At 37.0% G+C, this 63,156-nt stretch overlaps 2 protein-coding genes across 2 annotated transcripts in view; one reads left to right on the plus strand and one right to left on the minus strand.

The window, feature by feature from the left end:
- The window catches only part of LOC149813859 (transcription factor UNE10-like), a 3,464-nt gene extending 2,768 nt beyond the window's left edge, over window positions 1–696 (minus strand). Inside the window, exons 1-2 of the mRNA XM_089991244.1 lie at window positions 532–696; window positions 1–280 (exon numbers count right to left, since the gene is read on the minus strand). The exon at window positions 1–280 is cut by the window's left edge and continues 396 nt beyond it. Of these exons, the coding sequence (XP_089847370.1) occupies window positions 1–280; window positions 532–611 (360 nt within the window). The 5' untranslated portion in view covers window positions 612–696. The remainder of the gene's footprint in view (window positions 281–531) is intronic.
- A 10,386-nt stretch (window positions 697–11,082) lies between these two features.
- LOC149813860 (uncharacterized) lies at window positions 11,083–49,922 on the plus strand. Its single transcript, XM_089991928.1, has 15 exons — window positions 11,083–11,246; window positions 11,360–11,443; window positions 12,223–12,296; window positions 12,711–12,744; window positions 14,027–14,085; window positions 15,010–15,124; window positions 15,223–15,260; window positions 16,683–16,780; window positions 16,916–16,971; window positions 27,435–27,741; window positions 27,888–28,000; window positions 29,303–29,359; window positions 29,818–29,883; window positions 48,801–48,875; window positions 49,460–49,922. The coding sequence occupies exons 1-15, from the start codon at window positions 11,103–11,105 to the stop codon at window positions 49,520–49,522; spliced, it is 1,383 nt and encodes a 460-aa protein (XP_089848054.1). The 5' UTR covers window positions 11,083–11,102; the 3' UTR covers window positions 49,523–49,922.
- Window positions 49,923–63,156: the final 13,234 nt, after the last annotated feature.

A 63,156-nucleotide genomic window follows, 5' to 3' on the forward strand; every position in this document is an offset into this window, starting at 1 on the left:
GCCCAGACTATATGGGCTTGGCGGTTGCGGACCGGAGCAAGGGACCAGGGCGTCCTTGAACCATGGGGGGAAGTCGTCCCTTGCCTGGGGGACCTCAAGGGTCTTGTCCGGCATGCGAGTGACTCGGTTCACTATGCACTCGAGGGTGCCGTTGGCTCGATCAGGCCTGTCTTCCCATGGGTGCTTGGCTGAGGGCTTGCAGGTTGGCTTGGGAGGGCCTAGGCCGTTCATTGCCAATTGGCCCTTCTCCCATGTAAGCTCAGCAACTTCATTGTCACACCTGTAAAGAAGACGAGGAGAGAGAAAGCACATCAGATACTTATCACAAGAAACTTTATTAAAATAAAACGGAAAAAAGAAAAACTATATGAGAGTGATAGTTAGATCTCTCTCTCATGCTAGTGCACATATATCGAAGGAAGCAAGATATATGAGAGTAGATAGTTAGATCTCTCTCATGCTAGTGCGGACACACCTACACATATCAAACTAAGCAAGATAAGGAAAGTAGCACCAAAGAAGGGGAGATACATGTATAAGCTGTCACTCAAAAGATCGCCGTTGGTCTGGGCATAAGCTCCTTGCTTCATAGAGTATTTTTGGTCTTCCATCTCCCACTGAGGGACGCTGTGATAAATTTTATCAGGTTTTAGAGAGAAAAAAGGCGCCCCTCTTTCTAGAGAGAGAAAGAGAGATATTGTATAATGGTCAGTGTGTTGATGTCCTTAAAAGAAGAGAGGAAAGTTTGTGGACGAGGATGAGAGAGAATAATTAAGGACAGTGTGTTGGTGTCCTAGAAAAAAGAGAGAGAGATCAGGTCATTTGGGAAATCACGGGTGGAGTATGCTACAAAATCACCACTGCAGATCTGGTGATAGCGGACTGAATGGGCCCACGAAATCTTTTCCTGAAATGTGATTGGCTAGGTCGGGATGTGTACAGTTCTGCACACAGCCAAGTTTCTTTTCCCAAAGCTTTATCTTGACTTGAGGTACAAATGCAGGCAGCCCCCTCCCCTCGTGCTTGTTTTAACTGTGGGCTTTGCCGGAATACCACCACTAAGTGGCATTACTACCCGGAAAACTGTTCTTGAGAGAAGGCGGTAACATGTAAGCTCGGTCTAGCCTTTCCTCGAGTAAGGCTGTCAATGGGTCAGGTTTGTATTTGGTACATGGGTCAACCTAACCGCAACTCAAGTAACATGCAGGTTGAAGTCTAAGTTACAGATTTTTGTCATATGATAAAAATGGTGAAAAGATCAGGTGCAAGTGATTGCACAAATATTTGTGCATTAAGCACCTGATCACCCGGGACAGGGTCTGTCAGTTGTGGGGCCCAAGCCTGATCGAGGGTAATGCACAAGTTTTGTGCCATGTGATTGCACTTGATCCGGACTCCTATAAAGTGTAGCTCCTTCGTGTTTTTTTCTGCCAAAAGAGCTTTAGCTGCAGTCAGGGACCGCCGCTAAAAGTCATTTCTGCGATTTTTTTTTTGCGCACAATCATCCGATCGTGCACGACGGTCGCAAGCGGTGCGTTGTCAGATATATGATCATGAATGACCCTGTTCCCTTGCGACTTACAGTGTACAGTTGCGCTAGAGTCTGTTTTGCTTTTGTTGAGTCTGATGTAAGCTGCCCGGTTCAGGTGAATTAATACCCCGAAGGGGCAGCCCGTATACTTGAACTGTAATAGCCTGCGGGCAAAATTGTGAATGAATTAAATGCGTTGAGCTTTCTTTTGTTCACCCTCGTTGTGAATGTTTCTTGTGATTGCAATTTCTCTCCCTTTATTCTCTTTTGCTCTCTTGCACTCTGATCATAAGCTTCCGCGACCGGCAAGCGAGCTGACGAGTAGGCTTGCGGCGGTAAGGAAGGACCGTCGCGCCGCGCTAGCCCATTGAAGGAAATAGGCCCGTGACAAGTGGTACCAGAGCCCGTTCTCGTGCTGGGGAAGGGACTCCGGAGTCGGTGTCGACAGACACGCCGACAGGTTGCGATTTGTGAGCAAGACATCGTGGCGCCTTATCAACACTTGCGCAACACCAGAGGCAAGGCAGTTGCCGAAGCTGAGGAGATGGGTTCACTTCGGGGCCAAGAAGAGTTGGCTGCAACTATTAACAAGTTGGTGGAAGATGTGACTTCGCATGATGAAGCGATTTCACGCGCATGTGAATCATTCAATGGATTGAATGATGTGGTGGCGAGCCTGCAAGAGCAGGTGAACTTACTAATGGGGCAGGTCACTTCGTTGACGACTACAGTGACCGATCTTGAGTTGAGGAACCGTACGTTGCAGCGGACGGTGACCCTGAATGGTGGAAATGGTGAGAGACCATCAAGGATTGATGTACCTAGACCCGCAAAATTCAATGGTTCTCGCGACAGCAAGGCCATTGAGAACTTCTTGTTCCAAGTAGAAGACTACTTGGATATCCAAAATGTGACCCTTGAAGATCTGAGGATCAAGGCTGCAGCGGCCTTACTTGATGGTGATGCTATCGCTTGGTGGAGGCGAAAGCGCAATGACATGGAGAGGGGTCAATGTGTGATAGACACCTTCGATGACTTCAAAGTAGAGTTGTGCAACTACTTCATGCCAAGAAATGCGCAGAGACAGGCTTACCGAATGGTTCGTGAACTCAAACATACTGGTTCGTTGCAGGACTATGTCCGAACGTTCCAGAAGCTTATGTTGGAGATACCTAACATGCCAGAAGACGACATGCTCAACTGGTTCATTGTGGGACTTCAACCATGGGCACAGTCCGAAGTGGAAAGGAGCAACCCCCGTATTTTGGAAGATGCATACGTGGCGGCTGAGCGCTTAGTTGATACTCAGCGCAAACCTTTCACCCCATCAACCAAAGTTGGGAAGAAGCCTGACTACGGAGGCAAGAAGGATGAGCAGCGCAACGATAAAGGTGAGGCGTCGACACGCCATCAATCCGAAAAGAAACAGAACTACACAAAGCATAACAACAGCAACAAGGGTGCGGTTGTGACATGTTGGTTCTGTGGTGATAGACATATCGCCCGGCAATGCCCAAAGCGCCTTGTAAAGGACGGCGGGCAAGCCAATGCTGCACAGGAAGAATGCAGCGATACTGAAGGCAGTGACACTGAGACCACGCAACCGAGGATGGGCGTCATGCGATCGATTAACGCAGCTAGAAGTTGCGCAGCTAAGAACATGCAGGTCAGTAAGGAACTTATGTACGTAGAAGTCATTATGAATGGAAAGTCTACTTCGGCAATGGTAGACTCCGGGGCCACACACAACTTTGTCTCGCGAGAAGAGGCAGAGCGGTTGAACTTGAAAACAGGGCCAAAGCAGAGGACTATCAAAACAGTAAACTCTGAGGCCAAGCCCATTCTTGGTGAAGCAAGAGATGTGGCTACTCAAGTGGGGAGTTGGGTGGGCAAAGCCAACTTCTCCGTGGTGCCCCTGGACGATTTCAAGGTAATTCTGGGTATGGAGTTTCTGCGAAACCAGAATGTGATGATGCTGCCAAAGTTTAACACGTTGACGATCATGGGATCGGACCTGTCCCACACAGTGCAGTGCCTTACGCAGAAAGGCAAGTCTTCAATGTTATCAGCAATGCAACTGAAGAAGGGTGTCAAGCATGGGGAGCAGACATTCTTAGTTGCAGTGCGTGCAGATGAAGGGAAGGTAGAAGCAGCAGTGCCGCCGACCCTAGCCCCTCTATTGGAGGAGTTTCGGGGGGTGATGCCTCCGGAATTGCCAAAGCGTCTTCCGCCAAGACGCGAGGTCGACCACAAGATTGAGTTGACCCCGGGAGCAAAGCCTCCCGCAATGGTTCCATACCGTATGGGGCCAGCAGAGTTGAAGGAGCTGCGCAGGCAGCTAGACGAGATGTTGGACGCAGACATTGTTCGTCCATCAAAAGCCCCATTTGGTGCCCCGGTCCTTTTTCAGATGAAACATGATGGCTCTAAACGGTTATGTGTGGATTACCGGGCCTTGAACAAGGTAACGGTGAAGAACAAGTACCCATTGCCATTAATAGCAGACTTGTTCGATCAGCTAGGCAGTGCCCGTATCTTTTCCAAGCTAGATCTGCGATCGGGTTACTGGCAGGTGAGGATTGCCGAAGGTGATGAGCCGAAAACAACTTGTGTCACCCGTTATGGTGCTTACGAATTTCTAGTAATGCCATTCGGGTTGACAAATGCTCCAGCCACGTTCACGACTTTAATGAACCAGATTTTCTACCCTTACTTAGACAAGTTTGTGGTAGTCTATCTGGATGATATCGTGATCTACAGCAGTAACATGGAGGAACATGTTGGGCACTTGCGAACAGTGTTTCAGGTGCTGAAGGAGAATGACCTCTGTGTTAAACGAGAAAAGTGTCTCTTCGGGCAGGAGGAGATCAACTTCCTTGGCCACGTTGTGGGGCGTGGTGTGCTGCGTATGGATGGGCAGAAGATAAGGGCCATCTAGGAATGGGTTCCGCCAAGCAAAGTGCCAGAATTGCGGTCATTCCTCGGCTTGGCAAATTATTATCGGCGTTTCATCGAAGGTTATTCCCTCATTGCTGCGCCCCTCACAGATTTGTTGAAGAAGAATCGGGTATGGCTCTGGACAGGAGCGTGCCAAGATGCCTTCGAGGGCTTGAAGAAAGCCTTAGTGAGAGAGCCAGTGCTGCGACTGCCTGATCATTCGAGACCCTTCGAAGTCCACACTGATGCCTTAGACTTTGCCATTGGCGGGGTTATTATGCAAGACGGGCATCCGATCGCATATGAGAGTCGTAAGCTGAAGGATGCAGAGAGGCGGTACACAGTGCACGAACGTGAGATGACCGCCATTGTGTATTGCCTCAGGACCTGGCGGCACTACCTTTTGGGTGCCGAGTTCGTCGTCAAGACGGACAATGTGGCCACGAGCTATTTTCAGACGTAAAAGAAGTTGACGCCCAAGCAAGCTCGATGGCAGATGTTTTTGGCTGAGTTCGACTTTGCCTTAGAGTACAAGGTTGGAAAAACCAATGTTGTGGCGGATGCTTTGAGCCGTAGGGCTGAATTAGCTGCTGCGCGCGCAGAGCCTTCTGAAGTGCATTTGGAGGGTGCATTGCTGATTCGCATCCGCGAGGGTACACAGCAGGATCCGACCGCACAACACCTTGTTTCTCTGGCGCAGGCAGGGAAGACTCGACGATTTTGGCTACAGGATGGCCTCCTGGTAACAAAAGGGGGATGCATCTTTGTACCACGGTGGGGAAGCCTTCGCCGAGAGCTACTCAAGGAGTGCCATGATACACTATGGGCCGGCCATCCTGGTCAGGAGCGGACCTTAGCACTCCTTGAGCGCGGCTACTATTGGCCGCAGATGAGAGACGATGTTGAGGGGTATGTGCGGACATGCCTCATCTGCCAGCAAGATAAGGGGACAAACCAGAAGGCTGCCGGTCTCCTTGAGCCTCTACCAATTCCAGAACGTCCTTGGGAAAGCATCTCTATGGACTTCATCGTTAGTCTGCCAAAGGTAGAGGGCCTCAGTTCTATTTTAGTCGTGGTGGATCGTTTCTCAAAGTATGCCACCTTCATCTCAGCTTCCAAGGAGTGCCCTGCAGAGAAGACTGCAAAGTTGTTCGTAAAGCATGTGGTGAAGCACTGGGGCATACCAAAGAGCATTGTGAGCGATCGCGATGCTCGCTTCACGGGCAAGTTCTGGCGTGAAGTATTTCGGTTACTTGGCTCTGATTTGCTGTTTTCAACAAGCTTCCATCCGCAGACAGATGGGCAGACAGAGCGCATCAACGGGATACTGGAGCAGTACCTTAGGCACTTTGTTAGTGCCAATCAGAAAAATTGGGTGAAGCTCCTTGATGTGGCACAGTTTTGTTATAATCTGCAGAAGAGCGAATCTTCAGGCCACAGCCCGTTTGAGATAGCCACGGGGCAGCAGCCACTGACCCCGCACACTCTTGCCGCACAAGAAAAAGGAAGGCCATCCTTCGCCTATCAGTTTGTTCGCGACTGGCACGAGCAGAATGAGTTGGCGAAGGCATTCTTACACAAAGCGGCGAAGAGAATGAAGAAGTGGGCGGACAAACACCGTCGGCCCGCAGGGTTCCAAGTTGGGGACCAAGTGTTGGTGAAGTTATATCCTGGGCGCACAGGCATCTTCCGCGGGCGGCACCGCGGACTACTCAGAAAGTATGAGGGACCCTTCACCATCACAAAGAAGGTGGGCAAGCTGGCATATAAGCTGGAGTTGCCCCCAGACTTCAAGGTGCACCCGGTGTTCCACGTGTGCAACCTCAAGCAGTTCCATCCAGATGATGGAGACCCGGAACGCAATGTGCCGCAACGCGCTCCCATCATGCAGAGGGCCCCGGCAGCACAACGGGCCGAGAAGCACCTCAGTCAGATCCTTCGCCACAAGGTCAACTACTTGGGTCAAGCGAAGAAATACTTGGTGCAGTGGGAGGAAACAGCGGAACCAACGTGGGAGCCTGCATTTCGAATGAACATCCGCTACCCGGCTGAAGTCAGGGCTTACCACGAAACAGATGACGCCGAGGACGGCGCATGATTTGAAGGGGGGAGCATGTTCCCTTGCGACTTACAGTGTACAGTTGCGCTAGAGTCTGTTTTGCTTTTGTTGAGTCTGATGTAAGCTGCCCGGTTCAGGTGAATTAATACCCCGAAGGGGCAGCCCGTATACTTGAACTGTAATAGCCTGCGGGCAAAATTGTGAATGAATTAAATGCGTTGAGCTTTCTTTTGTTCACCCTCGTTGTGATTGCTTCTTGTGATTGCAATTTCTCTCCCTCTATTCTCTCTTGCTCTCTTGCACTCTGATCATAATCTTCCGCGACCGGCAAGCGAGCTGACGAGTAGGCTTGCGGCGGTAAGGAAGGACCGTCGCGCCGCGCTGGCCCATTGAAGGAAATAGGCCCATGACAGACCCATCCTAACCCGTATATATTTTTAAGATATATTGAATACTCGTTAAGTTACACGGGACGGGTTTAGGTTTCCAATTCCTTTATACGATAGGCTGATCAGTCCGACTATTTGTTACTTGGGTGGGTCCAGGTGCAGCCTGATAAATATCAGGCCCATTGACAACTCTAGCCCAAGCCATAGGGATAATGGTTAGGATTCGGGTTGGATATGGCCAATACCATATGTCACTAATTGGATATTGGCTGATCGGAGTTGGAGTCAAAGAAAAGCTCATACCATATATATCTGAAATCTTACGTGATCATATCTGAATATCCATCAAATCCAGATATCTATCAAATTCGGTAGCAAAACTCAAAACTGTATCTGAACCCAATACAATCCAACTTATAAACGAAGTCAAAATCATCCAACATTAGATAAAATCTGATCTGTTGAAATCTTTACAAAGGGGAGGAAAACCAACAAAAAAAGTTAACCAATTCCCTGGATAATAGACCAGGGGCAGCGCAAAATCTCTTCCATCTCCCCCAATCCAACTTTAAAAAATCTAGGGGCCTAGGGCAAAACTACCCCTTATATGGGACAACGAGGAAGTATGTAAAAGCAGTAAAACACAAGACTGATATATAGTTTGCCTTGTGTGCTATGAAAGGAACATTAGCACGTTACAAAGGGAAAAAATTGTGCATTATGGAGAAAAGCCTTTTTTTTTCTCTTTTGGCAATCAATTTTCATTGCCAAGAAACGTTCCAGCTTCTTGGATAAGGGCCATTGTGGTTTACCACTGCCCATGGGACGACCACGGTTCGAAACCCATGGTGGGCATCCCTACTACAAGTTTAAAGCTCGGTGAAATTCTAGGTGGATAGGGGACCTCAAGGTTTTACTTGCATGAGGCCTATTAATGTGCAGGTAAAGAATGGAGGCATTTTCCTTAGCTTATATATATATATATATATATATATATATATATATATATATTCACTAGAACATGAGAACTAATGTGTGAACCTTTATTTTCATAGATTTTTTATTCTTTCTCTTGGATCTAACTGTACGGGTGTGATCTATATGCTTGACTTTATAAGACTTTGATGTATAAACAAGTTTTTTAAGGCTTTAAAATCATCGACTCGATTCCTAGCAAATTCACCATACCAAGTGCACCCGCATGGTTGGATTTGCAAAAAAAAAAAGTGTTCAAAATGGCCATCTCTAGTTCTCATATTCTAGTGAATATATGCAGTTAAATTATCTCTACTCTTTGCATATCTTTCCTTGTTTCGAGAAGAATCCTGCTATCCATCGATATATAGGACAGTTCCATGATTGGCTGTACGTTATATGCTAATCAACTAGGGTGTTTGGTTGTTTTTCACATGCTCATCAATATGTACGCACCAACTAGAGGCTTTGAATGTGCAAGGCCAAAAACATTATTTCCACTCAATGGCAATGAACACAGAAGTACTTCCCCCTTGACCACCAAGGATAGTTTCATGGTTGGGGTGATTGCAATTTTGACATAACACAAAATGATGCATGTTTGCAATGCCGATTCTTGGATCATGTAATTATAAATCGCAATCACTGAGGTTAGTAAAACATGAAAAATATAAGTTTTGATTGTGACTGTCTGTGATTGTTTTTGTCTTCAATCCTATACAAGTTGGTCACCAAGTTTGATTTTGTGAGCAAACAGGGGCAATGCACGATTTTTTTAATATTAAAATTGTTTTTTTATTGAGATAACAATAAAAATCATTAGAATTTTATTAAAAATATTAAAATTGTGGATGTATGTATCAATATTCAATTCAGTGTTCACACGCCAGGGACATGCATCCAAAATGGCGTGTCCCTGTGATACAGGAGCAAGTCATGTTAACAAACATGTGACTATATTCTATGTAAGCAAGGCCTTGAGGTTGCTAATGAGGTGCAAATGGATTGGATTCAAATGGATGCATTATCCAGATCTGAAAGATTTCTTGGATATGGATACTAAAATAAGGTCCGAATGAAATGTCGGATTGGATTTAAATTTATGGGATATAATTTTTTCGGATTTGGATTAAGCCCCGAATCAATATCTTCTATAGGTTGATAAGAAGACCCAGATTAAGTCGAATCCGTTTCTTTTTTTTCTTCCTCTATGGCAAGATGCTTTGTTCAACCATTCTACTAATCCGATATCCTTATTCGTAACATATACCTGGATTCAATTTCCTTCATTGTATATCATTCAGATCATGGTTTGAATTTGCACTTATGATTTTATTATGTGAAACATGTATCTGGATGTGGTGTTTGGACCAGTAATGATATGGACATCAACTCCGTTTGAACCCACAAAATAGGGGTTCTTTTAATTAAGTGGAAAGAGGAAATATTTCCGGGATGTTTAGATCCAGCATGAACTCCAACGGGTTGAATCTTGTTCAGTTCTGGTTTTGGATTTAGAGTTATTGCTTAAAACTAGTTTTATATCCAGATCAGTCCTGATCCAGACTTTACCCGATCCATTTCCACACAATAAAATAGGGGTATTTGGGTAATTAACTGGAAAGTGAAGAAAGTGCTCGGAAGGTTTATCTCCGGATCCAATGCACCTCATTTGGCCTGGTTTCGACCCGAATTTCGAATTTAGAGTTATTGCTTGAAATTGGGATCGATTCATGTTCAAATCAGCCACCATGGAGATCGTATCGGATCTCTTTGCTCAAACAAAATAGGACTGTTTTGTAATTAATAAAAAAGAGGAAAACCCACCAAAAGCTAAAACTGTAAAAAATTGTCAGGGGCCGTATCGTTTAAGTATTATGTTTAATGAGTCACTGTAATCTGATAACTGAAATATGAGAACTAGAAATAATGGGCATTTTCAACACAATTTTTTTTTGCAAATCTAACCATGGCCCGATGGGCTAAAAAGGTGGTTTAAAGGCCTGAGCCAACTTACCCAACATGTTGATCCAATGGTCCGACACATTCACATTATGTGCTATCTTTGATATCCAAACCTATTAATAATCTGGTAAAAACCAACTTGTTAATAAAACGAATGGAGTTGCTTTCAAGTTGACCCCCGAGGCCTTGGCTGCTATATGGGTAGTTAAGGTTCGATTCTCATCGGCGTCGCTCCTCTGCCCAATCCAACACCTAGCATAGGCTCCGGGGGCAAGGGTCCTAGACTCAGAGTTTTACGCTGCCGAGTACGACACGCGACCAAGTCTTCGTGCCAAGTGCAGTTTCTTCGGGTTATTAAAAAAAAAATTTGAATTACTCCTAAAGCGAAATGAGACAAAGTTTAAACAAGTAGGGTTGGTAAATGAGCCAAACCAAATGAACATGGGTTGGTTGGGCTTAGCATCTTTTACAAGCTATTGCTTGGAGCTAAGTTGAGAATACAACCCATGGCACTTAGTTACTAACATACTCATCTAATCAATGGAGCTACTGCATGTTTTTTACATGTATTATACATAAGTCCTTTATATAAGTTCATCTAAACGGTCAAGCCGAGCTAAACACCTTTTTTTTTTGTGCTCCACTTAGTTCTCACAATATATACGAGTTTCTCGTGTCTCGCTTCATAAAGCCAACTTGATGATCAGTGATCACAAACAAGTTTCTGGCGGGTCGAACCCAATGTTGTCAGTATCGAATATCAGACCTGATTCATTTGGCCAACAATTCAGGTGAATCGGCTGATAACGATTCTCAAGTGAATCGCTCTGAATCGCTAAAAAATAATTAAAAAATATTTTGTGTCAATCAGAACGTGATACGTATTAAAACTATTAAAAATTGTAAGTATTTTTTACATTTATTAAAAAATAGCCGATTCAAGCTAGTATCGTATCTATTTTCTGTGGATGCGCTGATACGCACCGATACTGACAACATTGGTCGAACCTATCCAAGCCACGAATTGCTCGGTTGGTTTACGAGCCCTATAAACAGGTCCGGGTTGAGTTTTTTTTTTTAAATAAAAAAAAGTGAGCTCGGGGGGTTGAACGTAACAATCTAATTATATTGGACGGCTTCTGTAAATATGCGATAAATTAAGCGTTTTTTTGTAAATTGTATTTCATTACATATATACTGAAAAAGCTGGCGTAGAAAGTACGGAAAAATCTCTGCGAGTAAAACTATGGAGAAGAAAGGCGATACGGCAAAAACCGAGTCTTCTTCTTCCCGCTCGGTTCCAGAGGCCATGGACGGCAACGAGGGGCCGTCTCTGCCGTCCGGCCGGATATCCGCCCGCAGCAACTCCTCCAAATACGATTTCGTCAAGGTTTGGTTCGTCTTTCCTTCCGCATGCATGGCCGAATGGTCTCCCTTCCGTTCTCTCTGAGAATTTCCTCGGGTTTTGTGATTTTCGCCTTGACGGTTTTTCGGGGTTCGCAGGTGAAGGTTTGGCTCGGGGATAATGCGGATCACTACTACGTGTTATCGAGATTCCTGCTGAGCAGGATGCTCACTGTGACCAAGGTCGGCGGATTGCCCCCGTTTGCTCTTTCTTGCTGTTTTTCTTCGTTGCTTGGATCGTTTTTTTCTTTTCTCCTTAAGAGTTTCGAAATGGGTGCACGAGAATTCGTGGATTGGTGGTTATTGTTTGATTGGTTGTGGTTTGTGTGTTGTTTTCTTTTGAGTTTCGAAATGGGTTCAGCAGAAATTGCGAGTTCGTTGTTTGGTTTTTCTTTTTCTTTTTTGGTTGGTTTTTGTTGGGGTTTTTGTGATGTTTTATTGGAATTTTGAAATGGGTACAAGAGAATATGTGATTTTATTGATTGGTTTTGGTGTTAGTTTCGTTGGTTTTCTGCTGTTTTCTTCGATTTCGGAAATGGTTAACTGGGGAAGATTAGTTGATTGGATTTTGTTGCATGATCAAAGCGTTTAGCTGTCCTGGTTGTTAGTTCCCTCAATGCGACATTGATCGCGTTGCAGCAAAACTTGATTGCTGTCACTGTAGCCGTTGCTCCAATGAATTATGCAGAGGTTTATCCGAGTATCTTGATACTTCTCCTTGATGATGCGTGATTTTTTTCCCAACTGCATGAATGTTTTTTGTATACTTTTCATTAGTTCTTTTTCTTGGGTGAGAAATTCTTTGTGGAGAAACAATGAACTGAATGGTATTGCATGTGCATGCAAAGTGTCTGATCGTAAATGTGCATAGTGACGATGTATTTTTTCGACTTTTTTGTGTTATGCTGTAGGTCATGGGTAAATTCACTGGATTAATTCCTTTTTACGTTGCTCATTTCCAGATCCCAAACCATGTTGCTATTAAAATTGCTCTCGAACTCAAAAAGCTGCTTGTAGACAACAGCCTTCTTGATGTGTATGTTAATTCTCTCACAGAGAACCTTTTTCTCTTTTCTCTCTATCTTTTTTCCATTTATACTCATTGGAAATATGTCATGATGAGACAGGACCCGAGTGTCACAAATTATCAGGCACTTGAAAATATTTGAAACACCATTCCTTTTTCTTTCTTTGCGTGATTCACAATGACAGGCTTTGTACTTGTGTAGAGATCCTCTAGCTTGCAAAATTTTGTTTCTCTTTTTCTTTCTTTGCATGATGTACAATGACCGGCTTCATACTTGTATACGGATCCTCTAGCTGGTGAATTTCGGTTCATAATGTATCTTTATGAATCTAGAGAATTCTTGGAATCAAGGACTTTGCATTATCTCTTGCTCATTTTTTGTTCTCTTTTTTAACGTTTTCTCTTTATTGGAACTCTTTGCAGTTCGCAATCTGATCTGGAAGCTAATTTATTTAAGGTACTTTTCTAGTAAACCTGCATGCCCCATGCAAATCTACTTTTGCTCATTATCGCCTTGTGTTCCTTAGATTTGCTAGATTTTAACCTTTTTCTTCTTAATCTTTTGACAATTGGTGATTCATGACAAAAATCAATTACTTTTGTTTTATGGAGAAAAACTCTACTGTAACCATTTCTTCTTTACCATAGAACATTCCTATGTGAATTTTGATTTGTCAATATAATTGCCAATGTTTGTAAAGTATCAGTCCACGCTTGAATATCATCCAGCAATATCACGTTTTGTGGTTCAAGAGTTTATTTTTAATGGAAAATAAACTGAGATGATATTCAACACTTAAAATGAAAAGGAAACATTTAGAAACTTCAAGGCACTCTACATGAATCAATAGCCATATTTTTAGACATTTGAGATGTATAAATGCTTACAACAGGGCTCTGTTCATGTGAATTTTTGTTATTCTGTGCTTTTTATTTAATACTGGGTTCTATATTTCACATCCTAAAAGATCTCCATTCACACACCGTTCTCAGACATTGGTCTGTTGATGTGTTCTATCATTGCTAATATTGAGAGTCAAAAATTATATTGTTGACTTTATCTCAGTTTGTTGTATCAGACTTTGATTTGACCTCTTTGCATTCATGTTGTTGTGTTTATAAGACTGGCTTCCATCCAACTGAGAAACGTTGAGAGGGATAGAAATGCTAATTCCCATGCTGTTTGCTACAATACATAGATGTGTTAGTCTTACTTCGGCCTTGCAATCAATGAAAGGGATACAATGTTCTTGTCAAGTCTGGCTAGGTATCCAATTTTCAGTAATTCTCTGGACAGTACTCTTCCTCTTCTTCATGATTATAGGAAAAAGAGTGGTCACATCATACTTGTATCTTGGTAAATCTATCTTTATGTGGTTTACACATTGTCAGTGTGTGCTATGTGGCTTATGATTTTAAGTTACTTGGTTGTTTTGGACATTTTATTAGGCATATATTGTTCCATGGAAGAAACCAAATTACTTTTATGTTGCCCAAATGGTGCTGTTATATTCTTTTGTATGAGAACATATTTCAGATCTTGTTATGGTACATATCATGCTTTTTTCATCTTCATTATCTTGTGTGATGATTTACATGAATGCGCATCCTCCAAATTTTGTATTATTGAGAAACCTCCACTAAACTTTGATTTGCAAAAGACATTTGCCTGGTGACTCTGGTATATCAAATGAGTGTTGGGAATTCTTAATCTTACTAACATCAGGTTTGATATGCAGCTTATGGAGCGAAGAGGCTATGGAGAAGAATTCATTAATCGCTATAAGATGATGACCAGGTTCAAAATTGTATTTTAGCATTCTCAAAAACTTGTGTGCTTATTTTCTAGAACCTGGTGTTTTTTTTTAATAAATGATGCCCGTTCTTCCTCATTTTGATAAACATGAACATGTGATCCTTGTTGATGCTCCATAATTCAATCATTTTAGGCTGATTAACTCTTTGAGCTTTTGGAAAATGAGCAAACTGTTTATATGTGGGAAAGGAACATTAAGATTTATTAAATGCTGAAGTTGGTAATGGTTTGGGAAGGGGTTCATGTCATGATCTTCTATGTATGATTGAGTTCATATCATGATCTTTATGTACGGAGTACAAGACTACAAGCAATGTGTTCATGTTTCTTTTGAGTGAGCTCTGGACTAGTCTTTACCCAGTACTTTTGAGAGTGGCTATGTTTATGATTTGTTACATCTAGCATTCACAACCACAAGAAATAGGAGGCAAGGTAATAAAATTCCTTGAAGGCAGTTTGGCCCGAAATTGTGTTCTGTGGTGTCCTTGTTGAAAATAAATCATATGTTAAGTTACTTCAAAAAAAGGTTTTTAGTTTCTGTGGATTCAATTGTTTGTAGAATGAATCTTACTGATGCCAAATTGTTGCATACTATCTGACCGGATGCATTAATGCCCCGATGGTAGCTGTGTACAACTAAGTCTGGTATCATAGCTTCCCTGGGCTGGTCCGCCATCTTTGAAAGCCTTGTGTAGGTGATGCATTGCTATCAATGAGAATTTGATTTAGATAATGTGTGTAGGAATGATGATTTTTCTTGAACTGTTTGCCTGTGTTCTTTGTTGTGCGATATGGGGAAAAACATGCTTTTTGAAGGCATATATAAATGCGGTGAACTCAGTTTTTTTTTTCAGCAAAGTTCCCTTGACTTGTGTATTCTGTTATTAATATTTTCTTTCCTCATAGATTTCATCACCAAAGGGTCCCTCTAGTAATACTTGTATGTGGGACTGCATGTGCTGGGAAATCCACCATTGCAACACAACTTGCACAGCGCCTAAACTTACCAAATGTTTTACAGGCAATTCTTCTATGTGTCCTGATAGGTTTGCTATTTTAAGAGTTCAGTTATTTACTCTAGAATACAATTACTTGACACTTGTACATTTAATCTTGCAGACAGATATGGTCTATGAGTTGCTGCGGACCTCCACTGAGTATGTTGATGACCAACCATTTTTTTGTCCTTTTGTATTTATGTGTGACATATGAAGTATATGTACATTCTTAACATCTTTTAATATTTATCTACATCTCAGATCTTAAGATTTTTTTTTGATAGCTCTTGTGATGTGGGTTTTATGTCTCATATCTTATTGATTGCGTAAAACACTGGGATACAAAAACTCTTTCACTGCTTAAAAGCCCGAATTGCAAATTGAATCAGATCTTCATGAATTGTTCCAAGTAAATTTTCTCTCATACTTTGACAAGAAAAAAGATTTTAATGGAAATACGATAGAAAGAATGTGAGAACTTTTTAATTTCTCATTGAATTAGGGCAATACAGGGTGGTTCATTAGGGCAGTATAGAGTGGTATTATTGCAATACATTTAGTATTATTGGCTAAAATATTTTTATTTTATAACAGGTACCTAAATTGATCCTGATTGTTACCATTAATTTCTCATAAAAAAAATAAAACAAATTTAGCATTTTAGTTGAATTTGAAAAGAAAACAAAAATAAGGGAACTGAATATGATTACTACCATGACACTCGTGGCCTTGACTTGCTACAAAATATCGTAAATATCAGACCATATCATAGCTAGTAAAGCAATCTTTTTAAGGAGTTTTATCATATTGTGAAGCATGAAAGATTGTAACAATACTTTTCTTATTAGCAATTGATTGATAAAGTTAAATATCTACAAGAAACGAGCATATGACAATTTGTAAGGCAAGTTTGTTGATATCTGCGTCACACAGATACTTCACTTAGCATGTGTATCCCGTGTCGACACAACACGGCACTCGGACACTTCATGGACACAACACCACACTTCATGGGCATAGTCAAACTGTTTTCACACAGTCAACAGTGTCAATTTACCTTCATTATTTGATGTTCCTAATTAAAGCAATTTAGATTTGTTGTTTTATACATACACACACATACATACATCTCTGTGTGTACAACCATAGCCCCATGTCCGAATTATTGACAATTATCGAATTGTACCAAGCGAATCCGCATCGCATCCCGCTCCCACATCCGTATCCATGTGACATAGGTTGATATCCTCATGGGTCATCCTCAGGTTGTGAATGGAGTTAATAAAACAAACCATTACTCTGCTAATGTTTTTAGAACTGATGGTAGTTTTTCATTCTTGTTTCAAAGTTGCTGCTTGTAAGTATGCCCGCATGTCTACGAATATTTTAGTCCTTTGACTTTTTAGCTATCTATCATATCATTATGTAGGTAAGTTCAGTCCTTAACTATAACTTCAATGAGATGTGAGAACTCTCTAAATAATCCTCTTTTTAAATATTTCCTTTCAAAGCCATGTGAATAATCTGAGTGGACTTGCTTACAAATTTGGATGAAATTCCTATAAATTGATATGTATGCAGTGCACCATTGTCATCCACTCCAGTTTGGGCACGTGATTTCAAATCCCCTGAAGAGCTTGTTACTGAGTTTTGTAGGGAGTGTAGAGTGGTTCGGAAAGGTATTCCATGGTGTTATTGGTAATAATGTCATTGGATGATTTAAATTTTAAATTTATTTTCCATTTGTTTTGAACTTGAGCATTTATTTCTGTTTAAGTCTTTTAGGCACCATGACATTTCCAAACATTGGTTAGGTTTGGCTGGTGACTTGAAGAAGGCAATGAAAGATGGCAAGCCTATCATAATTGAGGTTTGATCGTAGAACTCTGAAGTGATTAACTTTTTTGTTAGGATAAAATATATGATTTTTGCTTACAAATGTCAACATATTTATTGCAATATTTCCATTTTTGTTAAAACGCTGCCAAACTTATTAGTCTCTATATTGTTCTGTTTGTGTTTATAGGGTAGATGGACCTTCTTGTTGTATTTTCTTCATCTACTCTCCCTCTTTTTGTGTTCGAAGTGATCGCTGTGTGCAGAGCTGCAATTTTAGTTTCTTAGATTCCATTTTTCTCCTATGAAATGTTGGTCCTCTTGATATAGAATTAGAACTGGATGATAATGTTAGAAAGTCACATATATACGTATATACTTGAATATGTATATATATATATATGTATTTAAAGTATATACATATGAAATACAATTTTGTAATATGTATTTTTATATTTCTTATTTTATTTTTTGTCTTTTTTGTTTTTTAGTCAAGTCAATAGTCAACATTTGAATATTTGACCAGCCGTTGGGCTGTTTCCAACGGCTCTAATTAGAGTCGTTGGGAAGTAGCCCAACGGCTATAGCTCTCTTTCAAGTCTATAAATAAGGGACTATTTTCCCCATTGTAAAGAGTCTTTCCAGTGAGGTTTTTCTCTCAATAATATTCAGTATTTCATATGTGATTTGTGCCTTAGTGCACTTTGTGATATTTTGTGCCTTAGTGCATTTTGTGATATTTACGCCTTAGTGCATTTAATGAGTGAATGTTCTTGTCAAGTTTTTATAAACTTGATTATTTGTGAGATTCTTTACATGGTATTAGAGCTTGGTTTATACTCACTCGTAAAGGCCGCCTCGCAAAGCATGCATTGGTGGGTTGTCTCGTGAAGCGTGTTCATAATTCTTCCTTGGTTGTGGTTCTCCTCTTCTCCTTTTCATCATGGGTGAATTCTTCCCGCACAATTTAAGCAACTCCAATTTTATTCCACCATTCAAGCTTGATGGAAGCAATTACATCATTTGGGTAGGACACTTGGAGTCATTCATAAAAAGTCAAGGTTTGTGGGGATACGTTAGAGGTACTATTCTTGAACCCACTCCTAAAATTACAATATGTGAAAATGGTGTCGAGACAAGTCTTAAAGAAAAAGACAAAGTAATAGAAGAATATTACAAAAAATTAGATGAATGGGAAATGAAAAATGCCAAGATTCTTTAATGGATGCTAAGTGGAGTCGAAACAAAAATTGCCTCAAATCTCTTGTGTTACAAAAAGGCAACCGAAGCATGGGAGTATCTTAGAGGTATGTTTACCGAAAAAGATATGGCCCATAAGTATTATCTCCAAGAAAAGGCTAAAAATATTAAACAAGGACATAAGAATGTTAGAGATTGTTTTATGGAGTTATCATCCATTTGGACTCAACTTGCTCAATTTGAACCCAAATAGGAAGGTAAGTGTATTGAGATGTGGAGATCTCAAGTTGAAGAACATAGACTCTTTGCTTTTCTTTATGGATTGAGACCCGAGTTTGAACAAACTAGGGCTTCCTTGCTATCATCCTCATCGCCTCCTCTTATTCATGAGTTCTCACTAAACTTAGTGGAAAAGAGACTAGGCTAAACATGAGTAAGAATGATAGTGATCTTGCTACTTCTAGCAATAGTCAAGAAAAGGATTGTACGCTTGCCGCCTCCTAACCGAAAAATTATATCAAACCATATAGACCTCATCATTTTAATAAGAATAGATGAGAGTAAAAAATAATTTGTCATAATTGTCATGAGCCCGACCACATTAGACCTCAATGTCCTAGATTCAAGGACTATAGACCTCAAGAAAAAAAGGTTGTTGCGGCTCCGTCATAACAAGAAGATGATACTCTAAATCTCAAAGATCTCACCAAATCATTATCCTAATTGACGGAGGCATTACAACTATTTCTTAAAAGATCTATATTAGGAGCGACCATTGTATCTTCTTCAATTTCTGGTATGTGCTCTTGGCTTCTTGATTCATGAGCTTCATTTCATATGACCCCACACAAGTCTATTTTATCCGAGTGTCAACTTAACTCAAATGCATCCTTTGTTTCTACTGCTGATGAAACTTCCTTGGAAATAAAGGGTGTTAGGATTTTTAAAAATGATTTGACAAAATACAAGTTTTATATTCCAAAAGTAAGACTTATACCAAAACTACATCTTAACTTACTTTCGGTTTCTCAAATCTCGGATCATGGATGTGATGTCATATTCTCATCAAACAAATGTTGGGTGTAGGATCGCCAGTTTGGGAAATTGATTGAAAAATGTTCTAAGCAAGGAGATCTTTATTATATGAACTTCCTTTGTATTCCAAAGGAATCATTTTATAATATTGCCCAAACAAAAGATATAAAAGCTTGATACTATAGACTTGGGCATCCAAATATAAGGAAATTGAATTTTGTACCTATTATTAAGGATCTTTGCAAAGATAATTTTGAATGTAATGAATGTTTACTTGGACAAAGAACTTTTTACTCATCAATGGCTTTTGAGTTGGTTCATTTGGATGTGTAGGGTCCTGCTCCTGTGACTTTTAAAGGAGGATTCTCGTACTATGTTGTTTTTGTCGATGATTTCGCTAAATATTGTTGGATTTATTTTCTTAAGTTTAAATATGATGTATTTGCAACCTTCAAAACTTTTCATAACATGATTAAAAATCAATTTGAAAGCAAGATTAAAATCCTAAGAACGGACTCTGGAGGAGAATATTTGTCAAATGATTTTAAACAATTCTTAGAAAATGAAAGAATTTTGCATCAAAGATCATGTCCTAGAACTCCAAAACAAAACAGGATTTCAGAAAGAAAACATAGACATATTATGAAAATTATAAGGACACTACTTATTGCTAAGAATGTTCGTAAAAATCTTTGGGCTGAAGCTGCTTTAACCTCGGTATATCTCATAAATAGGATCCCTTCAAAAACTTTATCCAATGAAATTTCTTTTGAAAATTTATTCAAATACCAACTTGACTATCAAAGATTAAGAATCTTTGGTATAAAGGATATAAACTATCTTCTAAGGCTATCCTATGTGCTTTCATTGGTTATTCTGAAACATAAAAAGGGTTTAAATGTTATGATATCAAAAATGATAAACTCTTTGTCTCAAGGAATGTTAACTTTGTTAAAAATGAAAGTTGGATTTGAAGAAAATATGTCTTCGGACATAAATTTTGACTATTCCTTCTTATTTAAACTAATGTCTAATAATGAAGATACTTATGTAGAACCCTCTATTGAGAATAAAACAACAATTGAACCAATAGTATACAGTAGAAGAAATAGAAACATATCCGGTGAAGGTGTAAATCAAGATAATCATTAAGCATTAGAAATTTCCTCTGAACAAATCATCATTCGTAGATCTGAACCAACCTTGAGAATTCCAAATAGATTTGTTTCTTATGACTCATTCTCTCCTAAACATAGATGATGTTTTATAGCTATTCATTCATATTTGAACCCTCCTGTTACAATGAAGCCAAAAACCTACCTGAATGGGTAAAAGTCATGCATATATAATTGGATGCTCTTGAAGAAGCCAACACTTGAGAAATTCTAAGTCTACCCATCGGAAAGAAAACCATAGGTTGTAGATGGGTTTTCAAAGTCACGACAAAATGCGATGGATCCTTGGAAAGACATAAAGCCAGGTTAGTTGCCAAAGGTTATTCTCAAGAATATGAAGTAGATTACGAAAAAACCTTTGCTCTTGTTGTCAGGATGACAATTGTTCGAATTCTTGTAGCTATTGCAGCTATTAAAAATTGAAATATATTTCAAATGGATCTTAAAAATGTTTTTTTAAATGACAATCTCAATGAAGAAGTATACATGGATGTTCCACCTGGGTTGATAGTCCCTAGTGGTAAAGTGCTTAAATTAAAAAATGCACTGTATGGACTCAAACAAGCACCTAAAGCTTGGTTTGACTCATTCAACAATGTTATTACAAGATATAGTTTCAAACTATGTTACACTGATACAACTTTATTTATTAAGAATTCTTCTGCAACTATTATAATTTTACTTTTATATGTTTATGACATGTTGATTATGTTAAAGTGTAATATATATATATATATATATATATTCAAAGCCGATAAGGGTGTTTCAGTCATTTTCCATATTTTACGCATATTCTTATTTGAGAATATGATTGTATTCTCTTTTTATTTTTTATTTTTTTGTTTTTTCATATTGTAATATGGGGGGCCCACAACATATACGTTGGAGCCCCCCTCCAACAGTTATATTTATAATCGTTGGAGCAACAGAGGGACTCCAACGTGTATGTTGGAGCCCCCCCCCCTCTCATTTGTGTATATATAGGGGTGATCCCCCTCTAGCCTTTTTATGCTTTTGTAAAGCCCTTCTTGGGACCCAATATATTGAAGTTGATATTTTTCATGCTCTTGTGCATTTGTATCCGTCCCTTTGTGCGCTTGTGAGAGTTCTCCTTTGTGCCTTTGTGCCTTTGTGCACACTTCGTGTTTCTAGCATTGTGTTTATACACAAAATCTATTTTTATAGAGATTTTCACATGGTATAGAGCAAGGTTGCTTGGGAAAGAAAATCTTGTGATTCTTCACAATATCGAGTGCCTCGAAAAGTGTGCCTTCAATTTTTTTGTGATTGGCGTAAAGACTTCTCTTCATCAAATATTTTAGAAGATTACTACAACAAGAGTTAAAATCTCTTTGTGGTACGTATTTTTTTCCTTCATCTTATCTCTCTAATGGGTGAAAAAGACTCCCATTTCTCTTGGCTTTAAGCTCAATGGCTCCAATTATCACGTATGGCCGAAAATATGGAAGCCCATATTAAATGAAAAGAGCTTTTGGGGTTATGTTCAAGGCTCGATTTCGGAACTGGAGCCTAAAATTACTTTGGTTGAAAGAGGAGAAATCAAAATTCTTGAGGGAGATGAAAGAACGAAGGCTCTTGAAAAATATAGCAAAAAACATGAGTGAAAAATGAAGAACTTCAAGATTTTGTCATGGATTTTCTCATCCGTTGAGACTAGAATCAACGTCAATATCATAAAGTTTAAAAAGGCTTCTCAAGCATGGGAGTACCTTGAGAAGATGTACACTTCTATAGACTTGTTCCATAAGTATTACCTCCAAAAGAGGGCGCTAACCCTTCTTCAAGGAGAGATGACTATAAAGGAATATTTTGCCGAACTTTCTTCTATTTGGGATGAGCTTGCTATGCTCGAACCTAGGTGGAGTGGAGAAGCCATAGTGTTTCGTCATAAGCAACTAGAAGAAGATCGTTTTTTCAACTTTTTGAATGGGCTAAGGCCCGAGTTTGAGCAAATTAGATCTTCTCTCTTATCCTTCTTCACTTCTCCCTCTCTTGAAGACGTCGTTACTAAATTAAGTGGAGCGGAAACTCGTATGCGTATTAGCAAGCAAAATCCAAGTGTTCTTGTAATGCCCACAAATCAAGATGAGTGTGATGGAGCTAATGTCGTTTCTAGGCTCGGGAAAAACTTAAAGACATATAAACCTCCTTATTTTAAGAGTCAAAATCAAGGTGGTCAAGGCGGAAGAAGGGACTATAGCAAAATTGTGTGTCACTTTTGTAAAGAACCGGGTCATATCAAACCGGTTTGTCCTAGGTTTGTCCTAAGTGAAAGAAATTACTAGCAATGGTCACCACATCTCAACCACAAAAAGAGGAATCTACAAATGAAGCTCTATTTCTAAATCAAATTGTGGAAGCTCTTCAACCTCTTATTAAGGGAGCTATTTCCGGTGCCGCCGTGTCTACTCCGTCTCCTCCAGGTAAAACTTATTGGCTTTTAGATTCCGGTGCTTCATTTCATATGTCTCCAAACATTTCCTCTCTTTCCGAATATTTTGAAAGTTCGTCATCATCTTTTGTTTCAACCTTGGATGGTACTTCTCTTGAAATTAAGGGAATTAAAAATTTTAAAACCCAAAACTTCTTTATTCAAAAAATTAAATTTATACCAAAATTGAATTTGAACTTACTTTCTGTCTCTCAACTTTCGGACCTTGGGTATGACATTCAATTCTCGTCTAATAAATGTTTAATAAAGGATCACCGGTCCGGGAGATTGATTGGGGAAAGCTCTAGGAAGGGAGACTTATACTATGTGGACTCACCTCAAATTTTAAAAACCCCATTTTGTAATGTGGCCCAACATAAAGACATAAATGTTTGGCACAAAAGACTTGGTCATCCCAATATCACCAAGTTGTCCTATTTGGACTTTACTAAAAATCTTTGTTAAAGTACTTTCTCTTGTAATGATTGCATTCTTGGAAAAATGGGAAATATGCCTTTTGAATAAAGATCTATGTTTACCACTAAACCTTTTGAAATTATTCATTCGGATGTTTGGGGACCGTCACCCATTATATCCAAGGGAGGTTTTGCCTATTATGTGATTTTTGTAGATGATTTTTCATGATATTGTTGGATTTATTTTCTCAAACATAAGCATGAAGTTTTTTTATGTTTTAAATCATATCATAGGATGATCAAAAATCAATTTAATATTAATTTAAAGATATTTATGACCGATTTCGGAGGTGAATATCTCTCTAATGAATTTAAAAAATATCTTGAAGACTATGGTGTTGTCCATCAAAGATCGTGTCCTAAGATCCCACAACAAAATAGTTTGGTCGAAAGGAAGCATAGGCATATCATTGAAACCACTAGAACCCTTCTTATTTCTTAAAGTATTTCAAAAAAAAATTGGGCCAAGGCGGCTCTTGCTTCCGTTTATCTTATTAATTGTATTCCATCCAAAAATTTAGATAAAATTTCTTCTTTTGAGGCTCTATATGAAAAAGAACCCGATTATGATAGATTAAGTGTTTTTGGTTGTAAGTGCTTTGTCCTTACAGATAAAAATGATAAACTCTCACCAAAAGCCGTTTCTTGTGCTTTTCTTGGCTATTCTGAAACCCAAAAAGGGTTTCAATGTTATGATACTAAGAATGATAAGTTATATGTCTCAAGGAATGTAACGTTTTTGGAAAATGATAGTGGTTTTGAAAAGAAGAAATCTCATTTAGAAAATGCCGATTATTCCTTTCTTTTTGATCTATTATCTAAAGATGATGATATCTCTAGTGATGATGAATCAACATATAACAGTAACAATAAAGTGGTTGAATTCAACAATAATTCTAACCCTACTATCTCTCAAGAAGAAAATATATCTAGAGACCCTATCACTTATACTCATAGAGATAGACGCACCTTTAGAAGTGCTATTGAGCGATATAGTGAACCTAGCGAATCTATCTTCACACATGATTCAAATCCTAGAAGAACCGAAAGAACAAAAAGAACTCCCTCTAGATTCGTTTCCTTTGATTCTTTCTCTCCTAAATATCGGGCTTGCTTAAGTGTCATTCACTCATATTTTGAAACAAAAATTTTTGAAGATGCCAAACGATGTATTGAATGGAGAGAAGCCATGGAGAGTGAACTCAAAGCGCTTAGGAAAGCCAACACTTGAGAATTTCAAACACTTCTCCAGTGGAAAGAGAACTATAGGATGCCAATGGGTGTTCAAAGTCAAAACCAAGAGTGATGGATCTCTTGAGAGGTATAAAGCTCGTCTAGTAGCTAAAGGGTATAGTCAAGAATACTAGATTGACTATGAAGAGACATTTGCTCCAGTAGCTCGTATGGTTACTGTCATATGTCTCATCACCATTGCTTTCATTAGAAAATAGAATATTTACCAAATGGATGTCAAAAATGTCGTTTTAAATGGTGACCTTAATGAAGAAGTTTACATGGATGCTTCACCTGGTATGAAAATTCCTAAAAATAAAGTTTTTCATCTTCGTAAAGCTTTTTATGGCTTGAAACAAGCTCTCAAAGCTTGGCACGATAGGTTTAACAATGTAATGATTGAAAATGGTTTCTCTTCATGCTATACTGACACTACATTGTTTGTTAAGAAATTTGATGTAGGAATTGTTATATTACTGTTATATGTTGATAACAGGAGATGATTCTAAAGGAATCAAAAGTATTAAATCTATCTTGACTTAAAATTTTGAAATGTCAGACTTAGGATTTTTTGACATATTTTTTAGGAATAGAGTTGCTTTTTCTCACAGAGGTTATTTTCTGCTTCAAACTAAACTTGCTTGTGAGATCCTTGACAGATCAGGAATCACAGATGACAAGGTCCGTGAAACTCCTGAAATAGTGGGTTTGAAGATGAAAATTGATGATGGGATTCTTCTAAAAGATCCCACACCTTAAACAAAAGAATATTTCTATCTTCTTCTTCTAAATTAAGTTTAATTGCTTATACTGATTCTGATTGGAGAGGTGACCCAAATAATTGTAACTCCACCACTGGGTTTTTGTATTTTTTTAGGCGAATCACTAATTTCTTAGAGATGAATGAAGCACCAGAAAGTATCGCTTTCATCCACCGAAACTGAGTATAGAGCCATGACATCTACCACCATGGAGATTGTTTGGATTTGTAGCTTGCTGGAAGATAAGTTTTAGGGCCCACAAAATTATGTTGTGATAATAAAAGTGCAATCTACATTGCCAAAAATCATATATTTCATGAGCGTATGAAGCATATCGAGATGGACTGCCACTATATTCGTGAAGAAAATTTAAGAAGAACCATTGACCTTCCTTATGTTACATCAGAATATCAACTGACAGACTTCTTCACCAAGGTGTTGTGCTCTCCAAGATTTAATTTTCTTCTTGGCAAACTTTCAGTTATGTCACCCTAAGTTTGAGGGGGTGTGTTAAAATGCAATGTTCTTTTTATATATATTCATATATATATATAGAAAGATACATATACATATATATAGTATATGTATCTAAGTATATATTATATATAAATATATATTCAAAGCCGATAAGGGTGTTTTAGTCATTTTTCATATTTTACGCATATTCTCATTTGAGAATATGATTGTATTCTTTTTTTTATTTTTTATTTCTTTCTTTTTACTTTTTTATTTTTTAGATTTTCATAAATTACATGAAGTGACAAAGAAGAAATTAAAAAAGTAAAACAATTTTTGAAAAACTCTTTTGAAATGACTGATCTTGGGTTCCTAACATACTCTCTTGGGATAGAAGTATCATATTCCACCAGAGGATATATATTGTCACAAAAATTTTTTGCTTTAGATATCATTAACAGGTTAGGATTATCAAATGACAAAGTTGTTGATACTCAAGAGATTGTCGGAATGAAGATGCAGGCTGATGATGGAGTTTCTTTAGACAACCCAACTCTCTTCAGACAGCTTGTAGGATCTCTTATGTATCTAAGTATTACAAGACCTGACATAGCTCATGCTGTACATATAGCTAGTCAATTTCAACATGCTCCAACACCAGTTCATATGGGTGCTCAACAACTGGTTTTTGTGTGTTTTTAGGTGAATCTTTGATTTCATAGAAGTGCAAGAAACAACAAAAAGTGTCACTATCATCCACGGGAGCTGAGTATAGAGCAATTATGACTACTACCATGAAAATTGTGTGTCTCAGACAACTAATTTCAGATATGGGTGTTCATCTTCAGAATCCTACAAGATTATGCTGTGACAACAAGAGCTCTATATACATTGCTCGAAATCATACGTTTCATGAAAGGACTAAGCATATAGAAATAGACTGCCACTTCGTTCGTGAAGAATACTTAAAGAAGACTATTGATCTTCCCTATATAACATCAGAATATCAACTTGTTGATTTCTTCACCAAGGCACTGTACTCACCAAGATTCAATTTTCTACTTGACAAACTTTCAGTGATTGCACCATAAGTTTGAGGGGGACGGTTAGAAAGTCACATATATACGTATATACTTGAATATATATATATAGTTATATACTCTTTGTAATACAAGAGTATGTATATATATATATATGTATGTATTTAAAGTATATACTTATGAAATACAATTTTGTAATATGTATTTTTATATTTCTTATTTTATTTTGTCTTTTTTATTTTTTAGTCAAGTCAATAGTCAACATTTGACTATTTGACCAGCCATTGGGCTGTTCCCAACGGCTATAGCTCTCTTTCAAGTCTATAAATAAGGAACTATTTTCTCCATTGTCAAGTTTCTATAAACTTGATTATTTGTGAGATTCTTTACAGATAATAATACCAGCATTTTACCAAGGTTGTGTTCATTCCTTCATTTATCCTTTAAACATATTTTATTCATTGTAAATTTTCAGTTTGATTGTATGTAGGCCCTTTATAATTTCTTGTCTGGATGCAGCATGAAATTCCTTCTGTGTTCTTTTTCTTACCTTGAAGTTTAGTTTTGATACCAAAACGCCCATTTTTTAATTGATATTGTCATCTTGATACACAGGCTGCATGGTAATGTTAACATTTACATGGTTCGTTACTTCGTTGTTGCTGGCAGGGAATACACTTGGATCCAAGTATTTACCTAATGGATGAGGAAAATAGAGAATTATCTGGGTCAGTTAAAAAGGAAAAAGTTCTGCCATCTGCTCCAGAGGCTTTGATTGATAACATTGCTAATTCAAAGGGGGTAGTTTTATCAGGTTCTACAGATAATGTTTCTGGCCATGTCAATTCACATAATATCGAGAGCCATAGTTGCTGTGAAAATAGCAATGAACAGAGAAACTCAGGGAACCATGTGCCAGAAGTAACTGAGATTCAAATACTGTCAGATATTACAGATACTGTTTCTGAATCCCAAGGTTATATATTGATATCTGTTTTTATTCATTTTTGCTTCTTTTGTGTTTGTGTGTGTAGGGGTTCTTGTTGATCTGTTAAATATATTCTTGTCACTTTTCTTCTCTTTTATTCTTTCTTCTTAGCTTTGCCTTTTGTGATTAAATAGGTAAAACTCTTGTAGCTAAGGATTTGAAGGTGGAAAATACAGCAAAGGACAAACCCATTGCAGAGCCAGTAATCATCCCCATTGTATTGAAGATGGCTGACTTTGATCACAAGGTCAGATTCAAGCTTTACACTTTTCATATTCTTTTTTCTTTTTCCTCTTTTGCCTCTATTTCAATAATTGTTTCGTTCACCCATTATGATGCTGGCATAAATGGTTTTTAGGAGTTGTTTTGTAAGGTACTAAAGCAAACAGAAGCAAACTCAGAAAAACAGGACTATCATTTGCTTTAAAAGAAAAGCAATTATTGTCACCTGTCTGCAAGCCCCTGGCGCACTAATCCCAATCAATAAGAAATGGAATTGAAATAACAGCACAATTTGTGTGTGAAGAATAGCTGCAGCGCACATGAGGAGGCTACTCACAGCATCTAAGCCCACATGTTAAACAATTGATTGACACCAACAAAAGGATGTTTTCCTCAAAACCAGTATTTGTCCCCAAGCAGTGGGATGCAAATCTAGCAACCTTTAGGCCAAAGAATCAACTAAACAGAAATTTGAAACATGAAAAAGATGTGTTTTTTCCAAGACAAACTGGTTGTGGGTCTATTGTAATCTCTGATAAGTGATAGCAGATTTGCTGCCATATCTGGGATCTACTAAAAATTTACCATTTATAGTCTCTGGAGTTGTCTCTAGTTGGGGCAACTGCTAATGACAGTGCTCTGACTGCTGATGTCAACAACAACACAGAGAAGTGAAACAGGCAGAAGAAAAAAAAGGTGGTGGTGGTGGTGGGGGGGGGGGGGGAGGGAGAGAGGGTTGAGCCTACCTTAAGTGAGAAGACGTCGAAAATGAAGACTCTCTTGCAAATATTTTGAATTATCTGCAGAACCCTAAGGTTTTTGACACCATGATTGGATGAGTGCAAACTGCGACACATACTCAATGCAATAGAAGCAAGATGCCCTTATATAAAATTGGTAAATGGACATTAAATATACTGTACAGTATCAATGAAGATGGATTATTTTGCCCTCTTTTCTGCTGTTCACTATTTTGTTGTTCTGTAAAAATCTATTCTTATGGTGATAAAAATCAATTCCTTCAACTCCATGGTTTTTTAAGGGATTAATGCACCAAGATGGCGCCCCTTTCTTTAATCATTGCTGTGATTTACAATATAAGGATGTTTTTTGCAATGCAGTGTTTTGATCTTTAATCCATCAGAAACTTCTAGAAATAGATGTCTTTAGGGGTCCATGTTGTATACTTTATTCTTGATGTAAGAGTTCATTTTTTTGTCTGGAAGGCTCAAGTTTTATTCTCTTTTCCTCGATTTAATACAAGTTTGTTAGAAATATGTTTGACTGTTACCTGGATTTAGTAATTGCATGTATGATCTGGATGTAGGCCTTACTGGAGGAATGGATTTCTACTCGAACATTTGGCGATAAATGTCTTGCTCAGGTATTTGGTTTAAGTCTAATATTTTGTCTTGTTTTGTTTTTTGATAGCCATTTAATGCCTCATTATGAAATTCTCTAGTAGTAGTATTACAAGGCCCCAGGCAGAGCCTAAAAGTCAGTTCTCTATCATATCTTGCTGCCAGTTAAAAAAACAAGGGCCCTTTTGGTATTAACAAAAGATGGACGGAGAATAGGGGAAAAAATTTGTTAACTTTATGTGTGGTAGCTGTCTGCTGTCCAGCTTATTTTTATCTCAGTTAAATAATTTTCTCCAATTCTCAGATATGTATTTTTCCGTAATTTGTTCTGATCTATCTCATAATTTTAGACATGCTACATGGCTATCATCTTGTTCAACTAATTTATGGCTCTTTTTGATTATTCTCATTTGGCATCTTTTTTTGTATAATGTTTCCATGGTATCTATTTCTTACTGTCTCCACTTATCTTTATCTTCAGGATCATGATACTTTAGTTAGAAATTTGAAGACTATTCAAGATTATCTTTGTTCATTTGAGTCACAGGTAAATTGTTTTTTTGATGGTTTATGTTTATATTTTTTTAAATGATTGAGAATGTAATGTAGCTTGGAACAAGATATGTCTGCCCCTTCATGCATAACCTTTGGTTACAATGTCATTTGCTTTGATTTTTTGTTGCATCTAGATCCGATTAATATCAAACCCCCAATCAAGATTTCCAATAGTTTGAGTTCTTATAAAATCAGGATCATGTTTGTCTTTCACTGCTCTAAAACTCAACATCTCCCAGTTATTATTATGTTTTTTTAAGGAAAGAAAATCATTAAAGAATAGAAATAGTACAAATCACTAAAACTAATAAAACCGATTCTCTAGCTTGTATCAATCTGGAGATAAGAACCAATTGACATTCGCGACTTCAGCATTGGCTTCACAAAGTCACCTTGTGACAACCCTTTTTATGCAATTTGGGTTCCAACTTGGTGACCAAATAGTTGTGAGAGATCTCAGCTCTATGACTCCAGCCTCTTGTCTTATGGGCAGCGCTGTAACCTGGCGGACCACACTCATGCCAGACTTGATAGGCTTTTCCTGTTCAAACCTAAGTCTTTGGCTGTACCAGGTATTATCAACCCCTAAGGAAGGGGAAGAGCCATATTTGCTTTATTGCTTAAGAAAGAAGGCGGAAATTAGAATTTATATACATCCTAAGAGGCAAATCTCACCATATGTTTAACCAACCTGTGCATGTGGGTCTCTACTTATACAATGCCGGAGCTTAACAATGTCAAAGATTTACTTTGAACTTGTTCATGCACACTTAACAAAGATTGATGTTTAGGGAGTAAGATTTGACCTTTGATTTGAAAAATATCTTCATTTTTTTGTCGAATCTCCTTCCATTACTTGTTTGACTTTGATGCACATTGGTTCTAGCTTGAAATTTGAACAGTGGAAACAGATTAAGTTCATTTCTATAGATAAATTTGTTTTGATCTATGTCACATGGGTGCGGGTGCGACACGGGTGCGGTGTAATTTAAAAAAATTTGGACACAGGGACTCAGCTATATATGTATATATTTAAAATATATATATATATAAGACTCGGTCAAAGTTGTGCCCATTAGGGGACAAGTGATGAGTTGTGAAGCCTGATTTAGGGGTTTTTTTTCCTTACAGGAGGGGGGGGGGTTCCCCCCGGCGCCCCCCCCCCCGCCCCCAAGATTTTTTTTTTTAAATTTTGTAACCCAGAATTTTAAAAAAAAAAAAAATCCAAAAAATGGACCAAAATGACCCTGGGTGCGTTGACCGCACCCAGGGTTGGGTTGACCGAGTCCAAGCCGCACCCGTGTTGGTGCGTGTCGATGCGGGTGCGTCGATGGAGCCGAGTCTGTGTGACAGGTTTTGATATGTGCATGATGTTAAAATGTGTTATTATATATATTATATATATTATATATATTATATATATACACATTATTGTAATAGGCAATGCCCATCAGGGGCATTTTGGTCATTTTACATTTGTAAGAAGTTCTGTCCAATAGGGACAGATTTTTAGTTTTACATTTTTTATTTTCTTTATTTTTGTTTTGTCTTTTTTAGTTTGTATAAAGGCTCTATGGTCAAAAGACCATAGAGCTGTTGGGAGCAATCCCAACGGCTATATTTATAACCATTGGGGTTGTTTACCCCTCTTTTGTTTGATGTTTTTTACTGAGCATTGTTAGTGAATAAAGATTATATTTTTTACCTTGTGTTCTCTTGTTGGTCTCTTGTGGCTTTTGAATGCACTCTTGTGCTATTGTATTTGACTTGGCTTATGAATTGTTCCTTAGTGGACTTGTATTTGTGCTTGTGCACATTGTATTTTGCACTTTCCCTTGTTTCATTACATGGTATCTGAGCTTCTCGGGTTCTTGGACCTTGGTACTCATTGATCGTGGTAATCAAGGGAACGTGTGATCGTGGTTGGTGTGTTTGTGACCATCTTCCTCCCTCTCTCTCTCTCTCTTTCTCTTTATTTTTCTTTTCACCTTCATCATGGAGCAAGATACCAAGATTGAGCTCTCTTTCAAACTCAGTAATGAAGTATGCGGAAGAATTTAAGAATGCAAATGCATTCACAATGTCCAACACCGGACTAATACACAAGCATAAGAGAATAGGATTCCACAAGGAAACAATAAAAGGCCTTCAAAGAAGGCTACAACTATAAAATGTACTCTTTATTATAAAAGAGGAGCTTGCAAAAGCATGAAGAATTACAAGGGGATGCACCCCTATTTATACATCAATGAGGCACTTGGGGGCTCCCAATAGAGTCGTTGGGAGCCCCCAGCGGTCACAATTGTGACCGTTGGGGGCCCCAACGACTCTATGGTGGGCCCCCTAAGTGGCTCAAAAAGAAAGTTTTAAAAAATAAAAAAGGAAAAAGAATAAAGAAAATAAAAAGAGAAGAAAAACAAGTACCCCTATCGTGTACTTGTGAAATGACCATAATACCCCTATTAGGTATTATGATGTATTTGTATATATATATATATGTATAATAGTACATTTATTTTAACACCCCCCCTCAAACTTTACGGGGAGATGACCGAAAGTTTGCCAAGAAGAAACAAGAAGCAATGAGCAGGAAGTGCTTTAGTAAAGAAATCTACGAGCTGGTATTCAGATGTGACATATGGCAGTGTAACTATCCCATGGAGATACTCATCACGAACATAGTGACAGTCCATTTCTATATGTTTAGTCCGCTCATGGAAGGTGTGGTTGCTGGCAATATAAATGACACTTTTGTTGTCGCAGCAGAGCTTCGAAGCACCCGAAATTTCAACTCCCATATCTTGAACAAGACTTCGAAGCCACACAAGTTCCATTGTAATAGTTGCCATAACCCGATACTCATCCTCAGTGAAAGATAATGAGACTTTCTGTTGTTTCTTGCATCTCCAGGCGATCAGCGAATCTCCTAAAAAGACATAAAAGCCAGTAGTTGAGATTCGATCATTTGTGTTACCTCCCCAATCAACATCAATATAAGCAAGTAAATTTAATGAAGAGAGTGAGGATATGAATAGCCCTTTAGTTAAAGTATTTTTGATGTAGCGAATGATCCGAAGCACAACACTCATATGCACAGTTGTAGGGGCATGCTGAAATTGGCTTGCGGAATGCACAACATGAGCGATATCAGGCCTGGTGATAGTCAGATAGGTGAGAGATCCAATGAGTTGCCGGTAAGGCGTAGGATCATCCAGCAGAACTCCATCCTCCAACCGTAGTTTAGCATTGATAACCTCGGGAGTCTCCGCTTTTTTGTCATCTGAAATTCCATATTTGGAACATATATCTGCAGCAAGCTTCATCTGTGACAAAATATACCCTTGGGGAGAGTACGCTACTTCAATACTAAGAAAATACCTAAGAAAACCCAAATCAGACATATCAAAGTTATATTTTAACATATTTTTAACAATAAGAATAGCACTTTCATAATTGCCTGTGATGATCTTATCATCAACATAAAGCAGAAGAATGATAATACTATTACCTGCACGTTTAACAAAGAGAGCAGTGTCAATATAACATGAACGAAATCCCAATTTTATCATGATAGCACTAAATCTATCATACCAAGCCTTAAGGGCTTGTTTAAGGCCATATAAAGCTTTTAATAATCGAAGAGTTTGACCTTGGTTAAGATTAATTCCCGGCGGATGATCCATATATACTTCATTTAATTGACCATTAAGAACGGCATTTTTAACATCTAGTTGAAATATAGGTTTCTTTGATGATGCTACAACAATTAGAGTTCTAACACTTATCATGCGAGTCACAAGGTAAAAGTCTCCTCATAATCAATGCCATATTCTTGTGAGTATCCCTTAGCAACTAATCTTGTTTTATATCGTTCTAGAGAACCATCACTTTTTGTTTTGACTTTGTAAACCCACCGACATCCAATAGCTTTTTTATTTGGAGGAAGTTTAACTATTTTTCAAGTTTTAGCCTTATTTAATGCATCTAGCTCAACTCTCATTGCTTCAACCCAATGAGGTGTATTTTTTGCTTGATTATAATGAGAAGGTTCATAGTATGAATGCAAAGCTATTAGACAAGCTCTATAGTTAGGTAAGAGAGATTTATATGAGACAAACCTATTAGGTGGAATTGATTCCCTAGAGGATCGCCTAAGGGAGATTTCTTCTAGAGGTTCATTAAACCGCAAGAATTTTTCTAAAGCATTAATAGATTGCTCTTGCTCACTTCGGGTGTAAACTTGGAGATTGTCACCATTAGTTGGTGATACCTCAATACCATGAGAGTCATCACTATGAGTACTTTCTAGGATTTCCGGATGACTTAAAGAGTCATCATTTGGATCTTCTAAAAGATCATTGAGAAACATATATTCGATTTCATTTAGTTTATCTAATATTTGAAAACCATTTTCATCTTCTAAAAAAGTCACATCTTTGGAGACAAATAACTTATTGTTTTTATAGTCAAAGCATCTATAGCATTTTTTATTTTCACCATATCCTAAAAATACACATTCAATTGCTTTTGGTGACAACTTATCTCTTTTATGTAAAAGAACAAAACATTTACATCTAAAAATACGAAGACGATTATAATCAGGAGTTAGGTTAAAAAGCTTTTCATAAGAAGAGAGATTATTTAATTTTGAAGATGGCATTCTATTGATTAAATAGGTGGAGGTTAACACGGCTTCAGCCCAAAAATTTTTAAGAATATTTTTAGAAATAAGTAATGATCTAGTGGTTTCTAAAATATGTCTATGTTTTCTTTCGGCTAGGCCATTTTGTTGAGGAATTCTTGGGCATGATCTTTGATGACAAATGTCATGTTATTTTAAATATAATTGAAACTCATTTGATAAGTATTCTCCACCCGAATCAGATCTAAGAATGGATATACGGCTTTGAAATTGATTTTGAACTTTTGCATAAAATTCTTTGAAAAAGTTAAAAATTTCCGATTTAAGGTTAAGAAAATAGATCCATACATATCTAGTATAATCATCAATAAAAGTAACATAATATGAATAACCACCTTTAGATAGAACCGGAGATGGTCCCTATACATCGGAATACACCAATTCAAAAGGTCTTGTAGACACAAAGGTTCTTATAGGAAAAGGAATAGACTTTATTTTTCCAAAAATACAATCTTTGCAATTGATATCTTTTTCTTTACAAAACTTGTTTCCAAAAGGAAAAAGATACATTTTAGAGTAACTTGGATGTCCAAGTCTTTTATGCTAAGTTTCAATATTTTTATCTTGGACATAAGTACAAAAAGAGGTATTAGGGAGCGTTAAGTGATCCATAAAATAAAGATCTCCCTTTCTATGGTCTTGCCCAATCCGCTTCTTGGATCGGAGATCTTTCACAAAGCACCCTTGAGATGAGAAAGATATTTCACATCCATGGTTGGCAATTTGGGAAACGGAAAAAAGGTTAAGATTTAGTTTAGTAACTATTCTTACTTTTGGAACAAAGAAATTTTGAATATTTTTAGGATTAAGAGTTCCAATACCATTTATTTTGAGAAAAGTTTCATCGGCCGTAGAGACACAAGATATTTTTGAATTAGTGCTCACGTTGGTTAATGCATTTTCATGGGGAGTCATGTGAAAAGAAGCTCTGGAATCTAAAATCCAAGAATACGTACCGGGAGGAGATGATGAGGCAATGGCGGCACCGGAGGTGGAAGAAGTGACCTTTAGAATTTGTTTGAGAGCCATCGAAATTTGACCAAGAGTGTTCTTGAGATCTCCGTTTTTGCCTTCATCTTTTTTGGTGGAGGATTCCTCAACGGAGCCACCTTTGGCTTGAAAGTCTCATTTAACTTTGGGCAAACGGGTTTGATATGTCTCGGCTCATAACAATGATGACATATAATCATCTTCCTTCCACCACTTCCTTGTTTACCAAAATGAGGTGGCTTGTATGTTTTAACATGATTGCCGGGTTTAGACACGACAAGAACTTCATCTATGCTTTTACTCATGCCATGCCTAGTCTCTTCTTGAGTGATTTCGGCAATAACATCCTCTAATGGAAGAATAGTAGATCTATGGAGGAGTGAGGATCTTACTTGTTCAAATTCGGGACAAAGCCCAAATAAAAATTGAAACAATCTATCTTGTTCCATTTGTTTTTGTCTTAGTTCCATATCCTCCATAGCTAGCCATTTAGGCTCTAAAAGAGCCAATTCATCCCACAAAGGGTTTAGAGCACTATAGTAATCTTGTATGCTCATATCCTCTTGTTTTGTAGTTCTAACTTTTTCTTGAAGAAATAAGCTCTTGCAAGATCCTTTTGGGTATACATCCCCTTCATAAAAACTCAATCTTCATTGGTTTGACAAAATTTAGCAATATTTGCAGATACCTTAAGTTCAACATTATTCATAAACCATGCTAGGATTTTTGCATGGTTGCTCTCCCAATCTTCCATTTGGCGATGATGATCTTCAATTACTTTGAGACGAGCATTACCTTCAAGCACTTTCTCTTGATCTCCTTCCATCTTTGTGAGCTTAAGTTGGGGTTCCGGAACGGTCCCCATTACATAACCCCAAAGCTTCTTTCCTTTGAGATTATTTTCTATTGCGGATGCCCACATCATGTAATTTTTTCCATTGAGCTTGAATGATAGGTCGATCTTGGCTTCCATTGCTTCAATACAAAGATTGAAAAAGGAAGAAAGTAGAAAGAGACAAGATTTCACCTTAGAGAATTGAATAGCTCTGATACCATGTAATGAAGTATGCGGAAGAATTTAAGAATACAAATGCATTCACAATGTCCAACACCGGACTAATACACAAGCATAAGAGAATAGGATTCCACAAGGAAACAATGCAAAAGGCCTTCAAAGAAGGCTACAACTATAAAATGTACTCTTTATTATAAAAGAGGAGCTTGCAAAAGCATGAAGAATTACAAGGGGATGCACCCCTATTTATACATCAAGGAGACACTTGGGGGCTCCCAATAGAGTCGTTGGGAGCCCCCAACGACTCTGTGGTGGGGCCCCTAAGTGGCTAAAAAAGAAAGTTTTAAAAAATAAAAAAAGGAAAAAGAATAAAGAAAATAAAAAGAGAAGAAGAACAAGTACCCCTATCGAGTACTTGTGAAATGACCATAATACCCCTATAGGGTATTATGATGTATTTGGATATATATATATATGTATAATAGTACATTTATTTTAACAATAACTATATGATGTGGTTTGCCATAATAGAGAACCACATTAAGGGGAAGAAGTTTTGGGGGTACATGAGTGACACTTCTCCTGAGCCTCAACTAAAGCTCACCAAAATTAAAGGAGACCAAGTAAAGGCTCTTGAAGGAGAAGATCGAACCAAGGCTATATATGAATATCAAATGAGGGTAGAGGATTGCTTAAGCTATCATGCTAAAATCCTAGCATGGTTTATGAATAATATGAAAATTAAGATATGTGCCAGCATTGTCAAGTTTAGAAAGGCAAATAAGGCATGATCTTTTTTGAAGGGTATGTATACTTAAAAGATTTCTCAAGACAATTTTTTGCAAAAAAAGGTTAGATCTATTAAACAAGGGAATATGAGTGTCTGAGACTATTTCAGTGCATTATCTCATTTGTGGGATGAGTTAACACTCTTTGAACCTAAGTGGGAATCCTCCATGCATATTGGGAACAAATAGAAAAAAATATTTTTTTTCATGGTCTACGACCGAAGTTTGAATAAGTTAGATCATCCCTTCTTCATAAATTCTCCTCTATGCCTCTAAATGATGCTCTTACCAAAATATGCTAAGAAGAAACTCGTCTTGAAGTGTTGGCAATGGTTAGACCCGATAACAACGTGAAGACATACAAGCCTCCACATTTTGGAAGGCAAAACAATAATGGAAGATCAAGAAAGATAATTTGCCACTATTGTAATGAATTGGGTCATATCAACATGGTGTGTCCAAAACTCAAAAACAATGTGGTTTCTGTTGGAGAATTCACACCTATAAAGGGTAAAGAGAAGCAAAAATAACAATCTTAAAAACACAATTAGACAATTAACAGAGGCACTTCAATAATTTCTCAAGACATCATCTTCAACCTTCAGTGCCGCCATAGCTTCGTCCTCTCCTCTAGGTATGTGATATTGGATTCTTGACTCAAGGGCTTCTTTCCACGTGACTTCTCATGAGAATGTTCTTTTCGATATATGCACTAACTCAAATTTAGCATATGTTTTAATTGCTGATGGGATATCTTTAAAAATCAAAAGCATTGGAACTTTAGATTTTAAAAATTCTCAAAAATTTATTGTTAAAAAAAATAGTTCTATTCAATTTAATTTTTTTTTTGTTTCCAAAATTTCTGACCATGGATGCGAAATCTTCTTCTCGTCTAAGGGTTGCACCGTACAGAATCTCCAGTTAAGGAAGCTGATTGGGAAATGCCATATAAGAGGAGATGTCTACTTCATGGATTTCTTATCTCTTTCATCTAAATCTTTTTGTAATTATGTCCAAGATAAGGATATTGTAACTTGGCATAAACGGCTTGGACATCCAAGCTTATAAAAAATGTATCATTTTTCTTTTGCAAAAAAAAATTTGAAATGAAAAAGATATTGTTTGCGAAGATTGCATTCTTGGGAAAATAAAATCAATTCCTTTTCCAAATAGAATCTTTATTTCTAAGAGACCATTTGAGTTAGTGCATTCGAACGTGTGGGGCCTGTTAAGATATGTTATAGTATGCATATACATATGTGTATATATATATGTATACATATACATATATGTATATATATGTTTAAAGGTTGTAAACCGAAATACCCATCAAGGGTATTTCAGTACTTTCATTGTAATAGGCGTCAGCCCAATAGGGGCTGACAACTCTTTTTATTTTTTCTTTTATTTCTATTTCTTTTTTGTTTTTTTGTCTTTTTCATTTTATTGTTTTTTGGGTCATTGGGAGCAGCTCCAATATGACTGTTGGAGCTGCAGCCCAACAGTCACATTGGGCTGCCCCAACAGCCCTCTCTTGCTCTATAAATTGGCCTTGAAGGCCTTGTATTTTCAACACTCTCTTGAGTGAATATATGCAATATTAATTTGTTAGACCCTTGTGTGGGTGGTTCGGTGATTCAATCATGCATTCCACTTGATTGAAAGAGTGCTCTTGCATGTGTATCGGATTCAATCCACTTCATTATATGGTATCAGAGCTTTGGTGCTCCAAAGGACGTTTGTTAGAAAGAAGGTCGTGATCAAAAGGAGGATCTTGAACTTGAGAAAATTTTGATTGTTGCATCGGGAAGCGGACCATCTAAAAAAAAGGCCTTGTATCACTTCTTCTTTCTTCCACTCTTTCTCATCTTCTCGTGTTTTATTTCCGCTTGTTGTAAATGAAGAATGAAAGGGAAGTAGTTGTCTTCGTTCCCATACGCCTAAATGACACCAACTATGTGATGTGGGCATCTATAGTAAAACATAAGATATGGGAAAAAGGGCTTTGGGGGTTGGTTGACGGCACCGACAAGGAGCCTAAGCTGATCCTTACAAAGTTGGAAAATGAAAAAGAAATTGCGCTTTAAGGAGAGAAAATGGCTAAAGTCGTTTTCGAATATGAGAAAAGATGGAAAGAATGGAGGATGGGTCATTCCAAAATTATTGGATGACTCATCAATAGTGTGGACATTCACTAATGTTATAGTTTGGCCAAGTTTGACTTCTCTAGTGATGCTTGAAAATATCTTATAGTCTTAAGGATATTGCGCATATATGTAATGTCCAAAATAAAATGAGGACTATGACTCAAGGGGAGATGAGTATAAGAGAATACTACAATGCTCTCTCTCCTTTGGGATGAATTGACTTTTCTTGAGCTAAAGTGGCATTGCCCACAAGATGTTGAGCTCCGCGAAAATCAAATCAAAGTGAAGCATTTTTATCAATTCATAAATGGGCTTAGGCCCGAATTTGAAGGAACTAAGTCCGCTTTACTTCATAGAGGAGGTGTTCCTTCCATAGTTGAGACTCTTGAAGAATTAACTATGGAAGAGAATATGTTGAAAAGGCCATCCACTTCTAAGGATGAAGAATCCGTGTTTGCTATGTCAAAGCCCAGAAACCATACAAAGACTTATAAACCACCTCATTTTGTAAGAAATGAGAATGAAAGAAACCCCAACAACTATGAAAAAAAGGGTGATCATGAGTCAAAGGTGAAAAAATTATTTGCTACCATTGCTATGAACCGTGACACATCAAACCTTTTTGTCCCAAAAGAAAGGAGGATTATAAAGAAGATAAAAAAGTGGCTTCGGTGGAAAGGAGTGAAGCAGATGACTCCAAATGCATCAGTTCGCTCTCAGCTCAATTGATGGAGGCTTTGCAACCTATGTTCAAAGCTCATTCTTTCTCGTATTCGGGAGAAGCCGTATCGACCAGTGACAACCATGGTAAGACCTCTTGGATCTTAGATTCCGGTGCTTCATTTCATAGGACCCCTAATGAGTCTATATTGTCCGAATGCAATTTTAACTCAAATGATTCTTCTGTTTTCACTGCCAATGGCACCACTTTAAAAATCAAAAGTTTTGGTATTTATAAAAAAAACACCTATATTTCACATACCAAAATTAAATTTAAACCTCTTATCGGTTTCTCAAATTGCGGACTATGGTTGCAAAATAATTTTCTTGTCTAATGATTGTCTAATACAGGATCTTCAGTCCGGGAAGCCGATTGGGCAAGGCCATAGAAGAGGAGACCTCTATGTTATGGACAATCTTGAATTGCCAAAACAACCTTTTTATAATTTTGTGGAAAAGAAAGATGTAGGAATTTGGCACAAAAGACTAGGACATCCTAGTGTAACCAAATTACAATTATTTTCATTTCTTTCAAATTGTAAAAAAGAAAATTTTGCATGTGAAGATTGCATTCTTGGCAAAATAAAGTCTTTACTTTTTGAAACAAGACATCTTATAACTAAGAATCCATTTGAATTTGTGCATTCGGATGTATGGGGACCTGCACCAGTTATATCCAAATGAGACGTTTCTTATTATGTTGTGTTTGTGGACGATTTTAGCAGACACCCTTGGATATTCTTTTTACAACACAAATATGAAGTATTTGATTGTTTTAAAAATTTTCATAGTTATATACAAAATCAATTTAAAACCAATATCCAAATTTTTAGAACTGATTCTAGGGGAGAATTTGTGTCAAAAGAATTTAAAAATTATCTTGGCTCAAATGGAATTGTACATAAAAAATCATGTTCCTATACCCCTCAACAAAATGGTCTTGCTGAAAGAAAGCATATACACATTAATGAAACCACTAGAACTCTTCTAGTGTCTGGAGATGTTTCAATTTTTTTTTTGCGCTGAAGCTGCCCTTACGGCAGTCTATTTGATTAATAGAATGCCTTCAAAAAAATATTGAAAACATTTCTCCTATTGAAAAACTTTGTAAAATGTCTCCCGATTACAAAAGATTGAGGGTTTTTGGGAGCAAATGTTTTGTTCTTACAAACAAAAATGATAAACTCTCCCCTAAAGTCATTCCTTGTGTGTTTTTGGGCTATGCCGAAAACCAAAAAGGATATAGGTGCTATGACATTGAAAAAAACAAGTTATATGTTTCTAGAAATGTTACGTTTCTTGAAAATGAAAGAGAGTTTACCAAAGAGAATATCCAAGAAAGTTGTGATTATTCGTTCCTCATTGACCTTGTCAATGACATGAGTGAATATATTCATGAGAGTCAAAACATTCATGAGGAAAATGAAAATATGAGTAAAAGTCTTGACAATGTGGACCTACCTCACGATAATTTACAAACTTATGCTCGTCGTATTGAAGATCACCCACAAAGTGCTTTAGAAAGATACTCCCAATGCCAAGAAGAAGATTCCTCTAACCTTAGAAAATCCATAAGAATTTCGAAAGCTTCTAATAGATTCGTATCATATGATTCCTTTGAACCTAAGTTTAGATCTTGCCTAATGACCATTCACTCGTATTCTGAACCTCAATCATATCATGAGGCTAAACACCGGCATGAATGAATTAAGGCTATGAATGACGAGTTGGAAGGAGATCCAAACATTACCTAAAGGAAGAAAAACTATAGGATGCCGATGGGTTTACAAGGTAAAAACCAAGTACGATGAAACATTAGAAAGATATAAGGCTAGGTTAGTAGCCAAGGGATACAATCAAGAATATGGGATTGACTATGATGAGACATTTGCCCTAGTTGCTCGCATGACTACTGTTAGAACTCCCATTGCTATAGCATCAATTAGGAAATTGCCCATATTTCAAATAGACGTTAAGAATGCCTTTTTAAATGACAACCTAGATGAAGAAATATACATGGATCCTCCTCCTGGTTTGTCTTTAGCACGTGAAAAAACTCTCCGATTACGTAAGGTCTTGTATGGCCTAAAGCAAGCTCCAAAAACTTGGTATGATTGGTTTAGTGATGTGATGACTCAATTTCATTTTAAATCTTGTTTTATTTGTTAAGTCTTCTGATGCAGGAATGGTGATTCTGCCATTGTATGTAGACGATATGATAATCACCGGAGATGATAAGAAGGGAGTTAACCATATCAAAGATGTGCTTAAAGCCAACTTTGATATGACAGATCTTGGTTTTTTACGATATTTTCTTGGAATAGAGGTTGTTTACTCAAATCGTGGTTACTTTTTGTCACAGACTAAATATGCGGCAGAGATCATTGAAAGATCAGGACTCTTGGATGAGAAATTGGTTGACACTCTGGAAGTCATAAATGCCAAAATGAAGATAGATGATGGAGAGCCCGTGCAAGATCCAATGCCCTACAGAAAGATGATTGAGACTTTGTCTTATCTCTCTATTACTCGCCCTGATATATCCTATGTTATTGTCAATTTCAACATGCTCTCACTACAGAACATATAAGTGTTGTAATGAGAATTGTTAGATATATTAAAAAATCTATTAACCTTGGCTTGTTTTTATCATCCTCTTCCTCACTAGAAGCCATTGCATATTCTGACTTTGATGGGGAAGGTTATGTCAATGATTAGGGATGGCAGTGGGGCGGGGCGGGGGACAAGGTTTCCACCCCCGCCCCGCCTCAAAATTTTATCCTCCACCCCCGCCCCGCCTCCGCGGCGGGGATGAATTTTATCCTCCACCCCCCGCCTTCATCCCCGTTTCATGTCCTCCACCCCCGCCCCGTCCCCGTTTCCGCCTTCATCCCCGTTTCATGTCCTCCACCACGATCGACGCAGTCTGCGCCCGGTATGCCTCCTCGAAGGCGGAGTTGAACCGCCTGAAAGCTCGCCTCGCGCTTTCGGCATCGATCACCACCGGCATCTCCGCCACGACCTCGCTCCACGCCATGCGCTCGTAGTTAGCGACGTACTGCCGAAGCTTCTTGGTGTGCATTCGCACCCAAGCGTCGCCGAGGACGAGTCGGAGATCGGAGCTCTGCACCTTAACGATGATGTACTGAAGATTGTTCGTAAGGAAGAGGTAGGAGAGGGGTACGTCTCGGTAGAGCTCCGCCCTCCCGTCGAGCTTGCAGAGGAGGCTGAGTATGAGGGTGGAGGCCTCCCCCTGCGACGGCCAACGGTGGTCGGCGACGGCCCGGCTACAATGATAATGCAGATGGGGAAGGGGAAGAGGCGACGGCCCGGCTTGGCGGCTCCAGGGTTAGGAAATTAGGGAAGGGAGAAGTTAGGGTTAGTAAACAGTAAAAATATAAAGGGTTGGGGGCGGGGATGGGGTGGGGCGGGGCCGGGGTGGGGCCGGGGCGGGGGAACGTGCCAGTCCATCCCCGCCTCCACCCCCGGACGAGGATGGATTTTAACCTTCGTCCCCGCCTCCATCCCCGTTTCATACCCTTCATCCCCGGTCCAAACGGGGCGAGGCGGGGCGGGGCCCAGCTTTCCCCCGGTCCACTGCCATCCCTACCAATGATAGATGCTCAACTACTGGTTTATATGTTTTTGTAGGTGATTCTCTAATCTCATGGCGATGCAAAAAACAGCAGAAGGTGTCACTGTCTTCGACTGAAGTTGAGTATCGGGCCATGGCAACCACTACGTCGGAATTAGTTTGGTTGAGACAACTTCTCGAAGACTTGGGGGTTCATACTGTAGAACCTTCAAAATTATGTTGTGACAACAAGAGCGTTGTTTATATTGCAAGCAATCATACATTTAATGAGAGAACGAAGCACATTGAGATGGATTGTCACTACGTTCGTGAAGAGTTATTGCGAAAGACCATCACACTACCTTATGTTCCATCAGAATACCAACTCGCAGACTTCTTCACCCAAGCGCTACCATCGTCCTGATTCCACTTCCTACTTGGCAAACTCTCGGTGGTTGTACCATGAGTTTGAGGGTGTTAAGATATGTTATAGTATATATATATATATATATATATATATATATATATATATATATATATATATATATATATATATATGTTTAAAGGTTGTAAACCGAAATACCCATCAAGGGTATTTTGGTACTTTCACTGTAATAGGTGTCAGCCCAATAGGGGTTGACAACTCTTTTTATTTTTTCTTTTATTTCTATTTCTTTTTTGTTTTTTTGTCTTTTTCATTTTATTGTTTTTTGGGTCATTGGGAGCAGCTCCAATATGACTGTTGGAGCTGCTCCCAACTGTTAGAATTCTAACCGTTGGGAGCAGCCCAACAGTCACATTGGGCTGCCCCAACAACCATCTCTTGCTCTATAAATTGGCCTTGAAGGCCTTGTATTTTCAACACACTCTCTTGAGTGAATATATGCAATATTAATTTGTTAGACCCTTGTGTGGATGGTTCGGTGATTCAATCAAGCATTCCACTTGATTGAAAGAGTGCTCTTGCATGTGTATCGGATTCAATCCACTTCATTACAGGGCCCATCACCATTCATGTCTAAAGGTGGCTACTCATATTATGTTGTGTTCATTGATGATTTTACTAGATATGTATGGGTCTACATCATCAACTTCTAATCCAATGTATTCTCATAATTTGAAGAATTTTGTATTATTGTTAAAATTCAATTTCAAAGCAATATTTTTATGCTTTGGTCCAATTCAGGCGGAGAATATATGTCAAGATTTTCAAAATTATTTGAAACAAAATGGTATTTGTCATCAAAGATCATGCCCTAAAACTCCTCAACAAAATAGGTTAGCGAAAAAAAATATAGACATATCATAGAAACCGCTAGAACCCTACTTTTTTCTAAAGCTATTCCTATTTTTTTTTTTATCGAAGCCATTTGACTTCAATTTATTTGATAAATAGAATGTCTTCATTATCCTTACAAAATATTTCTCCATTCAAAAAATTATTTAATATGACACTTGATTTCAAGCGATTACAAATTTTTGGTTGCAAATGTTTTGTTGTTGCTCATAAAAATGATAAATTGTCTCCAAAATCCATTGAATATGTCTTTGTAGAATATGAAGAGAATAAAAAAGGTTGTAGGTGCTTTGATTTTAAAAACAATAAATTATATGTTTCTAAGGTGCGACTTTCTTGGAAAATGAGAATGGTTTTGATAAAAGGAGTAACAACGTAGGCTATTCTTTTTTGTTTAATCTTTTGTCAAAGGAAGAGCATGACTCTTATAAACCGAATGATTGTGAAATAAATCATGATTATGATAATTCTATTTGTGATAACTCTTTAGATAATGATGTTCATAATTGATATCACGATGTTAATGATAATTTAGAGTCATCTCATAGTGATGATAACTTGGTTGAGAATCCTTCTCATGATATACAAGTCTATACTCAACGTTAGCAAAGAGACCAACCATGTGCTCTTGAAAAATATTAACAAAGTTTACCCATAGAAAAGTCAACACTTAGGAGATCCAACTCAGTTTTCATTCCACCCAATAAGTTTGTGTCCTATGAATCATTTTCTCCAAACTATAGAGCTTGTTTAATTGAATATAGAACTAGAAGACCTTCATAAGGCTGACACTTGAGAAGTAGTTAGCTTACCTTTAGGAAAGAAACCCATATGATATAGATGGGTATTTAAGGTCAAAACTAAGAGTGATGGAACTATAGAAAGATACAAAGCTAGGCTAGTAGCTAAAGGGTACTCTCAAGAGTATGAAATTGATTATTAAGAAACTTTTGTGTCGGTAGCTAGAATGACTAGTGTTAGAACCCTAATAGTTGTTGTCTTCCTCTAAAAATGACCAATTTACAAATTAGATGTTAGAAATGTTTTTCTCAACAAAGAACTGAATGAAGAAGTTTACATGGATCCTCTGTCGAGGGTTGATATTGAAAAAGATAAAGCTCTTAGAGTAAGAAAGGTTTTGTATGGACTTAAGCAATCCCCTAAGGCTTGGTATGATAGAATCAGTTCTATTATGACCAATTTGGGTTATTGATCTAGTTATACTGGCACTGTTTTTTTGTCAAGAATACAAGTACTAATATTATTGTATTTTTTCTGTATCTAGATGATATGATAATCATCATGAATGGCAAAAAGGGAGCTGACGAAATAAAATTTATTTTAAAGAAAAAAATTGAAATTTCTGATTTGGGGTTTTGAGATATTTTCTAGGTATAGAGGTTGCCTACTCGCCCAGAGGGTATCACAAATGAAGTTTGTTGCTGATATATGTGCTAAGTCAGGGATTTCAGATGACAATAATGTGGAGAGTCCTGAAGTTGTCAATGCAAAACTAAGGCGGACATTGCTTGAAGATCCTACACCATACATACAACTGATTGGATCTCTCGTCTATCACCAGACCAAATATTGCCCATGTTGTTCATTTCGTGAGTCAATTCCGGCACACTCCAACCATTGTGTATATGAGTGCGATTTTAATAATTGCCGGATACATTAAAAAATTTACAACTAAAAGGTTTTTCTATCATCATCTTCCTCTTTATATTTAATTATTTATACTGATGCATATTGGGGAGAAAACCTTAATGATAGAATCTCTTTCTCTTTAGATTTAATTGTTTATATTGATGTATATTGGGGAGAAAACCCTAATGATATAATCTCAACAATCGACTTTTGTGCCTTTTTAGAAGATTCTTTGACTTTTTGGAGGTGCAAGAAGTAGCAAAAATTTTCATTATTTTCTATTGAACTTGAGTATCGTGCAATGATTACGACAATCATGGAGCTTATATGACTAAGGACTCTTCTTATTAGATATAGGTATGGTCATCTTCAAACATTCAAAGATGTTGCGACAATAAAAACACAATTTATATTGCAAGCCATCACACCTTCCATGAGCACATAAAGGACATTGAGATATTCTTCTATTATGTACGTGATGAATACCTGAGAAGGACTATCGAGTTATTGTATGTTACTTCAGAATATCAGCTGGTAAATTTCTTCTCTAAAGTTCTTTCTGCACCTCGGTTCATTTTTATCCTTAACAAACTTTTGGTGATCACACTGTAAGTTTGAGGGGGGTGTTAAAATATTGTTATTATATATATATATATACACATTGTTGTAATAGGCAATGCTCATCACGGCCGTTTTGGTCATTTTGCATTTGTAATAGGTTATGTCCATTAGGGACAGATTTGTCTTTTTACATTTTTTTCTTTTTCTTTTTTTTGTCTTTTTTAGTTTGTATAAGGGCTCTATGGTCAATGACTCTTTGGGAGCTCCCCAAGGCCCATTCCCTTGTATATATAGGGGCTGTTTTCCCCTCTTTTGTTTGATACTTTTTACTAAGCATTGTTAGTGAATAAAGATTATATTTTTTACCTTTTGTTATTTGGTTGGCTTCTTGTGGCTTTTGTATGCACTCTTGTGCTATTGTATTTGCTTTGGCTTTTGTATTGTCCCTTAGTGGACTTGTATTTGTTGTTGTGCACATTGTATTTTGCACTTCTGCTTGTTTATACACGATTGGGTTAAAGATATCCTTTATCAACATATTTTTTTGCTGCACAGTGTTTTTCCAATTATGCATGTATATAATGCTTTGTTTGGTTGACTGTTAGTGTATAGCTGTTAACTTGATGAACCTGTTAAGTCTGCATAGTTTGCCAAGTATTTGCAATGTTACTATCATGATTCTACTGTATACAATTTCTTTTTGTGCATTGCTTTTCTTTTCTTTGTTGTGAACATTTAGCATCTGCATGTTTTTTATGCAAATTATGTTATAGATATTTGTTATCGTTGTATCTATCATTGGTGTCGTTCATTGACATCAGCCTTCAATAATCTGCCACCCATATGTGAAATGCTTGACCATATTCCAGGATTATATTCTATGTCACACGGACTCGACTCCAAGGTCGACGCACCCGCGTCGACACGCACTGACACGGGTGCGGCTCGGACTCGGTCAACCCGACCCTGGGTGCGGTCAATGCACCCAGGGTCATTTTGGTCTATTTTTTGGATTTTTTTTTTTAAATTCTGGGCTACAGAATTTAAAAAAAAAATTCTTGGGGGGGGGGGGGGCTGCCCCCCTATAACCCCCCGCCAGGGGCACCGGACCCCCGCCCGCTGACCGCGCAGCGGGACCCGCACCGGGGGGAACCCCCCTCCTATAAGGAAAAAAACCCTGAATCAGGCTTCACAACTCATTACCTGTCCCCTAATGGGCACAACTTTGACCTCTTATATATATATATAGCCGAGTCCCCGTGTCCAAAATTTTTTAAATTGTGCCGCACCCGTGTCGCACCCGCACCCATGTGACATAGATTAGATTTAATATGTGCATTTCATAAAGATGGCATTTTGACAGTTTCTATCCTCTTCACATTTGTGTCAGAAGTACTCTTTAAAAACCATGGCCATCGGCTTGATTTTTCATCTTTTTCCTCTTATGTTTTCTTTTCATGAATAGGGCTTGACAGTGGTTAATGTATCAGCTACGACATTTCCCCAAAGGCTTGATTGGCTGCATGGCTACCTCCTTCAGGTATAAACTGGTTGTTTCTTTAGAATTGGAGTGGTGCATGTAAGACCTTCTGGATTGCATTATTTATGTATCTTGTTTCCCTTCAAATGCATTTTTTTATTATTCATACTTTGTCAAGTTCAGAATCAGTATAAAATTATAAATGTGTATTTGGTTCATCCTTCCTGAAGAATTTGATCATGAATATGTGTTTGTTCATCTCTTCTTTATCATGAATCGATATTTTTCTTGATATTCTGATCTGGGTGACATCTCGTCACTGCTTACCTAATAAAATTTTCTATTAAAAAAAAACTTTCTCAATATGCAACCAAAGTGAACGTAGGTGAATTATGTCATATGAAATAACCAAGCATGCAGCCCACACAGTTGGGCTTCATTTCCAAGCGTTTATCTGCAGTTGTCCAGGACGTATTGTTTTAATGGTGCCAAGGGGAAACAGCTCAAGTCATTAGGCAATGGTCTTTTCTTTATGAAAATAAAATTTCATCCCTGGGACAGTGTTGCAGAAATAAGAATGCATTTAAATCCATGAAAGATTTCTAATTAATTAGCTATGATTTGATATTATGTCCTGTATGCAGTGCATCGAAAGGGGGATCTCAAATTTGTCAACAGAGAAGAACCAACCATCAAACTCAAACTGAAGGGAAATGACATGGAAAAACCCATACCGCCATTGGAGGACTCACTGGAATAGTCCTGCCAAGGCACAAATGATTGATATTTTGAGATCTCATTGTGTTCATGAACAAAGCTTGTGTACTTGGCCATGGATGTTAAGATTTGTCATCTTTCTCTCTTGGATTTTGTCAATGTGAACAGATCTTCAAATTCCATGCTCTTCATGGCCAGTGGGTGGCATTCAGTTGTCATTTAATCTGTAATATGTTCTTTCTTCTGTATCTAGGGCTCCATCAAGTTTATTAGAAACTTTTGGCGATCTAAACTAGGCTGTGGTGCCTAAATTTACTGTATTTACATGTAAAACGGTTCTGCTATATCATGGAAAGAATACATGGCTTATGATTTGTTTTGGATGCCAAACATTTTCCAAATAAAAAAAGAAAACCTAATATAGTTACCGATGGGTCTTTGTGGAGTCATCAGGATGCAGGTATACGTTCATTGTTATGCTCATTCCAGTTCAATATTGCCAAGTTTAGATAGTTTATTTCTCCCTAAAATAGTAATTGCCAAGTTTAGATAGTTTATTTCTCCCTAAAATAATAACAGTGATGATTGTCATGATCTTGTACACCACATTGCCGTCCCCAAATCATCAGTGGAAAACGACTCTTTGTTGAAGTTTCTTTTATGAGCTATTTGTTGAATTTTTGCATGAACACCTTTTAGCCTTGAAATCAATTAACAGCAAATGAGATGGAAAAGATTCTATATCTAGATTAAGAAAAAATGCTCTCCGAACAACTATCCTGTTGACAGCCTCTGTTGGTTGAGATGTATCCCAGTGAGTAAGAAATTTCTGCTTCTACAGGGCGCGATCCCTGCTACATTTGCTTCTATCTTTCACATCAAGCTTGATTTGTCACCATGAGGCCTTCATATTTCTTTCAAATAGTTTATATAATTTCGAAATTGATAGTAACTGTAAAAATTTGGGGCTATAGTCCAGAGTTGTCACGGCCATTTTCTATAGAGTGGGAGCATTTGCATTAGGGCTGCGCTGAGTTTTTCTTGGTCTGTACATAGGTTGCTAAGTTTGAGACTGTGGTGCTTGTTTAGGGAGCCTGATTCGCTCTATGGTTTCACTATGGATTAATTTGTACCTGATATTAATCAACAGGTCAAACAAGTATCTGTATTTTGATCGAACTCTCGCAAACTGACTTATTTGCACCTTTTTCCTTTGCGATGAGATGATGGCCAAAATTTGCTCACTTATAAAGACCTAGCTAGCGACTCAAGCTGGGCTTAAAACTTGGAGTTGCCCCAGCTCCAGCCAAAACCAATACTATTCAAGACTCGGCTCTCCCTCATACTTCCTAGGAGGGTTAGGACCAACCTGATTCCAGTAGAACCTCAGTTGACTAGGTCCATGACAGATCAGGCTTCCACAAGTCGACTTCCTTCACCCAGCTGTTTCCATGTTCAACTTTGCCTATATCAGTTGGAGGCAAACCCTTATACTAAGACTTCGTTGTCCTGGCCGAGTCTTGTCAAACTTGGCCTAATCAAGAAAGACTAGACCGATCAAGTGACTCTTGAAACCGGGAAGAATCTTTTTACAAAAGTCTATCTGAGTCTAGACTTAACTGGAATCAAATGAGATGGCTGGATGGTTAGATCACACTGTCAGAACCAAGGAGTCTCGGGTTCCGATGAGGGTTATCTCCAAGCTTGCTTATCAAAAAAAAAATTAGGAGAAAAATCTAGACTTTATCTCCCAGCTTACTTATCAAAAGAAAAAAATCTAAAGTTAATTCCTTGAGTCACGAATTGGTTTAAATAAGCCAACTGACGGAAGGTCCATCAGTTGGCTTATTTAAACCAATTCTTGACTCAAGGAATTAACTCTACATGAATTACATGATTTGTTGTTGATTAGAAACCAGGTTTTGAATTATGATAATGACTTGTATGCAGGATTTTTAAGAGCTTCAAAAATCAACAGTCCACAATGTACCAAAAATACAAATTCATAGATAATCATATTTTTATGTTAAAAAATATGATCCAAAGTACAATGCCTAAAAAAAACATGCTGAACACATCTATCAAGTCGATTAAATAAAAAAAACATGTTGAACACATCTATCAAGTCGATTAAATAAGTATAGCTTCCAATTATGATTTGCCAACCAGATGGTATGTACTAATCAACTACACAAAAATTATATCCTAAATAAAAATGTATAAAACTACAAAGAAATTATGAAAACATTTTTTATACAAAACTTCTTATGACAACCCAAGGGGTTTGGCATAGTCGGATGGGGCTTGTACAGTTTGACGGTAGGTTCAAATCCCATGTGTGTCACCCTCCTGCATAAGCTGAACCTTCGCCACTCCATGGGGTTGAGGAGTAAGCCCTCAGACTTTTACGCTGACCGTAAGTATGTCTGAGTCGCTGACCGTAAGTATGTCTGAGTCTCTGCGAATAATATATATATATTCATACCACGTAGGGACAAACTCCCGTTAATTTAAAATGGATGATAATTTTGAAAATATTGAGCACCCTAAGAAGCCAACCATAAAATACCAAAGTAGGTTATATGTTCCCCCCCTGAACACACAGGTGTATCTTCGGGGGTCCGAATGAGCGCCACATATGTAAGCACGTGGGGCTCGTATCCTCGTGTGTGTCGGCATCAGTTAGCACCGGAGTCCGGTGCGGTTGCAAAGACTTAAGTACTCTTTCTTGTCATTCCTGTCATAAAACGATGATTCTAGAAAAGAACAAAAATATCATTCATCCAGAAATGGGAGGATGATCTTAACACTTTAAAGTCCAAACGTTCTATTTTTGCCCTAAACAGTAAACTCCTCTGTTGTAACAGGAGTTCCTCATAATATTTCACTCTAAACGTTCCGGATCATCCTTTAACAACGCACCATCTACTGTAACAGGAGCTCCCTTTGACGATGCATCATTTGCCATCGTCTGCTGCCGCTGGAGCACTCTTTGCCATTGTCTGTTGCCGCCAGAGCACTCTTTATTGTCGTCTGCTGCCATTGAAGAACCCTTTATTGTCGTCTACTCGTGAAAAATAGTTAAACTACCAGAGGAATCAACATTTTGTCTATTATTCATCATGATACCAGGGTGCAAGCATCTAACTGAGTAAATAGAGAATATCGATTTACATAAGAGATAATGGTGGCAGCGTTGAACTGAGTAGAGAGAGAGCAATAATTTATAATAGAGATCATATGAGAGAGTAGCGATTTACAGAAAAAATCAGATCAGGGAGTAGCAATTTATAGTAGAAATCAGATCAGAGAGTAATAATTTACAGTAGAAATCAGATCAGAGAGTAGCGATTTATAATAGAAATTAGATCAGAGAGTAACGATTTATAATAAAAATTAGATCAGAGAGTAGCGATTTATAGTAGAAATTAGATCAGAGAGTAGCGATTTATAGTAGAAATCAGATCAGAGAGTAGCGATTTATAGTAGAAATCAGATTAGAAAGTAGCGATTTACAGTAAAAATCAGATCAGAGAATAGCAATTTACATTAAAAATCAGATAAGAGTATAGCGATTTACAGTAGAAATCATATCAGAGAATAACAATTTACAATAGAGATCATATCAGAGAGTAGCGATTTACAATAGAAATCATATCAAAGAGTAGCGATTTACAGTAGAAATCAGATCAACGTTGTCACCATTATCTCTGTTGTAATTTACTATTCTATGTCTACTCAGTTCAACGCTTGCATCCTAGTATCATGATGAACAATAAACAAAATCCTGATTCCTCTGATAGTTCAACTATTTCTCATGAGCAGACGATAGCAAATGGTGCTCCAGTAGCAGTAGACGACGATAAAGTGTGCTCCAACGGTAGCAGATGACGACAAAGAGTGTGTCGTCAAAGGGAGCTCCTGTTACAACAGATAGTGCATTGTCAAATGGTGATTCAGAACGTAAACTCGCGAGAATGTGGACTCGTGGGAATGTGAAAAGCTATTTATGGAAGGATATTTCCGTTAAACGCATATCTATCTTTTAGAGACTCATTTTTATAAAAGAAATCACCAAAACATCTATATCATTCATCGTCGAGTTCATTTTCTGCTGCAAAGTGATTCTATGTGCAGTTGATGATACATCCTCTCCAAGCAAATGAGCTCATAGTAATGGCAACCCACTGTATCATTTTTCTCGAACTGAGGTTGATTCTTAGAGACTCTAGCAATGGTGCACTCTTGAGAATATGCTTCACAAACTTCAACTCAGGCACTGTCCTCTTGAAGGAGCCGATGGGCTCCGACTCAGACAATGATAAGAGTCGGAGGAAGTGCAAAGCTATTTATGGAAGAGCATTTTTGTCAAACGAATATCGATTTTATAAGAGGACATTTCTATCAAATGTATATTTACCTTTTTTATATATTATTTTATTATAAAATCATCATGAGTAACATTGAAGAGGGTGTTGTGTGTTCTCCCCGGAGCACAAACTTGCGTGTTCTGGTGTGTATGGAGGAATATCTTAGGACCCGCGATAATTCATATGCCAATGTTGCCCACGATGACTTTATAATAAAATAACATATAAAAAGGTAGATATGTTGTTGACGAAAATGTCCTCCTCTAAGATAGATATATGTTAGATGAAAATGTCATCCCACTCCTCGTAAATAGATTTGCACGTTCCGCCTTTGTTTTTAGCTTGTGTTACAACACATGGCCGCCTTCTCGTTCCTGCCTTGTGTTAGATAGAAAACATTCTCGGGTTCGTTTCTACCTCATCGATATAACTATAAATTGAACGACGGGTTCAATCATTGGTAGGCATCATAGAGGTATTTTTCGGCCATCTCTTTTTACAATAATCTCTTCTTCTTTATTTTTGTTAAGCAGTATGGAAAAAAAGCAATGACGCATAAACATTCCAACAAGTGCCATTAAAGCGTGGTGAGTACCCTTCCATGTCATCATGCTATTGTTGAAGAACATATATCGTTGTGAGTGTCATTAAGGCATTGTTTTGTTATCGGTTAGATTTTATCGTTTCGACGGTTGGAAACTTGAAGATATTTGTAAGACGCTGGGACCTGTTGACAAGAATGCTTAGTTACAGATGCGAGCAAGAGCGTCTACTCCATCCGGTATCGTCCATTCACTCAGTATATGCAATATAACGCAAATAGCAGTTGTAGTAACACATACATCAATTTTTGAGATATTATTTTGTTTGTTAATATCGATTTATAATATATTATGCTGAATTGCCGTATATCGATTTATAAGATTTTATGTGTTTTCTAGTGTCAATTTGTGAGATATTGTTTTGTTTGTTAATATCAATTTGTAATATTATGTTGAATTATCGTATATCGATTTGTAACATATTATGTATTTTTTAGTGACGATTTTTTAGATATTATTTTGATTGTTAATATCAATTTATAATATATTATGCTGAATTGCTGTATATCGATCTGTAAGATGTTATGTGTTTTCCAGTGTCGATTTGTGAGATATTGTTTTGATTGTTAATATCAATTTGTAATATATTATGTTGAATTGCCATATATCAATTTGTAAGATGTTATGTGTTTTCTAGTATCGATTTGTGAGATATTATTTTGTTTGTTAATATCAATTTGTAATATATTATGTTGAATTGTCGTATATCGATTTGTAAGATATGTATTTCCTAGTATCGATTTATGAGATATTGTTTTGGTTGTTAATATCGATTTGTGATATGTTATGTTGAATTTCCGTATATCGATTTGTAAGATGTTATGTGTTTTTCAGTGTCGATTTGAGAGATATTGTTTTGTTTGTTAATATCGATTTGTAATATATTATGTTGAATTGCCATATATCGATTTGTAAGATATTATGCAATTTCTAGGTTTGATTTGTAAGATATGGTAAATGGTTGTTAATATCAATTTATAATATATTATGTTGAGTTTGTAATATATTATGTTGTTGCTTTGATATTGTAATTCATTCAATCATTTCTTTGACTTGCTTAACTAATCAGTAGCCGTTGTTATATGCATCTTGAATAAATCATAGTAAACGTATGTGTTGACTAACGCAAATTGATATTTTGCTCATGACAGTGTTGAGCATATCAACTAGTTACAGTGAAGATGATGCGTCTCAATCACTGAAAAGGCATGGAGCAATGAACATCCGTACTATCGACGCACCTGAAGAAGTGAATATGTGCACTAATGATGCACATGCTAAGAAGGGTGCATGCATTGGATTCACTCTAGACTTGAATATTCCAGCAAACGAAATGCAATTCGATAATGATATTTCATTAGACAAAATGCAATTCGATAATGAGGTAGATGATCATGACAGTGCACTTGACAAAGGTGCAAACACCTCATGTCTACATGATAACACACTTGACTCTGTTCCCGTAGAGGGAATGCAGTTTAATAATGAGGAAGCTGCATACAAATTTTATAGTGATTATGCCTTAAAACTTGGCTTCAGTGTTAAAAGGTAGTCTTGGGCAAAAAATGCACAGGGTGTCGTGGTGAGAAAGACATATGTTTGTTCAAAGCAAGGTTAGAAGAAGTCAAGTGGAAATCCAACAAGGAGCAAGCCATATTCAAGATGCGGCTGTCCAGCGAGAATGGTGTTAAAAAGACTTCTGAATGGGAAATATGTAGTTCGTACTTTAATCAATGATCATAACCATGAATTAGGTGATTCATTTATGACTCCTATGTTAAGGTCACATCGTGAAGTAATTGCAGCGCATGCTACAATTGCTGAAATAGCTGATACTGTCGGCATTGCACCAAGAAAGACATAATTTTTTCGTGCACGTAGATGGTGGTCGCGAGAATGTACCATTCACACCTATGAATCTAAGAAACCATTTGAGAAGGAAGAGGTCAGACAACATGAAGAATGAAGGAATATGTTCTTTGGTTGATTACCTACATAAGAATTCAAGCAATGACCTTGGTTTCTTTATTGCAATACAACTGGATGAATATGAGTATATTGTGAATATGTTTTGGGCAGATTCAAAGTTAAGAGTAGATTATGCATGCTTCAATGATGTGTTTATTTTTTATACGACAATGAAGATTAATACGAAACAATGACCATTTGCGCAGTTTGTCGGAGTGAACCATCACTCACAGAGTTGCATATTAGGCGACATTTTTTTGTATAACCAGACCAAGAAAACCTTTGAGTAGTTGTTCAGAGTATTTACACAGGCAATGAATGGGAAGTACTCTGGAGCTGTACTTACAGATGGTGATCATGCAATTACGGCTTCAGTGTCTCATGTATGGTCATATGCACATCATCGCCTACGTTTGTGACATATCTTTCAAAATGCAACAAAGAACATAGGACACATTTTTAATCAGAAGACAGGGTTTGATAAAATGTTTAGAAAGTGTGTACTTGAGAGCATGAACAAGGTCACTTTTTTGTCTGATTGGGAGCAAATGATTCAAATTTATGACCTTGAAGATTGTGTGTGGTTGCAAAATTTATATGCAGACAAAGAGAAGTGGACATTGGCATATGAAAGTCATTACTTTTGTCTAGGTATGATAAGCACACAAAGAGCTGAATCTATGTTTGCTACACTGAAAAAAACCTTGTATTCATGTTTAACAATGTTTCGCTTGATGGAACAATATGAATTATTTGTAGACAGTCTTAGACAGAATGAGCTTGAATAAGATGTGAAATGCTTCAACACCCGCTTTGTAACTTTGGGCATGAAAATATTGATCCGACCTACAGATCTGTATACACTAACTGTATTTGAATGAACTAAGAATGAGGTTATATAAGTCATGAATTGCAACATAGAAGGACGTATGCAATATAAAAATATGCACAAATATCATGTTGTATGGGAGGGCGAAGAGCAACAAAAAAGAAAAGCACATGTTACGTACAATATTAACAATAAAACAGTTGAATGTACGTGCAAAATTTTTGAATTCAAAGGTATTTTATGGCATCATACATTAAAGGCACTTAATCAAGAGAAGATACAAGAAGTACCTGAGTCATATATAATGCGAAGATGGACGAGACAAGCAAAGATTGAACTGCTGGATACAAATAATGTCAGTACATCTGGTGTTGATGAGAAGTGTCACATAGCCTTCCGTTACCAACAATTATGTAGGTCACTTATGCATGTTGCAGATTTGCCATCGAAAAGTGAAGAAGCCTATGTATGTATGAGAAAAGTATCAAGAAAATTACTTGAAAAAGTGCAGTTAATTCAACATGAGTCTGTTGTAGCTCATGAAGACCAATCTAAGAAAACGAGATCGAACAGCATAGGTGAAATTCACATTTCTCCTGACCCTTATGATAAGTTGCGTCAAAGCGTTAATATCATCTTCGACAAGTCAGGAGTAAACCTTGTAGATTATGATAGAAATATTCACCTAGCGAAAGGTATCAAAAGAAAACCTGCCTCTGATCTCAGTCATCGGAGGACAAATGGTGCACTGGAATTGGTTTGCAAGAAAATGTGTAAAAAACAACCAACTCCTAAAGCAACCAAGCCCTTTACATGAACAAGTATGTAATACAGTATATTGCTTTCCATGTAAATTGTATTACGTGTAACTTATCAATATCTAACTTGTGTAATTTCCAACATGCAGCAATACCCTATAGACATGCATTACAATGTTGGAACCTACAATCCCCCCAACCTGTTTGAGTGGAACGATGGCATGAGTTTGACAAGTCTTTTGGTATGTAACAATTTTGAGAGGAAATTTGTATTTCTTGTTGAACTTAATGTAGTGCCTGATATTGTTCTGTTTAATGACAGACTCAGTTCAATTCAAAAGTGAGCAACACAACACAGAAATCGTGTGTGTATTCTTTAGTTATAAAATAGTTGTAGCGTTAACTTTCATTAGTGTAAATCATTGTAATGTTTAGTATTCTGTAATTCTTTATTGTAATTCTATAATTCTTTGTTATAAATCGATAATTCTTTCTTATAATTCTATAATTCTTTGCTGTAATGTTATAATTCTTTGTTGTAATTGTATAATAGAAACCATACTACAAATATCATAAAACTTGTCTCTAGAAAACACATAATATCTTACAAATCAATATACAACAATTAAGCATAATATATTACAAATCGATATACGACAATTCAATATAATAGCTTACAAATCGATATTAACAAACAAAATAATTTTTCACAAAAATTGACACTAGAAAACACTTAATATCTTACAATTTGATATACGGCAATTCACCATAACATATTACAAATCGATATTAACAAACAAAACAACATCTTATAAATCAATATACGACAATTCAGCATAATATATTATAAATCGATATCAACAAACAAAACAATATCACCAAATCGATACTATATCGGGAAACTTTATTCTAAAAAAGGTGGGTTGTGAAGGCGGTTTCGCCTCATTCATTTGCTCGAGATAAGAGAGGGTGTGCTGACAAAAACAGTAATCAGATTGACATTAAGAAGCCAAAGATTGAACCCGCTGATGAACCTTTCCCCATTTCGTCAATTAATGACCATGAAAGTCCCATTTCTAAGAAAGCTGGTAAGAATTTTTACTTCTCTTTGGCTTGATACCTTACAAATCGATTTACGACAATTCAACATAATATCTTTCAAATCAATATACAACAATTCAGCATAATATATTACAAATCGATAATAACCATACACATAATATCTCACAAATCGACACTAAAAAATACATAATATCTTCCAAATCGATATACGACAATTCAGCATAATATACTACAAATCGATATTAATAAACAAAATAATATCACCAAATCGACACTCAAAAATACATAATACCTTATAAATTGATACTAGAAAACACATAATATCTTCCAAATTGATATACGACAATTCAGCATAACATATTACAAATCGATATTAACAAACAAAACACTATCACCAAATTGACACTCGAAAACACATAATATCTTACAAATCGATATACGATAATTCAGCATAATATATTACAAATTGATATTAACAAACAAAACAATATCTCACAAATCGATACTAGAAAATACATAACATCTTATAAATCGATATACGATAATTCAACATAATATATTACAAAACAATATCACCAAATCGACACTATATCGGGAAGCTTCATTCTCAAAAAGGTGGGTTGTGAAGGCGGTTTGGCCTCATTCATTTGCTCGAGAAAAGAGAGGGTGTGCTGACAAAAACAGTAATCAGACTGACATTAAGAAGCCAAAGCTTGAACCCGCTGATGAACCTTTTCCTATTTAGTCAATTAATGACCATGAAGTTCCTATTTCTAAGAAAGCTGGTGAGATTTTTCACTTCTCTTTGGCTTGATAACTTACAAATCGATTTACGACAATTCAGCATAATATCTTTCGAATCGATATACGGTAATTCAGCATAATATATTACAAATCGATAATAACCATACACATTGTTGTGATTTGTGCACTTGAGGTGGCGATTTGCGTATTCAACTCACGTGTGCCAGTGCGTAATTTTGGTTTATGGATCAATGTGAATTTTGTACACAGTCTTACAAAATTTGTATACATAGTCTACAAAATCTGTTACAAATGTCTGTACATAAAAAAATTGTCATGTTCGGAAAATTGAATGTTGAACCAAAAATTGCTCTCTCTCTCTCTCTCAGCAGTAGAACGTAACCCTCTTCACGTTATCCTTAGAACAAGTAGACATTTAAAATGGCTTCCTCTTACTTCTAAGGGCCTTGCATCTTTCGTTGCTTTCTAGGTAATCTTGCAGTCTGGGTTTTGTATCTTACGCAATTAGAAAATCCATCAATTTTTTGCATAGTTCTATGCGGAATCTAGGAATATTATCCTGAAAAAAAAAATGAAAGTCAGACCATTATAGAAATGTAGTCAGTAATAATATAGGATAATAAAACATGTTTAAGTATACAACATACAACGGTGAATTCTGGTACTCGTTCATAGTATATTGCTTCAATATACTTCATTACAAAGATGCCACAATCGATGCCATTATTTTGTAAAGGAGAATCCTCGGCGACGTGAATCCTCCACAGTTCAATGTCGACATCTAACATATTTCTAAAAAATCCAATCTATAGTTTATGCAAAAGCAAGTAATATTTGAGCCACGGTAGAAGATATGATAATCTTATAGATATATGATTACCAAATGCACAATGTCACGGTCTACACCAATGTTATAGTCCAAGGAGTTGTGTAACCATATTTTTTATTTTCGTACATCCAACACGTATAAGACCCAATGCTTTTATGATTGCCACAATATAGGAATCAATATTTGAAAAGCGATGTTAAGAATCGGCATACAGATCGACATTAATGATCAAAATAATATCTTAAATCGATATTAGGATTCAACATATAAATCGATATTAAGAATCATAAAAATATCTTAAATCGATATGTAAATTTCTATTGATAGCTTAAAATAGATATTAAGAATCAATACAAAAATCGATATTAAAAATCAAAACAATATCTTAAATTGATATTAGGAATCAACATATAAATCGATATTAAGAATCAAAATAATATCTTAAATCGATATTAAGAATCAACATATAAATCGATATTAAGAATCAGAACAATATCTTAAATCGATATGTAAATTCCTATTGATAGCTTAAAATCGATATTAAGAATCAATATAGAAATCAATATTAAGAATCAAAACAATATCTTAAATCGATATATAAATTCCTATTGATAGCTTAAAATCGATATTAAGAATCAACATATAAATCGATATTAAGAATCAAAACAATATCTTAAATCGATATTAGGAATCAACATATAAATCCATATTAAGAATCAAAACAATATCTTAAATCGATATGTAAATTTCTATTGATAGTTTAAAATCGATATTAAGAATCAACATAGAAATCAATATTAAGAATCAAAACAATATCTTAAATCGATTTAACATCTTGCAAATTGATATGGTCATAAACCTTTTCACTTGACGAGAAGTCTGCCATTTGGTCATCGTCACCCCAGAATTTTAGTCCATCTAGAAATCCAACTGTGTATGACATTCGACGGACGATACTCTGTTGAACGAAACAGTAATAATAGTAAGTTTAAAACACGCATGTACATTAGTAAATCAAAAAAGAAAATAAACATATAAGATAACCGATATACCATAAAATAAGGGGTGACAACGCGGACCTGCATGAATATTCTCTTACTTTAAATATACATGACGAAATCATATATAGTCTATTTACAACAAATATGCACTTGTTAATATACATGACCACGACATAGGTAAATGTATAACTGATAGTGGTTTCATATGTACAAAATTACTGATAGTGTGTCCTGCAAATTCATCTCGCATCTGATCGATGTTCTCTTCAAGCACTTTGTTGAGTTTTCTAGCACCTTGTTTTGTAGATATTGCACTGAAATTAGCTGAATATTCAGTAAAAGAACTGTTTCATTATATTCAGTAAGTGAACTGTAAACAACATAAAAAAGATGGAGTAGGTTAAAGTAAATGAAGGTATTCTTTTTTGTGGATGATCGACTGAATTACATCTTTCTTCGACATCGATATAGTCTTTGCGACGACGGTGTTTAACTGAAACGTCGGTTTTTCTGTTTGTTGATCACGAAGCAGAAAAATGAAATGTCATATGTTCCTTGCTCTTAAAGGAAACGTCTTGTGAGGAACGGAACACACTATCGAAGTTAATCATTTCACATCGTTTCAAGTCCTGCTAGTTTTCAAAAATCATGTCCAAAGATTATAATAAATAAATAAATTAAATTTTGCATTAATTAAAAGATGTCATTTTATTTGCTAGTATCATCGAAATGACATTAGTACGTGTAAATGAATGACACATCGCATAACATCAGTAGTGTGTCAGATGACGTTTACCTAAACTCTAGACCCTAAACCCTAAACTAATCTTATGTGACATTCCTTGCACTTAAAAGAAATGCTACAAATAATAAACCCTAAACCATAAATCGCTTAACGGTTGAGCAAACCTACGTACAAATTGTGGTAACTTCATAATCACTCTACCTAGTAATCACTATTAAAGGAATTGCTATACATAATAAACTCAAAACTAGTAATTGCTATACAATTTAGCAAACGTAAGTACAGTTTGTGGTAACTTCATAATTGCTATACATATTAATCGTTATATTGAGTAATCACTATCACAGAAAATGCTATAAATAATAAACCCTAAACCAGTAATCGCTATATGATTTAGCAAATGTAAGTACAAATCATGCTTACTTCATAATCGCTATTACAAGAATCACTATAAATAATAAACCTTAAACCAGTAATCGCTATACGATTTAGCAAACGTAAGTAGAAATCATGAAAACTTCATAATCATTATACTGAGTAATCACTATTACAAGAATCACTATAAATAATAAACTCAAAACTAGTAATCGCTATACGATTTAGCAAACGTAAGTACAAATCATGGTAACTTCATAATCGTTATACATAGTAATCGATATCACAAGAACCACGATACATAATAAACCCTAAGACAA

This window comes from Nuphar pumila, chromosome 16, assembly GCF_984573655.1.
Source record: "Nuphar pumila chromosome 16, dmNupPumi1.hap1.1, whole genome shotgun sequence".
Taxonomy (NCBI): Eukaryota; Viridiplantae; Streptophyta; class Magnoliopsida; order Nymphaeales; family Nymphaeaceae; genus Nuphar; species Nuphar pumila.

Bases quoted from the DNA above. Each gene is read 5' to 3' on its own strand.
- LOC149813860 (XM_089991928.1), top strand. From the start codon at position 11,103: ATGGAGAAGAAAGGCGATACGGCAAAAACCGAGTCTTCTTCTTCCCGC. The intron at 16,972-27,434 runs GTTTGATCGTAG...TGTTGCTGGCAG, and splicing joins GCAAGCCTATCATAATTGAG to GGAATACACTTGGATCCAAG. The intron at 48,876-49,459 runs GTATAAACTGGT...TCCTGTATGCAG, and splicing joins TGCATGGCTACCTCCTTCAG to TGCATCGAAAGGGGGATCTC.